We start from the raw sequence: 70,805 nt of genomic DNA, 5'->3' as shown, positions 1-70,805 counted from the left end.
CAGCCACTCTCCCGCTCATGGACGTTTAGGTGGTTTCCAGTATTGTGCCACTACAAATAATTCTGCAATGAATAGCCTCGTGCATGCATATTTGTGTTGTTGAAGCTTGGTCTTCAGAGTAAATTCCTGGAAGTTGGTTGTTGGGTCAAAAGGTGAGCGCAGATGTAGGTTTGTGAGGTAACCCATTAGTTTGTTAAGGCTGCTATATAACAAATCATCACAAATCTAGTGGCTTAAAATGGTACAAGTTGATTATCTTCTGGTTCTGGGGACCTGAACTCTGAAATGGTGTCACTGAGCCCAAAACAAAGGTTGTCAAGGCCATGCTCCCTCCAAGACTCTAGGACAGAATCTGTTTCCTGGTCTTGTCCAGGGTCTGGAGCTGTGTTCTTTGGCTTCAGGCTTCTTCCTTCATCAACAAAGCCAGCAGGCAGCGTGTTACTGTCACTGTCACATGGCCTCCTCCTGTAAAGAACCCCGCTCTGACTCTCTTTTATAAGAACACCTGCAATGGCCTTCAGGATCCATCTGGATAATCCAGGATAATCTTTTTATCTCAAGGTCCTTAATTGAAACACATCTGCAAAGTCCCTTTTGCTATATAAAAGGAATCTGTAAAATTCACAGATGGCAGGCATTGGATCCTAGATATCTTTGGGGACATTATTCAGTTCACCATAGGTAATGAATGCTTTTTGGAACTAGGTTGAATGTAATCCCTATAGATTTACTGCAAGTTTTCATTATTTTAAAGTTTGTTTGGGGCACCTGGGTGGCTCAGTTGGTTAAACATTCGACTTTGGCTCAGGTCATGATCTGGTGGTCCATGAGTTTGAACCCTGGTTGGGCTCTGTGCTGGCAGCTTAGAGCCTGGAGCCTCCTTCAGATTCTGTGTCTCCCTCTTTGTCTGTTCCTCCCCTGCTCTCTCTCTCTCTCTCTCTCTCTCTCTCTCTCTCTCTCTCACACACACACACACACACACTCTCTCTCTCTCTCTCTCTCTTTTTGAAAGAGAGGGTTCCGGGTGCCTCTGGAGCATCTTCTTTTGGGTCCTTGGGCTCCCTAGGGAAGAGGTCCTGCTCCAGCAAATTTGGGCCTAATTCATGATTCCAGCACAAACAAAGAACTGAGGGGAAAACTTTTCTACCCTGAGACCTGCTAGTCTGAACGTTCTTATTATTAGAGCTGCCAAATAGAACCTTGTGAGGCAGTGAGTTTCCTGTCACAAGAAGTTCTGAACAGACGCTAAAGGACCAGGAGATACTTCTGGGGGAACCTGTACATTATTTAGGCCCTCACTGTCCGACATGGTGGGTGCTAGCCACGTGCTAGCTGATGCTTTATACTTATGTCATTTTTACATTTTTAAAAACTTTTTATTGTGAATTAGTTGTAGATTATTGCAAAAATAGTACAGAGAAGTCTCATGTACCCTTCCCCCAGTTGCCCTCAATGGTTACATTTTATATTCCTGTAGTACAATATCAAAACCAGGAACTTTACATTGCTACAATGTGTGCATTGTCCTATGTGCTTTTCCTACATGTATAGACTTGGGTAACCACCACCATAATGGAGATATAGAACTACTCCATCACCACAGAGCGCTCCCACGTGCCACCCCTGTAGAGTCACCTACCGCCCTTTCTCCCACCACGCACCCTTAGTCCTGGTAACCACTACTGTTTCCCATCTCCATTATGTTATCATTTTGAGAATGTTACATTAGTGGAATCACACACATGTGCTACTTATGTATTAGTTTATATTTTTATTTTTATTAAAAAATTTTCAATGATTATTTATTTCTGAGAGAGAGAGAGGGAGACAGAGTGTGAGCAGGGGAGGGGCAGAGAGAGAGGGAGGCACAGAATCCAAATCAGGCTCAGGCTCTGAGCTGTTAGCCCAGAGCCTGACGTGAGACTCGAACTTAGGAACTGCAAGATCATGACCTTGAAGTCGGATGCTTAACTGACTGAGCCACCCAGGCACCTCTATTTTTTATTTTTATTTTAAAAATGTTTATTTATTTTGAGAGAGAGAGAGAAGTAGTGGGGGAGGGACACGGAGAGAGAGAATCCCAAGAAGGCTCCACAGAGTCACCGCAGAGCCCGACGTGGGGCTCTATCCCATGAACTGTGAGATCATGACTCGAGCCGATCCAGAGTCAGACGCTCAACCAGCTGAGCTACCCAGGAGACCCCACATGGGCTTTAAAGTTTAATTCATTAAAATTAAATCAAAATTTAAATTCAGTTCCTTAGTCATACTAGCCACATTTCTAATGCTTAGTAGCCACAGGTAGCCAGTGACAGTCAGTGGACAGCACGGATATATGACTGTCCCAATATTGTAGAAAGTTCTATTGGAAAGCACTACTTTAGGGAATAAGACCAGATCCGTGATTCACAAATGCTGATTCATAGACAAATCACCCAGGAATGTGATGAAATAGAGTCCTGAGTATATTACTTACCTATTAGTACATAATAATAAACTATGCCTAAAGGTTGTGGCTTAAAACAACCTTTATGATGTTGCATACTTTCTATTGGTCAGGGTTCAGGAGTGATTCAGCTGTGTTATTGAGCTCAGAGTCTCTCATGAAGTAGCAGTACAGTGTTGGCTAGGGCAGGGGTGCCTGGGTGGCTCAGTTGGTTGTATTGGACTCTTGATTTCATCTCAGGTCTTGATCCCAGGGTCATGGGATCAAGCCCCACGTCGGGCTCTGTGCTGAGCATGAAGCCTGCTGCAGATTTTCTCTCCCTCTGCCCCTCTGCTTCTCTCTCCCATTTGCATGCATGCTCTCTCTCTCTAAAATAAAATAAAATAAAATAAAATTAAATTAAATTAAATTAAATTAAATTAAATTAAATGTTGGCTAGGGCTGTAGTCATCTGAAGGCATGGCTGGGCTGGAGGAGTGCCCCCTCCAAGGTGGTTCCTCACGTGGCTGGCAAATGAGTGCTGGCTGTTAGGGTTACCAGTTGTCTCCATTTACGCAGGACTAGACTAAGAGGTTGCCTGAATTGTGGGACTTGGCTGTGAAAAGTGGGGCTCTCTGAGACAAATGGGAACAGTTGTTGATGGGAGGACTCCCAACGTGGGCCTCTTACAGGGCTGTTCTAGTGGCCTGTCCTGTGACATGGCCGTCAGCTTCTCTCAGAGCCAGTAATCTTAGAGAGAACAAGGTAGAAGCTCCAGTGTCTTTTCAGACCTGCCTTGGAGGCCACACAGCATCACTTCTGCTGTGTTTTGTCATTAGAAGCAAGCCCCTGAAAACTCTGGTCCACATTGGAGGAGAGGGGGATTAGGATCCACCTTTTTAAAGGCAGGATTGTGAAGGGATAGGTGGACATATTGGAAACCCTCCACAATGGCCTACACCTGAGATCCTGGTGGGGCAAAGGGAGCAGCGCCTGGGAATCCATACTTTATCAAGATTTCCTGATGACCCCTGGTGTGCCTATCACTGGCTTGCCTGGCTCAGCAGAACTGAGCATGATTCCTGAAGCTTTATTAGATTGTATGGATATCCCATACTGTGGTGTAAATGAACAACAACTGGGAACCATTTAGAAAATCCTCACTGCACTGCATCATTGAACCCTGTTACAAACGATCATTCCCAAACCATATAGCAAAATGGGGGAAGAGGGGCGCCTGGGTGGCGCAGTTGGTTAAGCGTCCGACTTCAGCCAGGTCACGATCTCGCGGTCTGTGAGTTCGAGCCCCGCATCAGGCTCTGGGCTGATGGCTCGGAGCCTGGAGCCTGTTTCCGATTCTGTGTCTCCCTCTCTCTCTGCCCCTCCCCAGTTCATGCTCTGTCTCTCTCTGTCCCAAAAAATAAAATTAAAAAAAAAAAAAAAAAACGTTAAAAAAAAATGGGGGAAGATATGCTACTACACACACACACACACACACACACGCACACACTTGAGGAATGGCTGAAATGCTGTAGCAATACATGGACAAAGTCTGGAGATGCATTTATTATACAAAAAAGAACACAACTACAGTTATGGCAGGTCGGTCGGGACTGGACAGTGAATAATTTAAAGAAATGCATATTACTGTCTATTCTGTTGTCTTTTCAATAAAAGAGGGTCATTCCTCCCTCAGACCTTAGCTCACCTGTCACCTTTTTTGAGACCTTTCCAAATTTCTTGGCTAAAGCTGGTCTTCTCTGTACTGTTTTTTAAATTTATTTATTTTGAGAGAGAGAGAGAGAGAGACAGAGAGAGGGAGAGGGCTTGAAAGTGGGGAAGGGGCAAAGAGAGAGGAGAGAGAGAATCCCAAGCAGGTTCCTCTGTCAGTACAGAGCCAACTTGGGGCTCAATCTGATGAACCATGAGATCATGACCTGAGCTGAAATCAAGAGTGGAACACAACCGACTGAGCCACGACTGAGCCACTCAGGCACTCCTGGTCTCCTCTGAATTATTTGGTAGTTTAGTGCCTTGTTTGTGCCCATATAGCCCTTGTCACATTTGCAAATCTGTTTCTCCCTGCAGCTTGAGAGCTCCTTGAAGAGAGGAAGGGACTGTCTGCTTTTGTCCCCCATGGTCTAAGGCCAGCACAGTGCCTTGGACATGCTTGCTGCCCAGGAATTGTTAATTGAGGCCTGAGTGAGGTGAGATATGAAGGAAGGAGGAGGGAGATGCTGCAGGTGAAGGAGGCAAGGGGACATCTTGCAGCTCGTTGGGGGTGGGGAGGCTGGGATCAGCCTAGTTCAGTGGGCTCTGATCCAGGGATGTCTAAGTCTTCATGGGCCAGCACTTGAACATGTGATTACATCAGTGTTTCTCAACCTTGGCACTGTTGATGTTTTGGGCTAGATAATTCTTTGTTGTGGGGGGTTGTCTTGTGTAAGATGTGTAGCACCATCCCAGGCCTCTGTCCAGTAGAGGCCAATACCACATCCTCCCCTGTTGTGACAATTAAAAATATCTCCAAAGGCTGCCAAATGCGCCCTGGGGATTGCCCATGGAGTTGTGTCAGAAAACCTGTCCAGCATCTTAGTGGGCCTGAAATCTTTGCATGAAGATGAGCTGGGGATGTAAAAGAGGGACGCTAATGCCTGTCTTACGTGGGAACTGCACTCTGGAGAATTTGATTCAGAACCGGCTGGGTGACAGGCACAGCCTGTGCTGCCATCTATTGGTGGATTGTTGGGAGTGCACCCACGACAACACAAACTTGCCTGGCAGGTGGGGGCAGTGGGGCTGGCCATTAAGGGCCTCTCCTTAAGAATGTGCCAGGGAAGCCCCCAATAAGGCCAGCCAGGGTGTGCAGCAACCAGAATAGCCAGGTGGGAACAGGACATTTTCCTATCATTTAGTCAAATGTTTCATGATGTACTTGTTAAAAAAAAAATCAAGCCAACGTATTCTTTCTTTCTTCCTTTTTCCTTGAAGACACTATGATCCCTCCTCCTTTGAAATTCTCTGATTTGGGCCTGGCCCTCAAGGGTTTCAGTCAGGGCAGGGACACTTTGAGATGGAGTCATGCCCAGCTTCTTGCTCCTCAATCACTTCCCTTGGCCAGACTGCTAGTCATCCCAGAGATAGCCCATTCCCACAGGCTGCCCTTGTGGGGGTAGAAGGGACTGGGGGGGGATTAGGGGGTAGGGGTTGGTTGGGGGGAAGGCAGGAGTTTGGCATCTCCAATGGCCAAATCCAAACTTACCATCTTCTGCTACACCTGCCCCTTTCCTGTGCTCCCAGCTCAATAGGGACAGTACTAGCCCTAGTTACACAGCGAGAAACACCCCCTCCATCACTGACTCCTACAGGTTCCACTATCAGTCTACTTCACCCACTCTCCTGCCTCCCCACTGTTGTTCTTGTCATTGTCTGAGCCCCGCTCATCCCAGTGCAGTGGCTCAGCTGGACTGTTGTGATGCATCTAGTGTTGTCTGAGGTCACACTTGTGGCTGCATTCAGCTGGAAGCTTGGTCACGGCTGGGATGTTCTAAATGGCTACACTCACATATCTGGCACCTGGGCCTGAGGGTGGGTGTGGGAAAGCAGGCCAGTCTCCCTCTCCTGCAGGGTAGTTGAACTTCTTATTTGGGGGACTGGGGCTACAAAAGACAGAGAAGGGAAGCTGTTTGACCTCTGAAGTCTGGGCCTGGAACTCGCATAGTGTTCCTTCCACCACATCTTGTTGGTCAGAGCAGAGCCTGAAGGCCATCCAAGTTTTAATTTTTTTTTAAGTTTACTTATTTTGAGAGAGACAGAGACAGAGTGAGCTGGGGAGGGGCAGAGAGAGAGAAGGAGAATGCTAAGCAGGCTCCACACTGTCAGTGCAGAGCCCCATGCCGGGCTTGAACCCACGAAATTGTGAGATCATGACCTAAGCTGAAACCAAGAGTTGGGTGTTTAACCAACTGAGCCACTTAGGTGCCACCAAGTTTTAATTTTTAAATTATTATTTTTTTTTATGAGAGAGAGAGAGAAAGAGGGAAAGGGTACAAGCAGGGAGAGGGGCAGAGGGAGGGAGGGAGAGAGAGAGAGAGAGAGAGAGAGAGAGAGAGAGAGAGAATCTTAAGCAGGCTCCATGCTCAGCATAGAGCCAGTTGTGGGGCTTGATCCCATGATCCTGGGATTGTGATCTGAGCCAAAATCAAGAGTTGGATGCTCAATGAACTGAGTCACCCAGGTGCCCCCAGCCAAGTTTAAAAAGGTGGAGAAGACTCTAGCTTTTGATGAGAGAAGTGGTTGGGAGGAATTGGCCACCATCTTTGCAGACAACCTACCAAGCCCACCTCCCTCAGGTCAGGTCAGCCTCTCCATTGAAGATTCACTTTCTCACTTCATTCATTTCTGTTTAAAAGTCATCTCCTTGGAGAGGCCTTCCCGGACTGTCCTGTGTGGACACTCTCCCCATTGGTTTCTGTCCCTACACTGCCTTAATTTTCTACAGGACTTTCCAGCACTTGACATTATAGTTCATCTTTATTGACTAACTTTTAGTCTTGCCCACTCGACAATGAGCCCCAAGAGGGGAGGGATTGTGTCTGTTGAGTTCAGTGCTGAGCCCTCAACATCTAGAAGAATACCTGGCTCATTGTAGGAACTCAATACATGTTTGTCAGATGAATGAATGTTTCTTTTTATCTTTTTTTTAATTTTTAAAACATTTTTTTAATATTTATTTCTGAGAGAGAGAGACAGAGAGACAGAGAGACGGAGTACAAGTGGGGGAGGAGCAGAGAGAGAGGGAGACACAGAATCTGAAACAGGCTCCAGGCTCTGAGCTGTCAGCACAGAGCCTGATATGAGGCTGAAACTCACCTACAGCAAGATCATGACCTGAGCTGAAGTCAGACCCTTAATTGACTAAGCTGCCCACATGCCTCACGAATGAATGTTTCTAAGAAACTTTCTTCCATAGGAGTTACCAAAGTTCATCGTTGTGTGTTTATTTGTATAGAGATTTGAGCAAAGTCTGTCTTTTCCACAAAGAAAGGAACAGTGTATGTTTATATCCACCATTAGGTTAAATTGCCAGTTCTGGGGGCAGTGTCTGGAAACTAGCAACCTGCCATGAGGCTTGGCTGAATGAATGAACCCTGAGTGGAGGGGTAGGATTCAGGGCAAAAAGTGAAGTATCTTCCCATGGAGTCATTCCTCTTGACAGCACATGGACCCTGGATCTTGAAGAAGAGGGCTGTAAATAAAAATGTTCTGACTTGGGGGGCCTGGGCAGCTTGGTGGTTAAGCATCCGACTTCAGCTCAGGTCATGATCTCGCGGTTCATGGGTTCAAGCCCTGTGACGAGCTCTGTACAGACAGATTCTGTGTCTCCCTCTCTCTCTGCCCCCCCCCCCATTCTCTGTCTCTCTCTGTCTCTCAAAAACAAACATTAAAAAATGTTCCGACTTGAGGGGCTCCTGGGTGGCTCAGTCCGTTAAGGGTCTGACTTCAGCTTGGGTCACGATCTCACGGCTTGTGGGTTCGAGCCCTGTGTCAGGCTTGGTGCTAACAGCTCAGAGCCTGGAGCCTGCTTCAGATTCTGTGTCTCCCTCTTTCTCTGCACCTCCCCTGCTCATGCTCTGTCTCTCTCTCTCAAAAATAAATAAACATTAAAAAAAAAAACATTAAAAAAAAATGTTCTGACTTGAGATTCTTTAACCCCCTCAGGGTGTTGGTGTTCAGAGCAGCCACACCTTGAATTTCTTTCTGTGAGGTTATGGAAGGTCACAGCATCTCTCTGATCCTGCTGTTCCGGGACCACTAGCGGTGCTTGGGAAAAATGCAGATGCTGGCCGCACCACAAAAATATTAATGGAGAACCCTGAGTGGGGGAGGCCCCACCACCTGCATGTACCAGCAGCCCTCCAGGTGATTCTCATGTGTACCGTGTTTTCAGAAATACTGCTTTCCATTTCTGTTTTCGATGTTTGGGCTTTTTGGGGAGCTGGGTTTTCTTGTAGACCACTTGTGTCTCTTGAGTCCTTGGTAGCTTTATTTATTTATTTCCCTCAGAAGGCTTTGTGAACAAGCAGTCTGTTCCCTAATCCCTGGAAAATGAGGCATGTTTGCTTACTTTTTGAGGAGGCTGATGCTTAGGGTCATGGAGAGGTCATATGGTCCAATCCCCTGTGGTTGGGCAGGATCATGCTTAAACTACAAGAAGCAGAAAGGAAGCTGAAAACTGGGTCTCTCCTTCTGTAGATTTACTCTGTGTGAAATTATGAGGTTTGTGCCTGGTGCTTAGAGAGAGAAGGGGTGGGGTCCTTGATATGGGGAGGTCCTTGGCACAGTTAATGGGAAGCCAGCATTTCCCCAGGGGTGAGGAGGAACTGGGGAGAGAAAGGGAGGGATAAAGGGCCTAATCTTCTTATGTAAGAGTCATGGAAGAACTTGTTTTGTAATCCCAGGGCAGCAGGGCTGCTAAGTTTAGATTTGAACCTGAAACTTCTAAACTTCGAGAGGCATCTGGGCTGCTGCTCCCTTGGGCTGTGTTGGCCCTGGCCAGAAGGGCTGTCTCTGGCCCCATGGTCTCCACCTGGGCAGCTGGGGGAGATGGTGGGCATTAGAGGAAGGAGACACCTAACTAGTTTTAGGAAAGCTGTGGCATTTCCAGAGAATACCCTGATGGTCAGCCCAACCCCCACAATGTCTCCTCCAGCAAAGACTACAGTAGGCGGTGGGGTGGGGCATGAAAGGCTGGGGTGGGGACAATGGCAGGGGCACTTGGGGTCAGTAGCCCACCTGGTTTGTTGCCTGCCTGCCTACCGGTCACTGCCCACATCATCAGGGAAGTCCCCCCAGCAGCTCGGACACAGGGGGAAGCGCTGCTGGTGGGGCCAGGGAGGAAACAACTATTGTCCTGGAACACCTGGAGGACGCCTTTGGGAATAAGAGCAGTAGGCAGCGTGGTCTCAGTTGGGACAGATGCCTAGTCTGAGAGCAGACCTAAGTCAGCCAGGAGAAACCAGGAGAAGCCAGTCCTCCTCCTTTAGAGTATATCTGTTTGTACATGTGTTTGTGAGTGGGGTGGGGGGTGGCTTAAGGGACAAGCAACATGAGAGGGAGCACAGTCCCCCAAACCATCCCCACTGACACTAGTTGCAAGTTTCAGGGTTTCCAAGGTCACCTTTACATGTAACGATTTACTAGAAAGACTCATAGAACTCACCGAGGACCATTGTACTCACAACTACGGTTATGGAATATTGCCAAGCCGGAAAGCTCACTCGAGCTTTGGTGACCAGAAATTTATTGGGGGCTCCGTGGTCAACTGTCCATGGAGCTGACATCAGTTTCCAGTCCCTCTGGAGGTCCAGCTGATAAGGTGTGACTCAAAGCACCCACCCTAAATCACATTGTTACTTTATCTAGTAGCTGGTCCACACCCTAAATCACATTGTTACTTTATCCTGTGTGGCCAGCCCTCACCCTATCTGGCATGACTTTGCAAGGGCTCAGAGATTATTTTCCAGAAGCTAAGGACAAGTTCCAGATCTCTCTTTGGATGAGGTGTGGTTCAATTATTTTTCCTTTTTTCTTTTTTTTTTTTTACGTTTATTTAGTTATTTATTTTGAGAAAGAGAGATAAAGCACAAGTAGGGGAGGGGCAGGGAGAAAGGGAGAGAGAGAATCCCAAGCAGAGATCCAGAGCTCTAACCCATGAACTGTGAGATCATAACCTGCTTAACTGCCTGAGCCACCCAGGCACCCCTGGTTAAATTCTTTATTACAAAGGCAGACTAAACAGCCCCCAGCCCACAACAAGGCTGTCATCCCATTCTTCCTGGATGATTGACATCTCACAGGGACGATTCCTAGCTGTCTGGACAGTAGGACTGAGAATAGCTGTCCCCGAAGTGTGCCCCCTGCATAGAGGTGAGAGTAAGCCACTTCAAGTCAGTTACCTCCTTTACGCTGTGTGCCACTCACCATCTATTTAGAAATTTGTTTACTCCCCATTTACTGAACACCTGCTACGTGAACAGCATTCTAAGGAGGGAGACACAGAATAAAGAGCAAACCCATGGTTAAATAATTTTAAAGTGTGCTCATGCTATAAAATAAACAAAGGACTGATCTCAGAATACGGACAGAGAGGAGAAAAGAATCTGCTTTTTAACTGCAAAGCAGGAAAAGGCAGCTTTGAGAAGGTCCCATGTTAGCTGAGAATGAGAAAGGAACCAGCTGTGGGAAAAGCCAGCAGAAGGAGCATGTCTGGTGCAGGGCACGTGGGCCTCAGCTGCCAGCTGATGCCCCCACACAGATTGTGAAAGGCACCTGGAAGCAGAAACACAGTTGCTTCCTTGTGGCTGACAAGAGTGTTGTCAGGACCCCGGGCTTCATGAGCTGTGTGGAGACAGGACCTCAGCCCCACACATCCCCTTGGCCTGTGCTGGTGCAGTGTGTAGGCCACATGACTCAACATGGCAGCCTTGGACAGACAACATCTGGAAGCAACACCCCTGGGCAGTCCTACCAGGTTGGTACCAGGTACAGGCCATTTTAATTCCATCTGACTTCGTCCACGTTTCAAATAATATTTTGCCTGTTAGCAGAGGCCATGGTGCAGAAATTGGGAAATTCTTCATCATGTCCCAGATCCTTGAGCAGTGTGTGCGAGTTAAGGGCAAGAGGCATTTCTATTTCTGTCTTCAGGGCAAACTGCATGCATCCATTTACTGGTGGGCTCCAGAAAAGGGGTTCCCTGTTCCTTGCAATAAAAGGGGATCCTACGTGATTTTTCTCCTGGCTTTCTTCATCTTTTGCAGGACCCAGTATACGCTGAGCACTGGGGAAACTCTTGCCTTCTTTTAGCTTAGCAGTCTCTGGTAGGATTCCAGCCCAAGTCAATTGTACTTAGCACAGTGAAACCCACCTACCCACACCCACACCCATGTGCACATGAGCACACATTGATGTCCCTTTCAGGGGTCTTTATAAGTACCAGAGTTGGACCTGGATTGAGGCCCAGGTTTGCCATACAATAATAGTAGATTCGGATTCCAAATCACAGGTAGTTTTGTACGGTAGGCAGGGTTCCCTGCCTCTTTTCATGATTGAGTTCAATTTGTTTACCACAGTGCTTAAAAGTCGGAACTTAGTGGGTGCCTGGATGGCTCAGTCAGTTGAGCATCTGACTTCAGCTCAGGTCATGGTCTCGCAGTTGCTGAATTCGAGCCCCATGTGGGGCTCGCTGCTGTCCGCCTGTCAGTCTGTCAGCACGGAGCCCGCTGCTGCTCTTCTGTCCCCATCTCTCTGCCCCTTCCCCCATATGTGCTCTTTCAAAAATATAAACATTTAAAAAGAAAGCTATTTAAAAAAGATGGAACTTAGAGAAAATTAAAAAACAACAACAACAAAAAACAAACACCCACCACTTAGAAACTTGCCATTTATTGTGGACTGCATGCTTGTGTCTTCCCCCAAATTCAAATGCTGAAATCGTACCCCCGCCCCCCCTCCAACAGGATGGTGTTAGGGGGCAGGGCCTTTGGGAGGTCATTAGGGTTAGATGGGGCCTCCATGTTGTGAATAATGCCCTTATAAAAGGAGGTGGGGTCTCCCTGCCTCTCCTTCTCTCTCTTTCCTCCTACAAAGGAAGGCCACGTGAGGACATAGCCCAGAGGCGGGGCTCTCACCAAGAGCCCGACCTTGCTGGCACCCTGGTCTCAGACTTGTAGCCTCCAGACGGTGAGAAACTAATGCCTGTTGTTTAAGCCCCCCAGTCTGTGGTTTTCTGTTACAGAATTCTGAGCTAAGACACCGTTCTAACAAATCATTTATAGTATCGTCTCCTGCAGGTTTGTTCACTAGTTTCCTCAGGTATTATAAAAACCATAGACTTAGTGGCTTAAAACCATTCAGATTTATTATTTTACAGTTCGGGAGGTCAGAAGTCCAAAATTAGTCTCACTGGGCAAAAGTTCAGGCGTCAGCAAGGGCTGGTTCCTTCTAGAAGTTTTTGAGGGGAGAGTCTGTTTCCTTGTCTTTTTCAGCTTCTGGAGGCTTCCTGTATCACGTAGCTCATGGCCCATTCTGCCGCCTTCAAAGTCAGGAGTGAAGCATCTTCCAATCTTTCTCTCCAGTCTCTGCTTCTGTTGTTATATCACCTTCTCTTGCTCTGAGTCTCTTGCCTTCCTTCATAACACCCTTGTGATTACATTGGGCCCACCTGGACAGTCTAGGTTAATGTCTCCATTTCAAGACCCTTGACATAATCACATCTGTTAAGTTCCTTCTGACAAGCAAGGTAACATATTTATAGGTTCAGGTGATTAGGATGTGGACATCTTGGGGGGGGGTCATTATTCTGATAATGAAATTCTGATAATGAAAAACAGTCTACCACTGTTTATCTCTACGTTTTTTTTTTTTTTTCTTAATGTTTACTAATTTTTGAGAGAGAAAGAGGAAGAACGAGCTGGGGAGGGGTAGAGAGAGAGGGAGACACAAAATCTGAAGCAGGCTCTGGGCTCCGAGCTGTCAGCACAGAGCCCAATGCAGGGCTCAAATCCACAAACCGTGAGATCATGACCTGAGCTGAAGTTGGATGCTTAACTGACTGAGCCACCCAGGTGCCCCTCTACATTTTTAAAAAAATGTTTATTTATTTCTGAGAGAGTGCATTTGGGGGAGAGGCAGAGGGATCTGAAATGGGCTCTGTGCTGACAGCAGCAAGCAGTCCGACGTGGGGCTCAAACCCATGAACCTCGAGATCACGACCTGAATTACCCAGGCTCCCCTGTCTCTACAGTTTTTAATGTTGTGGTTGCAGTAATAGTAATACATGATTGCCTTCAATTAGCATTGTAACAGAAATATTTCCCCACAGGAAGTCTTTGTAACCTTCTTTCCTCAAGGCTATGAATGATCCGTAGAGGGTATAAGCTTCAATTTGCTCAAGCTAGAAACCAGGCTGTATTCCATTCTGGGCTGCAACACATCTTCCTGAAGCTAGTATTCCCATTACTTGGGATTGCTTTAACATAGGTTCCTGGGAACAGATCAAAGGAGTGGGTTTATGATTCTTATTTCATATTGTCTAATTGCTTTCCAGGATTGTATCAGTTTATTCTACCTCTCCTAATCAACCTCATTTGGCCTATTTTTTTTTTTAATTTTTAATTTTATTTATTTTGAGAGAGAGAGAGAGAGAGAGAGCCAGGAGGGGCATAGGGAGACAGGGAGAGAGAGAGAATCCCAAGCAGGCTCTGCACTGTCATACTGAGTCTGATGCAGGGCTTGAACTCACAAACTGGGAGATCATGACCTGAGCTGAAATCAAGAGTTGGACACTTAACCAACTGAGCCACAAGGGACCCTGTTTTTTTTTGTTTGTTTGTTTATTTATTTTGAGAGGAAGTGTGCAAGTGGGGGAGGAGCAGAGAGAGAAGGAGAGAATCCCAAGCAGGCCCCTCGCTGACAGTGCAGAGTCTCATGAGGGTCTTGAACCCACGAGCCATGAGATCATGACCTGAGCCAAAACCAAGAGTTGGACGTTCAACCAATTAAGCCACCCAGGTGTCCTCTCATTTGGCTTTCTTATTTATTTATGAATTTACTTATTTATTTTTTTAATGCTTATTTTTGAGAAAGAGAGAGAGCAAGCGTGAGCGAGCAGAGGAGGGTCAGAGAAAGAAGGAGACACGGAATTCGAAGCAGGTTCCAGGCTCTGAGCTGTCAACACAGAGCCTGATGTGGGGCTCGAACCCACAAACTGTGAGATCATGACTTGAACCGAAGTCCACTTAACTGACTGAGCCAACCAGGCGTCCTCCCCTCATTTGACTTTCTTAAGAAAAAGTTATCTCATTTTATAGTAAAGGTGTTATATCTCATTACAGAATATGTGGGAAATACAGAAAGGGGCAAAGGAAAAAAAACACTCATAGTTCCATAAAATGACTTTTTAAAGTTTATTTATTTATTGTTAGTAATCTGTATACCCGACACAGGGCTTGAACTCACAACCCTGAGATCAAGAGTCACATAGTCCCATAAATTGAAACATAACTTTCACTAATGCTTAATAAATTTCTTTCCAATATTTCTCTCTCTGTGTACGTACATATAATTTTTAAAAACCATGGATGTTATGTTGGAACATCTTGGAACTGTTTTAGATCTAGGTCACCTTATGTTTCTGGATATGCAGGAGAAAAAAATTTTTATTGGGATGTTATCAGAATCTAGTCTATGTCTGTCTTTTGTGGGCTGGCTTCATTCTTAGGGCAGGTCTGCCTTTCAAAAGGCCCAGGAAGTCTGACCAGGGTCTTTGGTCCATCCCTATGAGTGCAGTGCTTTGATTGATCCAAGAAACGCCCTGGAGTGGAGTCAGCTCCATCAAAGCTTATGGACTGACAGGAGGAGGGGAAAGTGGTTATTACCCCCAAAGAAAAACTGTTGGACCTGACCTGGGTGTATTTGTTCATAATTGCAAGAGAGGACCTGATTAGCCAATCAGTCTTGGGTCAGGTGCCCACCCCCAGCCCAAAGCCTTGGAAGACAGAGTGGAGGTGGGGCTGGAGGTGGGGGTGCTAAGCCTGGCATAACAGGCTGCCTTGTACAGCTCTTCTGTTGGGGCTATGGTGGGGAGGGTCAACAGTAGGGCCTGATTCCATGTCCCACCAGATTCCTTCACTGTTTCCTGAGTGCTTACTCCTTTTGCCTCCCATTTTAGACTTGCCACAACTCTCTGAAGTTGCAGCTGAGTGGTTAGGTCTGTTGCCCAGAGTCACACAGCCAGTGACTCAAATGGCACTCAGGTGATTAATCTGAAAGCAGCCCGGAGGAGAGCCCCAGAAGAGACCCAGAGCAGGTGGGGGATGGGGGTTGAGGGTCCTGAAAGGGGGTTTGGCAAGGAGGTGCTGGAGGGGAGGGAGCACCTTGGACATTTGGGCCAAGCATCACATCTGGACTTCACTGACCCAGGGCAAGACTCCTAGCTCATGTGCGGTTTCTGGAGCCCCATCTTCCCGCAGAGCCATCTGGTTCTGCCCTGCCTCCCTGAGGATCTGCCCTCCCAAACTCTTGCTTTACCGCACTCATGGATGACTCACTGGCTTTCCTTGCCCCACCCTCTCCCGGAGTGTGCTGAGGCCTTTGTGTGCAGAGTGGGAATGACCAGGTTGGAAAGCTCCGAGTTCCCAGTTGGCCATGGAGTAGCTCAGGGGGCCGGGGGAGAGTTCTAGCATCCGTCCTCCACGCTAAATGAGCTCAAGGGGTTTAGCTGTGCCTGCTCACGTGGCCAGTTAGACTAGGGACCTCTACAGAGCCCAGTGCGCCTTGTCTGCAAACCTCCCCCCCCCCCCAAGCTCCCCTCTTCCTCAACATCCCGCCCCCACTGGAACAGGTGCCCTTTCCTATTTAAGCTGCCATCTCTTTCCAGCAGCCTGTCCTGACTGCCTCTGCCCACGCCCCAGTTGCCTACTCCTTGAATTTGTGCTACGTCTGATTGGGAGCGAGTGTCCCGATTTTGTAGCCCTGCGCCTCCTCCACGGGGCCCCTAGACGCCTCACGTCTGTTGGCTGAGGCTAAAGAGGTGCAGAAGCTTCATTCAGCCACGAATTGTTTAATACTTGGGGACACTCAGTGGTAATTCTTGGTGAAGGAAACCACCCACTTAAGGCCTAACGCGGAGACGACACACGCTTTCACCGAGCTCCGCGGGGAGGCAGGCCCCGGGTTCCCCCAGGGGCCCTCCACTGACCGGAACCTGCGTCACGTCTGCGCGCTGTCAGACCCAGCAGGGGACATTCTGGCAAAACGCAATTTACTTTTCTCACTTCTCAAATGCTCCGAAAATGGCTACTAGCAGCTTCGCTGCAGGGGAAAACTGCTAATGTGGAGCACAAACTCCGCGCACAGGGGAGTTTTCCCAGCGCTTCGCCCACGGCGGCCGCAGGGTTCCGGCGAGCCTGGAGAGGCGCGAGGAAGTGTCGCGGGCGCGGGAAACACTGGGTTGGGAGCCCAGGGCCGGGAGCGGGGGCGGGGGGGTGGGGTGGCGACAGTCGTGGCTGCTCCTCCGTATCCGCGGTGCCTCCAGCGCCCAGTCCCTCCCACCTTCCGCTCCAGGGACCGCCCCCGGGGGCTCGGAGCCCGATTTAACAACCCGTGCGGGCTTTGCCGAGGTGGGGGTTCCGGGGATCAACTAGTCGAACCGGGCTAGGTCCTGGTCCGGCACCGCACGCCACATCATCTCTTGGGGGTGGGCCGTTGTCTCCCAGCCCCGAGAACCGGTTGGGGGCCCAGGATCCCGTGCGTCTTCCATTAGCGCAGGAGGCCCCGGGCCACGGCTAAGAGAACCGGAAGCCCCCACCCCCCCAACGCGGGCTTCAACCTGGCGCGTTTCCAGCCAAAACTGGCTCCCGTGGGCGGCTGGCACGCGTGTCCCCGCGCACGCACACATTTTGTACACGTCAGCCCCACGCCTCCCCGGTCCCGTGTCCGGGCGCACGCAGCACCCACGCGTGCCCGCACACGCCCGCGGGCACACGCGTCCGCGGTGGGCACTGAGGGCGCAGGAAGGTAAGGGTTCTGGCCAGGAGCTGGTTGGGGACCCGGGCCCAGGCCTGGGCGGTGTCCGGGGCGGGCCCAGGGGCGGAGCTCGCCAGGCCGGGCGCGCAGGGTCGGGGCGGGTCCGCGCCGCCGCCGTCCGCGCTGTCCCGCCCTCGGCCCCGCCGCTGCTCTCCGTTCCTCGCGCTGCAGCCCCCGCGGTAGCAGCCGCCGAGCCCGCCGCCACCGCCCCCGAGGTAGGCGCTGCGGACATGGGCCCGCGATCTGCCGGCCTCTGGGGTCGCGGGCCCTGCCCTGGGGAGCTGAGCAGGAGGTGGGGGGGGGAGGAGCGGGCGTGGGCGAGGGGCTGAGGACCGGGCCCCAGGGGCCGAGCGGGAGCTCCCGGCGCAGAGCAGGCCGCACAGGCGGGCGGCAAGCGGGCCGGGGCGCGGGAGCGGGAGGCCGGACATCCGGGGGCGCCTGCGGCTGGGACTCGATCCTTCGGGGACCTGCGGGCGGAAGGGCAAGGGCCGCCGCGTGAAGGCCAGGCCGGCTGCAGGTCTAGGTGACCTTTCCCGGCGGCGCCCTCTGGCCCTCGATCCCGCCAGCGCGGGTCGGGCGGGGAACCGCCTGCCCCCACACTCACCGGGCTGGGCGCACGGATCTGTGCGGGCCACGCTGTCGCCGCCGGCATGAGTTCCTGAGACGACCGCGGCCCCTCGCTCCCAGCCCCACACGCCCTGTCCGGCCTGTCTGGTCCACGCCCGGAGAAGCTGGCGCCCGGCGCTGTTCCGCGCGTGCCAGCTCCCTACCGGGCGGAACGAGAGGCTGAGAGTCGACTTAGGCCGCAGGAGCCTGTGCAGTAGGCTCGGCCTTGGGAAAGGACGCCCTGCGGGGAGCGGATGTGGCCTCCTTGGCCTTAGGAGAGATCCTGGTTCGGTTGCTCATTCATTCACCGAGTGCGTCTGTGCCTTCACGAAACTGGTTGGAGCCCTTGGATTTCAGGGTGCAATCCTAGTGACTTGCCCAAGGTCACACAGCCGGGGCGATACGAAGCCTAAGTTTTCTCATCTGTACAATAGGAGCAATTGTAGCTCTCCTTGTAGCGGCCATTCATCTTTGGGAAGAATGATATGAGTTGATTAACGCCAAACCTTCAGTAGAAACCTTGACACTTGAGGCTTTTGGGGAGGATTTAGCCCATCCTCTGTAGACCATTCTACTCCACTTGGTGTTCTGGGAAAACGTTTAATAAATATAGCCCCTGTTATTTTAAACGTTATTGCTAAACACTTGTGTGCCAGGCATTGAGTAACTTCCATGATCATTAATGAAAAATTCTTTTAAGTTTATGGACAAGGTCAGGTTGAAGCAGGAAGTGCGTGCAGACCTGAGGGAAGGTTTCACCTGAGGTCTCCATCACCCTGACCAGCCTTACCTCCGCAGAGGAGGTAGAGAATGGGCCCCTACTTTGCCTAATGTGCTGTTGGCAAGGCCAGGGCAGGCTGCCCAGGGCTTGCCTTGTTTCTCCACCCCAGCTCTGGAATGAGTTCTCCAGGGTTAGGCTTAAGCCCTTTGCAGCTTTGTTTTCATTGCCTGGGGTGGTGCCATTTGGCACACAGTAGGTACTTGAGAAGGGTCTGTGGGGGTAAATGTGCTCTTCCTTTTTATCCAAGAGTCACCTTACCCTTACTGATAGGAGGATAGTTGTGGTTTTTGTTTTTTTGTTTTTTGTTTTTTGTTTTTTTACCATTGCAGCATATGTCTTGTAGTAGTTGTTCATTAAGTATTTGTGAAGTTATTGAATGGGCATATGTAGTGGCTGCAGCCCCGGACCATATTCTCTTGATCTTGGACATCCTTTCTGAGGGACACACACATCTATCTCACTCACTTCCAGAAAATAGTCTTGCTTAGCCGAGGGTCACGCCTGTTTAAAGAGCTCCTGCGGAAAGTACAGCCCTAGAGCACTGAGACGCAAAACTGTTTCCCAATTTGACATAACTGCTTTAAACGTGCTATCTTCATTCTGTGACTTACCAGGTCCTGTGGGAAAGTTGTAGAACTGGTGTTTCTGGGCCTGCAGGGGAGGGCGACCAGGGTGAATGGGATTCTCCTAAGTGCTTTTTCCCTTCTCTGATGGTGGGTGGTGGGTGGGTCGATAACTTCTGCTGGAGTTGTTCTGAATAAAATGCTTGACCTTGGGGAGGGGGGTACTGCTCTCAGTTGATTGCTTAGTTTTATTTCTGTATTTTTATTCTATTGGGTAGAGGCAAGGGCTGTCTGTAGACACAAACACAGGGGCTCCGGGAGACCATATAGTGAGGAGTTGCCTGTGGGCTGCCGATCCTGCTGGACCCTGGGCAGATGTGGACAGTAACCTTCAAGCTGGTGGTAATGAGGGACATTGACCCCCCCCCCCCATCTTTACTGATGGGATGCTCCCAAGGCACTGAAGTTCACTTTGCCCTTGATGGAATTTTAATGGCGTTGGTGGTGGTGACTGGGGAATGACTGGGGAAGATGTGTGTGTGTGTGTGTGTGTGTGTGTGTGTGTGTGTGTGTGTGTGAGAGAGCCAGCCCAAACCTGCAGGCAGCCCCCTCAGCGAACTCAGAGAGTCTGTGGCCTTGGGCTCCCCACAGACTCTTCTGGTATCCACTGAGGAAAAGTGAGCAATGGGGTCCTCTGCTGGGCCTGGGCACAATCCTCCATTTTACTGCTTGCTCTCAGGGAGGTGAGGGTGAGTGGGCTTCTAAGCCCTTTTTCCAGAACTGTCCTGGAAAGAGTCCTGGGGAGCAGATTGAGCTCACAACACAGCTCTGACAAGAGCCACAGGATTGAGTACAGGTCAACTCACTGTCTTGTTCCTCAGTGTCTCCTTTATAAAAGTGTGACCATCATCATCATCGTCACAGTCATTCTTTATTGAGGGCCTGCTCAGCACCCTTCTGCGGGGCTTAACATATGTGTGACGTTGAATGTACCATCCTGCAAACCCTGGGAGAGAGGCACTCTTTTTCATGGGTCAGGAGGCTTGAGCCCAGAGTTGGGATTTGGGACCTGGTCTGGCTAGTTCTAGTGCTGGTAATTCCACACTGAAGTTGCCACGGCAAGGGGCCATTGCCACCAGCTAATAGATGTGGATGCATCTGAAAGGTCGAATTTGCTGTTCAGAGGGGAACTGTTCTCCTTTCACGCTGAGCAGAGTGAACGTGTGTATGGCTGTGTGTAGGCTGCCTGGCAGTGGATTGTAATCAGTGGAGTCACTCCTCTTTGTTGCAAGGACAGTGACACTGGGTGTCTATCAGGAGAAAGGTCAGTTTTTACTGGGATGAGGTAGGAGACATTCTTCCAGGACTTACCTGGACAATATTCAGCTCAAGAGTACCTCATGTGGTCAGGGAGGACTCTGGACCTTGTGGTTGAGGGTGGCCTTTTGATAACCTGCACAGCAGCGGTAATTATACTAAGAAATCTATAAAATGTAAACCTGTAATAAAATCCTCTCTCTGGTCGTTGTGTACTTACCACGTACCAGTCACTGTATTAAGTATTTCATATTAGCAGTCCTCACGGTGATGCTGAGACAGATACTCTTTCCCCATATTCGAGCTGAAGAAACGTGAAATGCATATACATTGTGACTTGCCCTGGGTCCCATATCTGGAGAGTCGTGGAGTGGTATTGGAACTCAGGGCTGCTTGACTCTCAAATCTACTTGCCCAAGCACTGTCTATTTAAACCCCACTGGGTCAAGCCAGGCAGCGAGGTTCCAGGAAATGTGAGGTGTCTGAGGTCAGACAGGAGCCCTGGGTGCACCTGGGACCCAGACCTTGCCATGCTGCCTGCCAGCCCAGGCTTTTCTTCCCTTGATGGGTGGGTGGGCCTGCAGGCTGCCCCCAAGTCAGTTACATTCCCTTGCGGCTTCTTATGGAAGGCTGTGCTGGTGGTGGCCTAGCTCCCAGAGTGTTTTAAAATAGAAGCAATGCCTAGGAAGCCGGGCTCCCCGGTGTGAGCCTCTCGTGGAGTAGGAGGGGAGGGCAGCTGTACTGGGAGCACAGACTTGCTTCAGAGCACAGGTCACCGGCTTTGCCAGCATCCAGTAGACATAACCAGGGGCTGCCTTTTCCGTGAGATAGGGATAGGGGTGTGAGGAGGCTTCTGATGGTGTTGGCTTGATATATTGGCTTTCAGAGCTGGGCTAACCTCCTGCTGGGGAAGTTGCTTTTCCTGGTCCCCAGAGTTAGGGGGAGGTGCTTTTGTTCTAATCCCTGGCTGGTCTGGTGCTTCTCCTATGTGCTGGCCCAGTTCTGCTCAGACAAACCACCTTAAATGATGTTAGAGAAACAGCAGAACCAAAGGCTTTCCTACAATTTTCCTTTTCTAAGGGAAATCCAGGATGGTCATGGTGATGGTGGTGGAGGTGACTACCCTCTTGGTCAGGGGCCTTGCACGAATCAGTTGCACACTTACATGGGGTGATAAAAGAAAGCATAATGAAGGGGCCATTTGCAAAGGTGTGAGTAGAGTGTGGAGCTCCTTGGCAGGAGCTGTGGCCTTGGAAAGTAGTCACTGCCCACCTGAGGCCCAGCAGGGAGGGAGCTTGGGAAATGAGTACTCCAGCCTCTCTCTCCCATCTCCTGCTGGTGCCTCCTGTTGGCCAAAACCAACGATACATAGCCTTTGATAGCAATCCATAGTGATCAGCTCTTGGGTCACAGAGCAGGATGGAGGAGAAAAATGGATCTGAAGGGACAGAGAATATCCAGAATAATGGACTGTGATTAGTACTGCCATTTATGGAGCCCTCACCGTGTGCCAGATACTCCTACGTGCTCTGCCTACCTAACTTACTTAATCTTTGCAGTAGCTCTGGTAGAAAGGCACTAGTGTTAGCCCCATTTTATAGGTGAGCAAAATGAGACCCTGGGAGTGTAAGTTATCAGTGGCTTGTCCAAAGTTACACAGCTAGTAAAGGCTGGTGCTGGTAAATCCTCTGCCAGGCTCATAGCTCCTTCTCATAGTCACTGTGCCTTGCTGCCTGGGCACCCAGTTGTGCTGTGACAATCCGTGGCAGGGTGGCTCCTGGTGTTTGGGTCCTAGTGCTGTTGTACCCTTGCTCTTGAAGATGGTGTCTCTTAATCCATTAGGTGTTACCTTGCTCACAAGACTGAGTCTTGGGAACTTAAGGCCACTCTGCTCCCTGTGTCCCCCACCGCAGTGGTTGTTAGCTCTTTGAGGGTACCACGGCTCCTGTGCCAGGATTCTACCTCTGTCGACAGAAGTGCTGTCCTGCCTGTTTCTTAGGCTGCGAAAGGCTAAGAGGGAGGGAAGGAGGCTTTTGAACAAGTGCTTCAGGCCGTTCTCATGCACATTAAAGTTAGGGAGCCCTGCCCTACTCCTGCCTCCTGGGCAGGGTGGCCAGAGCCACAGGTGGTCATCTGGGGGTAGAATGTTCCCCCTGCAGGTCTTGCCTGTTAACCCTGCCATCTCAGTGTAGTTGGAATCTGTTCTTGGAACCCGGATAGATACTTCCCACGTGGCCTTTTCCTTCTGGCACCTCTATTGCAGCAGTCTTTTAGAATGTGGCTTATTGTGGCATCGTGAAGGCAGCGTAGCTCAGTTTCAGACACGTTGGTTGGGTTTTTAAATTTTATGTCCTTAAAAAAGTTATCAGTATGTACAAACAACTTTAATAAAGTGGAATAAGAAATGAAAATCCTATTTTAACTCTCCTCCTTTCCTAAACCCCCTTCATTTCCAGAAGCAGCTCCCAGTCAGCCACAATGTACAGATGGGCTTGTAGCCTTCCTACATGCTTTCCCATCATTCACAAATGTGTGAGCGCATAAACGTGTGTGTGAAAGGGTTTTCCTCTAATAATGCAGAATTATACATTTTCTGTGACTTGCTTTGTGCAATGAACTACAGTTGGCCCTTGAACGCTGTGGGGGTTAGGGGTGCATACTCCTCATGCAGTTGAAAATCCTTCTCTAATTTTTGACTCCCTCCCAATTTAACTACTACTGTTCACCTCGTTTTATTGATATTATACAGTCAATTAACACATATTTTGTATGTTATGTATGCATATATATTATATATTGTATTACAATAGAGTAAGCTGGATAAAAATATTACTACTTTTGAAAAGAACTCTTAAAAAAATTTTTTTTAATGTTTATTTATTTTTGAGAGACAGAGAGAGAGCATGAGCAGGGGAGGGGCAGAAAGGAGAGAGACACAGAATCCGAAGCAGGCTCCAGGCTGCGAGCTGTCAGCACAGAGCTTGATGCGGGACTTGAACTCACAAACTGCAAGATATGACCTGAGCTGAACTTGGACGCTTAACTGACTGAGTCACCCAGGCGCCCCTAGAGAAAAAATACTATTAACGAAATCATAAGGAAGAGAAAATACATTTACAGTATTGTATTTATTGAAAAAGATCCAACATATAAGTAGACTTGCGAAGTTCAAATCTGTGTTTTTCAAGGGTCAGCCATGTGTCAAAGATAGCTTTCTATGGCACCTTGCATAAATCCACCTCATTCTTTTTGATTACCACATGGTGCTCTTTAGTTTTTGTAAGTACCTTAATTTTCATTCATTTCCCCATTGGTGGACATTTAGATTTCTTCTGGCTTGTGTTACAGAACTAATGCTGCAGTGAGCATCCTCGTGTGCACCTCTCTGGGGACCTTGGCTGGGTTCCCAGCAGTCGAATTGTCTCTAGGTTAATGCATGCCCACTTACGCATTGGCCAGTAGTTGTCTCCAAAGGGGCTGTCCTATACTGGCGTGAACGGGGTGACCATTTTCCACACCAATAGTGGATGTTTTCATTTGCATTTTTGCTGATTTGTTTGTTGAGTGAGCCTTTCAAACACAGGTGTGTCACTCACTCTACAGTGGCTCCCTGAGGCCCTTAGAGTAAAGTCCACACCTTGTTCTGAGGTAGTAAGTGGCCCTGCTCCCTTCTGAAGCCTGGTGGTCTCATCAGCCTGAGTTGAGTTCTCCTTAGGCCAAGGCGGGTGGAGAGGGTACTAGTTGTGGCTGTCTCCACCCCCCATTCCTGGTGGTGCTACAGCCTCCCTGTAGAGGGCGCTCCTGCTGCTTGGTGACATCGCCGTTTACTTAGACTCTTGTCAGATACTAAGTTTCTGTTTTTTTCCTTCTACTATAAAAGTACTTTCATGCTCCTTGCACATTTTCTCATTAAACAGACCTTTGTATTGAATACATGCTACTTGCCAGGGCTTGTCATCTTTGACACATAGCTTTTTACATATTTTGGATAAATTTATGCATGACAGGCTCTGGGCTGCTTTGAGTTCAAGGGTGTGAGTTGGGGGTAGGTGTGCACGTGTGGGTGTGGTGGGGGCGCTGGAAGCAGAGCAGCTGTCACTGACAGGCAACTGATGAGTCAAGGAAGATATGTCCCCCCAAGGTGGAGGTTATGTAAGTGTTATGCAGACTGTGCTGGGCGATATACTATCTCTCCCCTCTGAGTTTCCAGTATGGGCTGGATTTTCATTCCTCGGCTGGAGTGGAGCTTGCATAATCTGTTCAAGGTCAGCCAGCGAATGGTTGGGTAGGTAGGCGAACAGGCAGTGGAGGGAAACAAGGGACTCCTGTCTCCCACTGTGACTTACTGGTCCTTCTCAAAGTCATCAGTGACTGTGGGAAGGTCTGCTCAGTCCAGTCCTGTCTGTCCCTCATGTTCCACTTATCCTTGGGAACCATGCTCACAGGCTCTGCATTGAAGCCTTCACCCAGGCCGGCTTCTGATTCCCATCTGTCCAGGGCTGGCTGCTTTCCTGTGTCAAAGTGCCCCGCCTCACGCTCGGACTCTAGAGGCTGGGCTTCTGAAGGCACATGGGGTGGATGCCACCAAGACAGATGGTGAGCGATTTGGAGCGATTTGGAGCTGATCTAGGCGGAGGTAGGGGCCAGGGGGTCAGGGTTCAGCCTTAGAATCAGCACAGGCAGCGTGTTAAATGAGAAAGCAGGATGCTAAGGTCTCTTTCACACCCCCCGGTCCCGGCCTGAGAAAACATGAATGGAAATCATTTCTACAAGATGATTTTTGCAGCGGGTGCTGAGAACTGTGTAAAAATGGGCATTTTCTAGGCGCTGTTGGCAGTTGTAAGAAAGCGGAGCTTTTCAGAGGCACACTGCCTCAGGCCTTGCCTCAGTCCTGTCAGATAAATGCAGGAGGCGACTGGGTGGGGAAAGAGAAGGCTGCAGCAAAAGCCTAGGGGAAGCTACAGTTGCACAGCAGGTGTGGGCCTGTGGTGAAGGGAGCGTCTTGGCTTCTGGGTGGGTGTTTCCTCAGGTCCAGGAGTGGGTTTGGCTCCACTCAGCTGGGGGTTCCTGTGCATCTTCCCTGCCAGGTGCCGAGCTGGAGCCGTAAGGAGAACCTGGCCTCATCCAAGCTCCCTCTGCCCTCCCAGCTCCCTTGTGTTTGGATGGTAATCTCCTTAGTGGCCATGTACTTTAGGGTGATGTTTGTCGGTGGTGGAGTGTTTTTTGACAGGTGGTTTTGCTGGTTCTTTTTTTGGGGGATTAGTGATGAGTGAGAGCATTTGGGGAACATTAAATGATGAGTGATCTGCTTTTCTCTGATGCGAAAGCTGTTCGTGTCTGGTGAGGTGGGTCCTAGAGCCACAGCAGAGGGTACTTTTTGGAACGCCCTGGCCCCTGAGGTACAGGGAGGTCTTGGCTGACCCAGAGAGGTTGCCACTGTACTGCTCTTTCCTCACCCTGGGGCTGAGTTTGCAGTCCAGCTGGGGAAGGGCAGCGCTGAAGAGGGGTGCTCAGTCCACTGATACCTGTTGGCACTGGTGGCCGTAGAGAATGTTCTGGATCTTTTGCTGAGATGTTCTGCAAGTTTCCTTGGGGCTCCATCACCTCAGCCTTTGATGCAGGTTTGTTTCCTTGCTTCTGGGAGGGGCCAGGGCCATCTGTGGCTGAGACATATCCACGCCTTAGGCTGGGGGTATTCTGCATGACCTGGTGGATGGTTTCTTTGGCTGTCCCTGGGGTGGATGTGCCTGTGAGGTTCGCTTGGGGTGGAAGGGGGACAGGTCGAGAGGGGGGGGTCCCCAGACTTGAAACAGCCAATGGGGACAGCCTGAAATGGATCTTCCCCCATGCTCTTTGTGCCCTGATCCTAATGTGGACTGAGCTGTCCATGGTTCCAGCCTGATCACGTGCAAGAGATAACAAGAGCAACAAAGAGGATCGTAAACAGCTCGCTGGGCTGCTCCACTCTGCTCTGACAAAAAAGTGAATGGAGGCGGAATTAGCAGAACCTCTGAAAAAAGTACCATAGGACCTGGACCACAATTTTATTACTTCAAGTGGTGGAAGTTTGTCGTTGTTTGTTTTATAGCGTACTCATTGCTTCTGTGGGCTCCTTGCAGCATCTAGGATGTTAAAGCTTATGTCAGGAATGCAGCTTCCTGTGGTGATGCTGCTCCCCCTAGGACCGATTGAACTATTTTTCTTAACCGACGGAGCCATCCAGGCGTCCCGATTGAGACATTTTTCGTTGGGTTCCCACTTACCAGGAACATGCCGTGCAGGTGTTTGCTTGTGTGAGTGCATATGTCGGTGAATTCAGGTGGGATATATGCAGGCTCAGTTTGGAAATTTAGGTATACTATATTTTAAAAATTAATGGAACCATCCTTGGGTTAATTGGATTCCTGCTAATTAGGGCTGATGATTTGGGAAATGGAGAAGGTGCAGATCATGGTGCTTTCTCATGACTCCTTTCCTCCTGGATGGAGCACACTGTGTGTGTGTGTGTGTGTGTGTGTGTGTGTGTGTGTGTGTGTGCGTGTGTGCACTCGCGCTGTCCTGGATTAGGATTTTAATTCTGTGTATGTAATGCCTCAGAATACAGCCTCTCAGGGACACAGTGTGGCCTTAGGGAAAGGACTCTGAATTACTTGCCTTCCTTGAACCCTGAGGTGTTTAATAAATGCTTGTTGACTTAGTGATATGCAACAATTTCAAGTAGTACTTTAAAAAATAAAGTCACATTGTAGCTCAATAGATGTTTGTTTGAATTGATTTTTTTTGGCGGGGCGAGGCGATGTGGTTATATCTCCTTCCATGTGAAGAGTTGCCTAATTGTTAGGTTTTACTGTATTCTCTGTGAGGAATCTGATACTCAAAAAAATGGGGTCCCCTGAAATACAAAGTTGTTTGAAAAGTTGCGTTTATTCTGACACATAGTAGGTACTCTGTAAGTATTTTGTTGGAATGGATGAAATCAGAACCATATGGAAAATAGGATGGCCTGAAAAGCTCTGATTTCTATTCAGTACACTGAATGCCATAGCAGCCGACATTTTGTAAGAAGATATGTTTTATTGGCAAGAGTCCTGCGATTCAGTAAAGTAGCTGGCTCGTGGGAATTTGTCTTTGACAGTTAATTCATTCAGCAAATGTTTACCGACTGCTGCTATATTCTGCACTTGTGCTCAGTCTGGGGGTGCCAAGGGAGAAGAGGTCTAAAGGCAGGCTGGTCTGCTGTCGACAGAACTTACCTGGGTGTCTCCACCTCTCGACATGAGGAGGCACGAGAGAGCAAGGCTTCTCTGTGCACACCTGGGAGAATAAAGTGCCTGGGACTCTGTGCTGATGATTTTTATTGGTGGTTAATTATAGCTAATAATTTTTATTGATGGAAAACTAATTTCCCTAATTACTGATGTGTGTCTTCTGGTGATTCTTTTATTGTAGCAGAAGATGGCTGTACCTCCCACGTATGCTGATCTTGGCAAATGTGCCAGGGATGTCTTCACCAAGGGTTATGGTGAGTGTTTCGGAGCTAATGGGCTGGGTTGGCATGTTTGGGATTTTACCCCTCACAGTTGGGGAGGCCTGGGTGGGTCAACTCTCAGAACTTTGATGTCGGGGGAAAAAAAGACAAGCCTACTATGCCTAATAAAGCAGTGTTGGTTTGTATACCTGGTAAGGGCAGGCTTACGAATCACTGCAGACAAGTGGACGCCCTGGTTTCCTCTCCCACAGGCGGGAGCAGCTCTGTGTGTGCCGTGGTCATGGAGTGCAATTTCTAAGTGTTGCCCATCCTTAGGCCTGTGCTCACACTGTCCCGTACCTTTCCCTGTCATTCTGCTGGGAGCGCACAGCCACTGTTCGGTAGCCAAAGTTCCACATGTAGGCAGGCAGCAGTGGAGACAGGCACCCTGCACACTCACGGCATCTTGAAACAGGAGAAGGGAGGCAGAGATGCTGCTCTTGAGCTGGTTATTTAGCCTATTAACAGTTCCCATGTTCTTTCTTTAGGATTTGGCTTAATCAAACTCGATTTGAAGACAAAATCTGAGAATGGACTGGTAAGTTGTCTGACCGACACGGAGCATGGGGGTTTATCGTAGATCAGTGGAGAGGATAACTACCGTGTCCTGGGTGGCAGAGTCCAATGAAAGGACCTTTTTTTAAATTAAAAAAAATTTTTTATTTTTTTGAGAGAGAGAGAGAGTGCGCACATAAGTCGGGAAGGGGCAGAGGGAGAGAGAAGGAGAGAATGTTAAACAGGCTCTATGCTCAGCAAGGAGCCTGACACGGGGCTCAATGTCACAGCCGTGAGATCATGACCTGAGCTCAAATCAAGAGTTGGACGCTTAACTAACTGAGCCCCCCAGGTGCCCTGAAAGCACCTTTTTGATTGTGGCAGTTTGTGGTTGTCACATTCATCGCATCCTGTATGGGATGGGTGGTCCAGGGGCATGCTGCTGATAGGTCCCTAGTTTAGCAGCTGTTAATACTCACTGAGTTAATAAACTCTGTTTCATTTTTCCTTGTTTCTTTTTAAAATTGAGCTGTTTTCAATGCCACCTGATTATCAAAAAAAAAAAAAAAATTAGTAATCCCTTTTAGACTGTGTGTGTGAGGATTGTTGGAAGGAGGACGTTTAGGGGTTGATGTACTCCAGTGTCATCTTGAGCTCAGGGGTTTTGGTCTGTATTTGGCTGTAAGTATTGTGGAAGCGGGATTGTCTTCCTGTCGAGACTAATGTATTACCAGGGTGGAAGGAAGCTGTCTCCTGACAGAGAATTCCCCGTAAGAGTCTTTTAACTAACAGGGCTCTTTAATCCCATCTGTATTTAAATATTGAATTGAATTGTAGAAGTAGCCTTTGCCTCCACACATTCAGGTCTCACCTCTTGCATAAAGGAAAGTCCGTTCCATTTAGGATGCTTCAGTGGAGCCCTGGGGAACAGGCCGTGACTCTCTCTCTGCTTTACAGGAATTTACGAGCTCAGGTTCTGCCAACACTGAGACCACCAAAGTGACGGGCAGTCTGGAAACCAAGTACAGATGGACTGAATATGGTCTGACGTTTACGGAGAAATGGAACACTGACAACACATTAGGCACAGAGATTACTGTGGAGGATCAGGTAATGGTGGTCACTGCGAAGAGACACAGTTTTATTCTGCTGCCCTGCCTTTGACTAAACCTGGCATGTTTCTTTTCTGTTCAGCTTGCACGTGGACTGAAGCTGACCTTTGATTCATCCTTCTCACCAAACACAGGGTAAGAATCTCACGTGTTTTCTTAGCAAGGACGTTTAACAGTGTTTTATCTGTTTGTTTTTAAAAATTTTTTTTAATGTTTTATTTATTTTTGAGACAGGGAGAGACAGAGCATGAATGGGGCAGGGTCAGAGAGAGAGGGAGACACAGAATCTGAAACAGGCTCCAAGCTCTGAGCTGTCAGCACAGAGCCCGACGTGGGGCTCGAACCCACGGACCGAGAGATCATGACCTGAGCCGAAGTCGGATGCTCAACTGACTGAGCCACCCAGGCGCCCCTTAAATTTTTTTTTAATGTTTATTTTTGAGAGAGAGAGAGAGAGAGAGAGAGAGAGCGCACATGAGCATGGGAGGGGCAGAGAGAGAGAGGGAGACACAGAATCCAAATCAGGCTCCAGGCTCTGAGCAGCACAGAGCCTGACGTGGGGCTCAAACTCATGAACTGTGAGATCATGACCTGAGCCAAAGCTGGACGCTTAACCAACCGACTGAGCCACCCAGGCACCCCTAACAGTGTTTTATAGTGAGATTCTGTGCTGCATGTTGTGGCCATCCTGGCTTCATCTGTGGAGGGCTACAAGATTTGTGTGGTCTAGTAATGCTGTGTTTCATGTGAGTGAGGCTGCTGGGAATGATGTAAGCGGCCAAGGCTGTAGACAGCCGGCGATGTTGGGAAGCAGTGTCTGAGCGATCATTGTTGCCAGCCCCAGTTTTCAGGCTGGGAGGGCCCTTTCCCCAGTTTTCTACATAGGAGCACTGAGAGAAGATGGGTTTTAAGTGCAGTGTGGCTCCTGAGGCTGCACTTTTTGCCCCATGTCCCCCAGCCACAAACCAATTATGCTTCACTGTTATTGGGCTCATCAGGAGGCAAGACCGTGTGTTGGTTGCCTCAGCCCCTGGTGCTTTTCAAAGTGACTAGATGGGACACATGTTGCACAAATAGCATGTCGGGTTCCCTTACATCGTACACCCAGCTTCTCCTAATGTTAACATCTTACATAACTATGATGTAATTATCAGAACCAGGAAATTTATATGGCTGTCATACAGTTAACTAATCTGTTGTCCTACTGATGTCTTAGTTCTGGTCCATGACCCATTTCAGGATACTAGATTGCATTTAGTCCTCAAATCTCTTTGGTCTCCTCTAATCTAGAACGTAGTCTTTCTTTGTCTTTCATGACCTGGACGCTGTTATTATTATTTTTTTTTTTTAATTTTTTTTTTTTTCAACGTTTTTTATTTATTTTTGGGACAGAGAGAGACAGAGCATGAACGGGGGAGGGGCAGAGAGAGAGGGAGACACAGAATCGGAAACAGGCTCCAGGCTCCGAGCCATCAGCCCAGAGCCTGACGCGGGGCTCGAACTCACAGACCGCGAGATCGTGACCTGGCTGAAGTCGGACGCTTAACCGACTGCGCCACCCAGGCGCCCCGACCTGGACGCTGTTAAATAGGATTGATGAATTATTTTGTAGAATCCTTCAGTTTGGATTTGTCTGATGTTTCCTCATGGTCAAACTCAGGTTATGCATTTTTATTATATTATGTTATATTATTGTTATATTATTTATTTTATTATCTTATAACACTTCTGTTATACAGCCACAGAAGTGATGTTGGGTCTGTCTTGTGCGTGATATCAGGATGTGTATGTCAGTATTCTTTACTGGTGATACTAACTTTGATCACTTGATTAAAGTGGTGTTTGCCAGGTTTCTCTATGAAGTTACTTTTCTCTTTGTAAATGGGTATGTCGGGAGATACTGTGAGACTATGTAAATATTCTGTTTCTTACTTTTTGAAAAACAAAATTAGTATCCATAGTGATTCTTGCCTGCAAATAGTATGTTTGGTAAAGATTTTCTCTTCCCATCATGCCTTCTGCATTTATTAATTGGGATTCTACTCTAAGGAGGAGCTCTTCCTTCTCCATTTATTTATTGAATCATTTATTTATATTGATATGGATCCACAGACATTTATTCTGTGGGTTATAACCTATTACCACAATATATTTGATTCCTCATTTGTTTCAGATATGGCCATTGGGCGTGTCTCCAAGTGTGCTTTTGATAATCCCCTGTCACTTCTTTTGAGCTCTACTTCGGAAGATATAGCAGGCTCATCTTTTGCTCTAGTCCTGCCATCAGGCATTTCTGCAAGGAGCTTCAGTTCCTTTTATTGAAGAATGGCATATAGAAACCAAGATGGTGGGCACAGTGTATCCGCATTGCTCCTGGGTATTTGAGGCAGGTTTTGATGGTTTATGGAGATTGGAAGTGAAAGCTGGCTTTCCAAACCTACTGAGGCGGATAGCCTGGGAAAGCATCGTGGCTTCTGAAGGAGCTGAGTGTAGACCACAAATGGATGAGGCTGCAAACTCCTCTAGGGACCAGCCCCCACATTGAGCACCTACCACAGAAAAACCAGATCGTTAACTGGATATCAGAGTCATGCCTCTCTCAGGTGCTTGTCAAGTTAGTGCTATTGTTTAAATAGCTTAAAAAAAAAAAAAAATCCCAGTAATACTTGAAAGAGGGAAAACTCCAAAGACGTGGAGTGTTGCATTAGAGCAGAAGCCTGGAGAGAAACCCGAGTCACTTCCCGAGCACTGCCTATTCTCTGAGGACTTTGTGCTCCTGGCCAGAATTCATTGAGACAGGGTAAGGAGGCACCATGTAAATGGTCTGGGATGGCTGGTCCACACCACTGGTCAGAGGCCCTGCCACAAGCAGCACACTTTGGTCAGCAGCAGCTTTTTACCCAGTGGTTATAAGATCCCTGATTTTTACAGTGCTGGTCTCCCTCCCTTCCTAAATGTCAGCCTCCGAGCAGCTGCCTTTCATCAATCACCCCACTAGCATGGTGCCAGTTGGATAAGCAAAAACCCAGGTTGCTTCCTCCAAAGGGTAGGCAGACCAGAAGAGGTTTATTTTATTTTGAGAGAAAGAGAGAGAGAGAGCACGCATGAGCAGAGGAGGGGCAGGGAGAGACAGGGAGAGAAAGAATCCCAAGCAGGCTCTGTACTGTCAGCTTGGAGCTCTACACAGGGCTTGATCTGACGAACCATGAGATCATGACACCAGGTGCCCCTATTTTGAGTTTTTCTTATTGACAGATAATTTGTTTGGTTGTTATTCCTTTCCTTCAAAGCTTGTGAAAATGTACCAAAGCAACTTGAACAAAAGTTGTAAGCATCATTGTCACTTATGAAGGGTGTTTGGCTTTATTTTCAACCATGACCTTGGAAATTCTCATCTCCTTGATGACTTGGAATGTTTAACCTTAAATTTTTTGTTATAGAAAATTTCAAACATACTAAAGACTGGTATATTAAACACTCATCAGGGGGGTGCCTGGGTGGCTCAGTTAAGCCTCCGACTTCAGTTCAGGTCATGATCTCGCGGTCCTTGGGTTCAAGCGCTGCCTTGAGCTCTGTGCTGACAGCTCAGAGCGCGGAGCCTGGTTTGAATTCTGTGTCTCCCTCTCTCTCTGCCTCTCCCCTGTTTGCTCTCTGTCTCTCTCTCAAAAATAAACATTAAAAAAAAAAATAAACCTTCATCATGTTCCCATCACCCAGCTTTAATAATTATCAACCCATAGCTAATTATGTTTTATTTATGCACTCACAATCAGTCTCTTCCACCCTCAGATTATTTTGAATAACAGTTATTGCATAATTTCATCTGTAGATATTTTAATATATATCTTTAAAAATTTTTTAAAAATGTTTATTTATTATTGAGAGACAGAGAGAGAGACAGAGCATGAGCATGGGAGGGGCAGAGACAGGAGAAGACACAGAATCCAAAGCAGGCTCCAGGCTCTGAGCTGTCAGCACAGAGCCCAACACGGGGCTCGAGCTCACAAACTGTGAGGTCATGACCTGAGCTGAAGTCGGACACTTAACTGACTGAGCCACCCAGGTGCCCCAATATGTATCTTTAAATGATGATTCTTTTTTTTTTTTTTTAGTTTATTCTGAGAGCACAAGTGGGGTAGGGGCAGAGAGAGAGGGAGAGAGAATTCTAAGCAGGCTCTGAGCCATCAGTGCAGAGCTTGACATGGGGCTTGAACCCATGAACTGTGAGATCATGCCCTGAGCCGAGATCAAGAGTCAGATGAACTGACTGAGCCACCCAGCTGCCACTTGTTTTTATTTTAATTCCAGTAGTTAACAGTCTTGTGTATTAGTTTCAGGTGTACAATATAGTGATTCAACAATTCCATACATTACCTGGTGCTGATCATGACAAGTGCACTCCTTAAGCCCATCACCTATTTCACCCAACCCCTGGCCCCCTCCCATCTGGTAACTGTCAGCTTGTTCTCTGTAGTTAAAGATTTGCAACGTTTCACGAATTTGTATGTCGCCCTTCTGCAGGGGCCATGTTAATCTTCCCTGTATCGTTTCAGTTTTAATACATGTGCTGCTGAGGCACACATTTTTTAAAAAAAGTTTAGTCACAAAATGATTACATTGTAAAAAATTAATCATCTTTCTTTAATATTGTTAAATCTCTAGTCCGATCAAATTTACATAGTTTCATAAAAAAACTTTTTTTAATGTTTATTTATTTCTGAGAGAGAGAGAGAGAGAGAGAGAGAGCACAAGTGAAGGAGGGACAGGGAGAGAGGGAGACACAGAATCTGAAGTAGGCTCCAGGCTCCGAGCTATCAGCACAGAGCCTGATGTGGGGCTCAAACTCCTGAGCTGTGAGATCATGACCTGAGCCGAAGTCAGACACTTAACCGACAGAGTCACCCAGGTGCTCCTACATGATTTCATTTTTAATTTATAGAATTAATATAGAAATTAATAGAAATTAATATAGAAAAAATTGTCTGTGCAAAATTGTGAAAATTGGGTCATTTGCCACCTTAAATCTCTTTAATTTTTAGATTCTCCTCTGCCTTTTTCTCCCCCCCTTCTAACTTATTTGTTGAAAGTAGGTCATTTGTCTCATAAGATTACACATAGACTAAACTATGCTGTATGTATCTCTATGGTCATTAAAAAATTAAAAAAAATATATTTATATATTTTTTTGAGACAGAGAGAGACAGAGCATCAGCAGGGAAGGGGCAGAAAGAGAGGGAGACATAGAATCCGAAGCAGGCTCCAGGCTCTGAGCTCTCAGCACAGAGCCCAGTGCGGGGCTCAAACTCACAGACTGTGAGATCATGACTTGAGCTGAAGTCAGACACTTAACCAACTGAGCCACCCAGGCGCCCCTCTCTATGGTCATTTAACTTGTTACCCTGTCCCTCATATTTACTGTGAATTGGTAAGTCTACAGGCTTCATTGCATTTAGATTCCATTGGGGAGGGGAGAGGGTAGAATAAAAGTGGTGACGTATGCTTCCATTGGATGTGCATAGAAGGGTGGGTTTTTTCTTTGTACGTTAGTGCTATTCACAGTTCACTCAGGGGTTACAGACTGGTGATAATTCCACTTTAATCATTTATTCTTCATTTATTAGGTAGACTATTTTGATAAAAAGAAACTTCTAAACTATTGGTTATTCTGAGATAGTGTATCAAAGGTAGTAAACGTTTGCTTCCTTTTTATTTACTGTTTCAAAGTAACACATTGGTTCTCTAGTCTCTAAAGATGCCCAATGTGTGTGTTTTAAGTGTCAGTATGAATGAGTTCATAGATTTAAGCATATTTGATATGTTTCAATCCATTGCCAGTATTTTTTTTTCAAAATTTTTAATGTTTATTCATTTTTGAGAGACAGAGACAGAATTTGAGCAGGGGCGGGGGCAGAGAGAGAGAGAGAGGGAGACGCAGAATCTGAAGCAGGCTCCAGGCTCTGAGGTTTCCCAGCCCCCATGACTACAGGGTCCCGGGTTCTACATCTGTACCCAGGTCTCAGAAATACATGCTCATTGGGATCTCATGAATACCGAGTTAAAAGCTATCTGTCATATATACTTAGGAGGGATGTACCTAGTATTTGTTTCTTTATTTACTTACTAAGTGAACCACAAAGTAAGAAAGCAACCATCTCCTTAAAAGCTGCTGTTTAGGAGCGCTTGGGTGGCTCAGTTGGTTAAGCATCCGACTCTTGGTTTTGGCTCAGGTCCTGATCTCAGGGTTTCGTGAGTTCAAGCCTCACATCGGGCTCCATGCTGACAGTGTGGAGCCTGCTTGGGATTTTCAGTCTCCCTCTCTCTCCGCCCCTCCCCCACTTATGCTCTCTCTGTATCTCTTGAAATAAAAGCTTGAAAAAAAAAAGCTGCTGTTTAGATAGATGCCTTCATGACAGATATAATGTGTCTTTTTCATAGACTTGGAGAATAGCAAAGATACATCTGTTTCATAATTACATGAGCGCTCTACCTAATAAATGCCTGTGTAGGCTCTTACATTAGGCATAGGGAGAGGTTAGTAAAGGAAAATTACTTAGTGCCCCCCTTGCCTATGTTCTCACTTGATTTTTGTGGCATTTCTGCAGATGGGTTTGTGGTTGAAGAGAGGTTGTGTTCTTCCATTGGGGCACAGCAGCTGCTTAAGGGAGATCTGGGGTGTGCTGACTTTGCCCTCCATCCCTGTATATAACCTGAGCTTTAAAACTTTTTTTTTTTTTTTTTTTGCATTCTTTTGGTATCGTTGTCACAAGGTGAGTTAGCTTATGACTTTAATACAATTTCTTTTCCTTCAGGAAAAAAAATGCTAAAATCAAGACAGGGTATAAGCGGGAGCACATCAACCTGGGCTGTGATGTGGATTTCGACATCGCCGGCCCTTCGATCCGGGGCGCTCTGGTGCTGGGTTATGAGGGCTGGCTGGCTGGCTACCAAATGAATTTTGAGACTGCAAAGTCTCGAGTGACCCAGAGCAACTTTGCAGTTGGCTACAAGACTGACGAATTCCAGCTCCACACTAACGTGTAAGTACGTGAGTGTCATGTGTAAGTGTGTGCGGGAGGGGGATTGCTTTTCAAGCTCACATTTTAATCACTTTAAAGTGAGTGTTTTGACATCACATGAGCCACATGGCCTGCTGGTCTTTTTCTGTTTCCCACCTGTCCAATTCTGGAAGTGGTTTGGGCTCTTTGTGTTCTAGAGACGGTCGGAGCTGTCACTGGTACAGAATGACTGATCAGTTACAGCAAGGGCATGACGTCAGTCCAGTGGAGTGTCCCTTCCCTTTGTGGGCATTGGAACTCCTTTCATTGTTAGTAACAAAATAGTGGGGAAAGGTGTGGCTGCCCCTCTTTCTCTGTATGAAGCCTGAGGTCAGTTTGCCATGCTTAATGAAATATAGATCTGAGACACCAGGTTAGGGGATGATGATCTCAGTTCCATACAGTGTCTTCTCATGGCAGAGCATGCAAAAGTTGACTAACTACCAGATAGTACAGTGAAGGGAAGAGAAAAGTGCAGATTGACTTAGAGAGCCCCTTGTAGTTAAGCTTGGGAATTGGAGTGCAGTGGAGTGCTGATGTAGGTGAAGGGAAACGGATGTTTCATCTCTAAAATCCCGATGCCACAATTGGGGGACAACTTTTTCGGATTTCTTTCTTTCCACTAGAGGTCACTAAAGAAGTGACTTCTTAAAGTTAAGTGGTACATGTATAGTATTTAATAACATTTCCACTTACAAAGTTTTTTGAAAAATTTTTATACAGTAGTTCCCCCGTAACTGCCATTTCACTTTTTGCGATGTCACTTACCCATAGTCAACCACGGTCCAGAAGTGGATGATCCCCCTTCTGATGTATTTTTGGAAGGTCAGCGGTAGTCCGATGCTACGTCACAGGCCTGTGTCACTCACCTCACTTCATCCCATCATGTAGGCATTTTATCATCTCACATCATCATAACAAGGCCATACATAGTACAATAGGTATTTTGAGACAGAGAGCACATTCATATAACTTATATTACAGTATGTTGTTATAATTGTTCTATTAAAATCATGAAAGTTATTGTTGCTGATCTCTTACTGCGTCTACTTTATAAATTTTGTCATAGGTATGGATGTATAGGAGAAAATGTAGCCTATATGTAGGGTTCGGTACTGTCTGTGGTTTCAGGCATCCCCTGGGGGTCTTGGAATGGATCCCCTACAGATAAGGAAGGGCTACTGTAATTAGTATAATTAACATAACAGAATTAATATAACAGATCTATTATTTTGAGTTTTGAGTTTATTTATATTTATTTATTTTAACATAACAGAATTAATATAACAGATCTATTTTGAGTTTATTTATTTATGTTAACATAACAGAATTAATATGATATAACAGATCTATTATAATAAGTTTTGAGTTTATTTTTTCAATGTTTGTTTATTTTTGAGAGGGAGAGAAACAGCGTGAGTGGGGGAGGGGCAGAGAGAGAGGGAGACACAGAATCTGAAGCAGGCTCCAGGCTCTGAGCTGAGCCGTCAGCACAGAGCCCGATGCGGGGCTTGAACCCATGAACCGCAAGATCATGACCTGAGCCGAAGTCAGAAGCTTAACTGACTCAGCTGCCCAGGCACCCCTATTTATTTATTTATTTTTAAAGTTTATTTTTGAGAGGGGGGGAGGGGCAGAAAGAGAGGGGGGGTGGGGACAGAGGATCCAAAGCAGGCTTAGCTGACAGCAGCGAGATCATGACCTGAGCCGAAGTTGAAAGCTGGACGCCCAACCAACTAAGCCACCCAGGCACCCCAGTTTTGAGTTTTTTGAAGCTAAAAAGTCACAGGAAAACCAGAGTGATGGACAGTCCAGTGGTTTCTGGAGTGGGAGTGGGGGAGAGTGTGACTGCCCAGGGGTGGTGTGAGGAGATTTGGGGGTGGTGGAGCTGTTCCTTATCCTGATTGTGGTGGTGGTCACACAAATCTTGTACACGTGTTAAAATTCATAGAAATGTACACCCCCCCAAAAAAAAAGTCAAAAAAGGTATATAAATTCAAAAAAGGCAACATACAAAAATGTCACAGGAAAAAGGACACAAGCAATAGAAGTGTTTTTTAAGTTAGAGTTATGACTGAAATGGAAAGTCCTTCCTTGGTGTCGAATTGGAAATTGGCACCAATTCTAGGAATAGCAATGGCCCTTACTGTTTTCCCCACATACCTGAGCCTCACATACCTGATTTTATTAAGTGGACACGGTTTATTTTTAGCTGGCGTGGAAACTGCCGACACAGCCATCTGGGTTGTCCTAGGGCTTGCAGAGACCCAAGTGTCATAGTTGTGCTCTGTGCTTCATGTAGATGAATTTGAACAATGACTTCCCTCTGTTTATGGTTTTGAGAGCTCCCAACAGGAAGGCAGTGTTGCTGGTTTTAGAATATAATGAAAAATCTGACATTTTTTAGATACACATGTGAGCCCAAGAAAATTTCCCGATTTCAGTTATACTAAAGTTAATCAAAAACTTTAGTTTTGTCTGTGACAAGCTGCTGTTCTGTGGATTTTCTGGTTCCCTGCAAATCAGGGGGTGCCTGTCCTGGCCTTGTACTTTCTGGAAGTACAAGGTCTGTATCACTGAATTTCAGGGGAAAACTTGAGCATTTAGAATGTATTTAATGAGCATCTACTTTAGGGAGAGTATATTAGTGAGGAGCGGAGTTTGCAGTGAATCAGCAGTTTGTCCCTGGATTAGTGAGTTCTAAGCTCTTTGCTGAATTCCGGAGTACGTGGGCTCTGCCTTACTAGTTTCTGATGACATTTCTACTTGAAGCACCCAAAATGACGAGGCAGAACTTTGACATTGTTTTATGTTAAAAATGGAAAGGAGGGGAAAGGGATATTTCCAAATCACACTGTGGTGTGTTTGGAAGAGATGAAGGAGTTTGTCCAGTTCGGTTTCATTCCATTTTTGAAAGACGGAAACATTTTGTAATGCACCAAGTGTCTCCTTTTCATCCCATCAGAACTGTAGAGATTTTGCAGTTTGGGCCAAGAGTATTGCACAGGTGGAAAAGTCTTAATTGCAGGTCAAGTTCTTCTGTAATTGCTGCCCCTCCAGGGGGCTAGGTGGGTTTTGGCTGTGCCCGCTCAGCAGTGGCTGCAGCTGGTGGTGCTAAGGGCTGTAACCTTCTGAAGAACATGGGTGGCCCACCCTTTCTTACCATTTCTGGTTGTGTTCTCTTCTCATTTCCTTCTACTCCCTTACCACTGTTATGATAGATGCATTGACAAAAGAGGTAACATAGCAGCAGCAGCAAAAAAAAAAAAAAAAAAAAAAAAAAAAATCACCCAGAATTCCATTTTCTTAGTTGCTGCTTCTATTTTAAAGAATATTTTGGAAGCAGATTTCAAATTCCATGCAGCCTCAGCTTCCTGCCTTTGGGTGTTCCCAATGGTGGTTGAAAACTAGCCTCTCCCTTCCTTTGAACCTTCCCAAAGCTGGTGTCTGTTCCATTCCTATCAGGCTTTTCCCTACTTTGGTACTCGTTTTGTGATCATTTTGGTCCATTTATAGCAGCCCTGCCCTCTGTCAGACTTGGACCACTGTGCCCAGCTCCAGCCTGCCTTCAGGGGTGGATGGGCACCTGTGCTCTGATTGTTTGCAGAAACGATGGGACAGAGTTTGGTGGCTCCATTTATCAGAAGGTGAACAAGAAGTTAGAGACCGCCGTTAATCTGGCCTGGACAGCAGGAAATAGTAACACTCGCTTTGGAATAGCGGCCAAGTATCAGATTGATCCTGACGCCTGCTTCTCGGTGAGTACCTGTGGAATCACGCATCACCCAGGCTCCACCTGAAGCTTAGGATGGAATCCTTCTGGATTGCTGGAGTTCCATGCTGGAGCTAGAGATTTTTTTTCTCTATGCAAAGAGTTTGAAATGAGGAAAGTGATGATAGTAATAGCTCTTACTGTAGATGCCAGCCACTGTGCGGAGCCCATTATGTGTGGGTTACTGTCTTTAATTCTTACACAACCTATTTGAGGCAGGTGCCTTTAAAAAAAAAAGAAATATCATTCCAACCCTGTTTGCACAAATGAGGAACTGGAAATTCAGAGAGGCTGAGGGCAGATGGAGCAGACATCTGGTAAGTGCTGGGGTGCTGGGCCTGGACTTGACCCACACTGGTTTGCTCTGGAGCCTGCTCTTATCAGCCCATGTTCCATGCTGCAGACTCTAAAGGGGGTCACCTTGAACCCTAAGGTTTTATTTTTTTATTTTTATTGTTTTAATGTTTATTTTCGAGAGATAGGGCAGTCAGGGGAGGGGCAGAGAGCGAGGGAGACAGAGAATCCGAAGCAGGCTCCGCGCTGACAGGGGAGAGCCTGGTGTAGGCTCAAACTCATGAGCTGTGAGGTCATTACCTGTGCTATAGTGGGCTGTTTAACTGACTGGCCACCAAGGCATCTCCCCCCGGCTTAAAAAAATTATTACTATTATTATTTTTTTTGAGAGAGAGAGGACCCTCAGGATTCATGTTCATTTAATGCTTCTCATTTTTCATCCTCTTGCCAGCTCTTGTATTGGATATTAAGAAACCAGACCCTGGCACTTAGTAGTTGGCATCTAATCTTGCAGACTCGGTGGCATTGCTCGCGGTTGAGTTGCTGCACGATTTTTGCATTAAATCCTGTTGAACTCATCTCTGTTGTCACAGGGCACTGCTGGCTGCTTCCCTTTGGGGTGGAATGCGGAAGTCTCATGTCGCAGGATGGTTATTGTGTAATTTACAAACAGCCCATTTGAAATGGGAACTGAATTTGGCTCCCTTAAAGTTACGCAGTTAAAAACAAAGGAAGAGGGGCCTTATTAATTAGATGGTATAAGCAAAAAGGAACAGCCAGATGGGGCCCTTACTGCCAGGAAATCTTTCCCCCTGCTTTGTTCTTTCTTATGGAAATTGTCAGGTCTGAAAACAGCATTCAAGCAGGAAAACGTACCTTGGCAGCCTCAGCTTTTGCCCGGACTTGGTGTTCTCATGACATGAGCCTTCTCTGCTCCTGACCTCTCCTTGTTTCACTAGAAAGGGGGTCAGGGGGAGGCCCAGATTTTCCTACAACTCAGGCAGAGGAATGAGGGTAACATTGACTCAACTTCTTTATTGAACTTAATTATTAATTAGCATTCACAAAATGCTGAAATTTAAGTGACTGGCTAGGTCATTCTTTTGCTCCAGGATGCATTTTATTTTATTTTAATGTTTTATTTATTTTTGAGAGACAGAGTATGAGCGGGGAAGGGGCAGAGAGAGAGGGAGACACAGAATCTGAAGCAGGCTCTAGGCTCTGAGCTGTCAGCACAGAGCCCGATGGAGAGCTTGAACCCATGAACTGTGAGATCATGACCTGAGCCGAAGTGAGACTCTTAACTGACTGAGCCATCCGGGCACCCCATAACTTTCCTTTAACTGACAGTTGTGTTGACTCTTTGAGTTTCTTTTCTGAGACTTTGCTCTCAAATTTGATATATTTCATGTTGAATTTAATGAATTTCATAATCAAAGTGGTCATGAAAAAAGAGAATTTGATTCTGAAGGTCTGAGTTGGTTGGTTCCAAAGCTCTTACTCATTTTGGAGATGAAAACATAAAGTACTTAACAATTTCACTCTGTCTTATCTTTTCCTTGACTAGGCTAAAGTGAACAACTCCAGCCTGATAGGTTTAGGATACACTCAGACCCTAAAGCCAGGTAAGCGTTGCTTTGAAAGTTAGTGAAATTGTTTCTTTGCCTTAAAGAAAAATTGTGGTGCTGGTTTGCTGCTTTATGTTACTGCTTATATAATGCCTGAATAGTACATTATAAACGAGTGGAGAGAAAGTTTTATAATTAAATGTTTATAAAAGTGTGCAGAATTGTTATAAAACATTTGGAGCATAGAAGTAGTAAGTAGGAGAGAAAAAGGCCAAGGCTAGAGTGTTACACTTTTGGTTATTTTCTTCCATCTGTTTTTCCATTGTGTACGTAGTGTCTGATACTTATTTCTAGCAGATTCTTAAAACTAGCCCATAAGTCATCCTCACTGTAAAACCGTTGTGCCGATTTCCTCTGCACAGGTGGCTAGTCTGGTCCATAGTATGTTAGAACTACGGGAGATAATACCACTTTGGGATTGGTTTGGTCAAGTTGGGTCTTTGAACTCTACAAATCTGAGATTACATGATGAAAGAATCAAACTTTCAAATACCAGTTAGTCGCATGCACGTGTGTGTGTTTGTGTCCATGCCGAGAGTGAGATCTCAGAGTCTGATTTATGGTTGGACTTCCTTTCAAGGCACTTTTGCTGAAGAAGCTTACTGCATGGTGCCACTAGAAGAGAGATGATTGTAGCAGGGGGCAATGAGAGGACAAAGTAAAGTGGACTCCCTAAAGTGGATTTGGAAAGCCTGTGGAATTAATCAGATGGGTGTTCAGTAACAGGGACTGATGGGCCGTGTGGTTTTTTTGCCTGCTGATCACACACAGCTGAAGCAGGTTTTGAATCTGGTGTTGTCTTGCCATTGTGCTTAGGTACTCCTCCTTGTGTTAACCTTTCTGCTCTGTGTTGACCTTTCTTTTTGTTTCTCTCCTCCATCCCTCCCCTTTCCTTGTCCCTGGTTATTCCCCTTGCAGGTATCAAACTGACGCTCTCAGCTTTGCTGGATGGCAAGAATGTCAATGCTGGTGGCCACAAGCTTGGTCTAGGACTGGAATTTCAGGCATAAACAAATACTGTACAATCGTTTAATTTTAAACTATTTTGAGCATAGCTACCTTCAGAATTTAGTGTACCTTTTAATGTCGTATGTCTGGGATGCGAGTATTGCTAAATATCATGTTAGACCTCCAGGTTAAAGATGATTCAGCTTTAAGGTGTTACCCTTTCAGAGGTACAGAAGAAACCCAATTCCAAGAAAAGTCCTTTCAGCTGTAGACTTTGGGGGACCTTGGTGGCCCTCTAGAATTGTCAGGTTTCTTTTTTATCTAGAAATGGCTGCAAGTGGAAGCTGAGACTTCGTAGGCACTTTGTAAACTGGTATTGAGTAAATGGATGAAATTATGACTTCCTGAGAATTAACTTTGGTTTCCTATCCTAATGAAGGAGAGACTCACTGATGGTGTGTACAAAATCATCTGAAAGAGACTTTTTTAGACAGATTTTCATGACCTGTTTCCACCCCAGTCCATCACCTCTTTTACACCAAAAGTAGTCTGCAGGGCGTGGTAGCTGTTTCTTTTGTGCCATTTGGGGTGGAGAAGGTGGATGTGATGAAGCCAATAATTCAGGACTTAATTCCCTCTCATGTTGTGTTTTTTTTTGCCCTTGCACCAGAGTATGAAATAGCTTCTAAGAGTCCCAGCTGCAAGCTGGGAAGAGTCTCTGTGACTGTAATCACATGGTGACAACATTCGGAATCTAAATTGGACTTCTGTTATATTCTCGCCACTCAGTTTATTTTTTAGCAGTTTAATGGGTACATTTTAGAGTCTTCCATTTTGTGTGGAATTAGATCCTCCCCTTCAAATGCTGTAATTAACATCACTTAAAGTAAAACTTGAATAAAATATTGAAACCTCATCCTTCTGTTGTTTTTATTATATTAATAAAAGTGTGAATAAACAGGGCATTTGGCATTTGTGTTTGCACTGTATGTGTGTATGTTGTGTGTGTATGAGAGGGGGATTTTTAGTTTTCTGTTGTTGCATAACAAATGACCCAAATACAGTTGCTTAGAACAACACTCAGTATTTATTTCACAGGTCTCTAGGTCAGAATTCCAGCATGGTATGGCTGGATTTTCTGTTAAAATTCTCATAATGCTGAAATTAGGATGTCTGCCAGACTGTGTTCCCGTCTGGAGCTTGAGGTCCCCTTCCTAGGTCACATGGTTGTGGCAGAATTCAGCTCCTTTCAGTTGTAGGATAATGGCCCCTATTTCCTTGCTGGCCATCAGCTAGGGGCTCCTCTCAGCAAATAGAGACCACCTGCCTTCCTTGCTGCATGGCCCCCTCCCATCTTCACAGCTGGAATGGAGTAATTCCATTACTGTCAGATCCCTCTCACAGTTGAAATCTCCTCCAGGAAGAGCCCCAGCTATACTTTTCCCCTTTTAAAAGTTTTAATTTTATTTACTGAGTTATAATTGACATAAAAAATTGTATTAGATGCCCAACATGGTTCAATATTTGTATATATTGTGAAACGATCACTACAATAAGGCTAGTTAGCATCCGTCACCACACAGTTACAATGTCTTTTTCCTTGTGATAAGAATTTTTTTTGTTTTTTTATTTTTATTTTATTTTTTCTTTATTTTTTCTTTATTTTATTTTATTTTTTACAATATATGAAATTTGTCAAATTGGTTTCCATGTGATAAGAACTTTTTTTTTTTTTAATTTTTTTTTTAACATTTATTTATTTTTGAGAGACAGAGCATGAGCAGGGGAGGGGGGGAGAGAGAGAGAGAGAGACACAGAATCCGAAGCAGGCTCCAGGCTCTGAGCTGTTTGTTAGCACAGAGCCCGATGTGGGGCTTGAACTCACAAACTGAGAGATCATGACCTGAGCCGAAGTCGGACGTTCAACCGACTGAGCCACCCAGGCGCCCCGATAAGAACTTTTAAGATCTACTCTCTTAGCAGCTTTCAAATATACAATACACAGTATTATTAACTCTAGTTACCATGCTGTACATGACATCCTCACCACTTACTCATTTTATAAGTGTCCCAATCCTTTTAAGGACTCAACTGATGAGGTCAGGCCCTCTGACAAAAATCTCCCATTCTTGTTTTTTTTTTAAATTTATTTTTTAATGTTTATTTGACAGAGAGAGAGCGAGCGAGCAGGGGAGGGGGAGGGGGAGGGAGACACAGACTCAGAAGTAGGCTCTAGGCTCTGAGCTGTCGGCTCAGAGACCGACACAGGGCTCAAACTCACAAATCTCAAGATTATGACCTGAGCCGAAGTTGGACGCTCAACCGAGTGAGCTACCCAGGTGCCCTGAAAAAAATCTGTTCTTAAAGTCAACTGTGCCATTTAATAACGTAACCACAGCGGTGGCAGCCCATCATTTTTACAGGTTCCTCCCACACTCAAGGGCAGGGGATCATACAACAGCATGGATCATTGGGGTTCTAGAATTCTGCAATATGTTTAGTTTTTAAAAATGACAATGTGTCAATTTCAAACATTTACAAAGTAGAAGAGTAAACTCTGTTACATTATCAAGCTTCAATAAATGAACATTTTTCTATTCAATAATACACATTTTTTTAAATGTTTATTTTTGAGAGAGTGACTGGGGGAGGGGCAGAGAGAGAGAGAGAAGGGGAGACACAGAATCTGAAACAGGCTCCAGGTTCTGAACTGTCAGCACAGAGCCCAATGTGGGGCTTGAACTCGGGAACAGCGAGACCATGACCTGAGCTGAAGTTGGATCCCAAATGACTGAGCCACCCAGGTGCCCCAATAATATGTATGCTTTTAGGCAGAGTTCCTATTTTTTTTTCCTTTTTTTTTTTTTTAGGTAGGCTCCATGCCCAATGTGGGGCATGAATCTATGACTCCAAGATTTAAGAGTCGCATGCTGTTCCGACTGAACCAGCCAGATGTCCCAAGGTAGAATTCCTTTTTATGTATGTTTGGAAGCGACCATGCCAAACAAGTATCACATTTACTTGAACATTTTGTGTAACTAATTACCCAAAACCTGCTTGCCTCAGCATTTGTCATACTGTCTTCATCAGGTTATGAGGATGTATGTTTCAAAGTGAACTTTTGAATTTGTCCAGAGACTTTGGCACATAATGGTTGTTAGTTACATCCAGTCAGATGCCAGATACATACTGCTATTTTGAAATGTACACAGGGCCCTCTGAATTTTGAGGGTATATTTCCCTCCTCACATATTATCTGCCTATGCAGCATGTCAGAATATTGTGCAACTGCCTTGGGTTCATGATATCTCACCAGTAAGAGGACTGAAACACTCTGGTGTGAGGACAAAGGAAGAAAGGGAACAAAGAAGAGAATTGAAGGTGTGTTTATTACAGAAAAAAGGCCTATGCCTGGATCTCCCAACAAGCAGAAGCTAGAATCGAGAGGCTTATTCATTAAACTGAGTGATGGTTTCTGTGCTCACAGAAGGGAAAGCTCCAAGGGAATTTGGGAAGACTTTGTATCCTGGATACCCTGTGAGGTTTGCAATAAGGGCACCATTCAGTCTCTCTGGGCTTGTGGTGGGCTTAGGGAAATGGACATGAATGACCTCTTAGTTTTCTTAACAACACAGAGTTTGTTGTGTTTCTGAGCTGTCACTGGGGCCAGATGAATGTTAAGGGAAATAAGATTCAGGAGAACAGGGGCCCTTCTCTCTTTAGGGGGGCAGCTCAGCTTTGTCTCTGGAAGATAGCAGCAATCTTCTGTGGGAATCATGGAGATCAGAGTGGTGAAACTGTGCGTACAACAAATATCTTGCTTCATGCCACAATGATTTTCCTGGAAATCAATCAAGTGGAAGGAACTTCCATGGTTTTAAGCCTACTGACATTTATTTAAGAAACATTTGCAGAACATGCAGACCAAAGCATGTGCCAAGGCCATAAGGGAACTTCCTAAATCTGCATTTTCATATGCTGGGGGTTTTAAAGATTAAATTTAAAAAGTAACAAGCTTATTTTAGGAAATCTGGAAGCTGTTTGCACCCTACTTCCTACCCCGCTTTCCTGCTTTTTCTCCATAACACCTTTCCCATTGTATAGTGTATATCTTACACTATCCTCTTCTTCACAAGAAAATAAACTCCACAAAGGTATGTGGTTTGTATTGTTAACAGCTGTACAATGAAATATGAAAGGGTGCTAAGTATTTGTTGAAGGAATAAATGGTTAGGAAAAAGAAAAAGTAAAACATTACCTATAATTCCACCACCCAGATATGGCAAATGTGAACATCTGTGTTTCCGTTGCCTTTGGGAGAGGGAAGGCGGTTACTTCCTCTTCCAGACCAGTCTATTACCCAGTTGGATCTTCCTTTTAACAATATTTTAGGGGCCTCTGATTGGCTCAGTGTGTAGACCACGCAACTCTTAATCTCAGGGTTGTGAGTTCGAGCCCCACTTTGGGTGTAGAGATTACTTAAAAAATAAAAATAAAAAAAAAAGTTTATTTTTGTGAGAGACGGGGTGGGGGTAGGGTGTGGCAGAGAGAAAAGCAGACAGAGGATCCAAAGTGGGCTCTGTGCTGACAGCAGACAGCCAGATGGAGGGCTGGAACTCACGACCTCTGAGATCATGACCCCCTTGGAAGTCGGAGGCTTAACCGACTGAGCCCCCCAGGAGCCCCCCAAATAAAATCTCTAAACGAACAAACAAAACAAAAACCCTTCAATGTTTTAAAATACTTTCATGAGCTGTAATAGTATCCCATCACGTGGCAGGCAGAAAGAGGCTCACTCTGAACCTCTCTACATCTTCACTTTACAACCTCGACCCGAAAGGGGCTGGGGCGAGACCTACCGTTCGCTGAAACTCCCACTACCCTTCCTCTTTAACCCGGTTTCCGGAGCGCCCCTCTGGGCTGCGACGTCATCACGTTGGGACGTACGTGCTGTGGTGCCTTACGCAGTGTCTGATGTCATGACGTAGAGCCTAGCAACAACGCAGGCTCCCGGCGGAGTCCGTTATGGCCGCTGCTGTCTTGAGGAGGATGAGGGGAACCGTGCAAGCGAAACTGCGGTACTCGCCCGGCCTCCAGGTCCCGGGAGGGTTGGCGCAGCCGCTCGTCCTGGCGCTCCTGCTTGCGTCCGCCACCTTGTCCAGTGGTAAAGTGGGCGCGGCGGCAGGGCGGGCGCGGGAGGGCCGCGCGGGTGGAGAGACAGGCCCGGCCAGGGAAAGGGCGCTTCCGAGTGTCCTGAGCAGATGGCGATGTCCAGATGGGGCAGGGTCTCTAGGCGCCGAGGAGGGAGGGTAGGCTGTCTGATGGAGTCTAAGGAGGTGGGGTTTCTGAGAGGCCCGAGATGCGGGGTTGAGAGATGTGGGAATCCGGGCAGCAGAGTATGGAGATGGGCGTGAGGGAGGAGTGGTGGTGTTATCCACAGAGTCTTGAAGAAGGCGTTGCACAGGGAGTGGCGGTGGTGGGGGGTCTCCAAAATTGCTTGGAGGGAGGAGTTATGAGGGGGCAGAGGGAACAGATGCTGAGGAGAAGGCCGTGGTTAGGAGGTGTGGTGTCTAGAGACGTTCCCTAGGTGGGGGGAGGTATCCAGCGGTCTGGCAGGGCCAGGGGAGTGTGGGGGTTTTCCAGAACGGGGCGGGTAAGTGGTAAAGATCGAGGTGGGCAGGGGCAGTGACCAGACTGAGCTGATGGAATATTTCGGAGAGCAAAAGTGAAGGGGAAAACGCTATCTTAAGGTACTGCTTCATCTCTCAGATCTGGGAGGTTCTGGTGCTTGGTAAAGAGCCAGAATACTGGGGCTTTGGGCTCCTGAGGGGTTTACGAGGAGGAGAGGGAGAATGCAACAAGGGAGATTCTTTGTAAACATGGTTCCCTGTGTCCTGGGTTAGCTGGGTAAGACTGCTTCATTTTTTTTTTTTAATTTTTTTAACGTTTATTTATTTTTGAGACAGAGAGAGACAGAGCATGAACAGGGGAGGGTCAGAGAGAGAGGGAGACACAGAATCTGAAACAGGCTCCAGGCTCTGAGCTGTCAGCACAGAGCCCGATGCGGGGCTCGAACTCACGGACTGTGAGATCATGACCTGAGCCGAAGTCGGACGCTTAACCGACCAAGCCACCCAGGCGCCCCAAGACTGCTTCATTTTTAATAGAGTTGTAGGATTTGATTATTTCATTTAAAACATTTAAAAACTTCTATTTAAAATTTAAAAAAAAGATTTAAAATTAAAATTTTTTTATTTGAAAGTTTTTATTTATTGAGGTATGATTGGCATATTACGTTATGTTAGTCCTAGGTGTACAGCATAATGATTCAATATTTTTTTTTATTAAAAAAAATTTTTTTTTAACGTTTATTTATTTTTGAGACAGAGAGAGACAGAGCATGAACGGGGGAGGGTCAGAGAGAGGGAGACACAGAATCTGAAACAGGCTCCAGGCTCTGAGCCGTCAGCACAGAGCCCGACGAGGGGCTCGAACCCACGGACAGTGAGATCGTGACCTGAGCCAGTTTGGCCGACTGAGCCACCCAGGCGCCCCAATGATTCACTATTTGTATACACTGGGAACTGATCACCACCGCAGCTCTACCATTCACCATACAGAGTCACAGATTTTTTTTTCTTGTAATGAGAGCTGTTAAGATTTACTCTCTTAGCCACTTCCAAATATGCATTACTGTAGTATTGACTGTAGTCACCAAGCCTTATATTACATCGTCATGACTTACTTATTTTGTAACTGGAAGTTTGTACCTTTTGATGCTCTTCATCCATTTCGCCAACCTCCTATCTACTCCCCTCTGGCAACCACCCGTCTCTTCTCTATATCTATGAGTATGGCTTGTTTGTTTGCTTGTTTGTTTTGTTTTGATTTTTTTCTGGACTCCACATATAAGTGAAATCATATGATATTTGTCTTTCTCTGACTTATTTCACTTAGCATAATGCCTTCAAGGTCCATCCATGTTGTCACAAAATTTCATTTTGGGTGTGTGTGGCTGAGTAATATTCTCTTGTGTGTATATATATATATACACACATATATATGTGATATATATATCACATATTCTTTTTTTTATTTTATTTTATTTTATTTTTATTTATTTTTTTTTTATTTTTTTTTTAAATTTTTTTTTTCAACATTTTTAATTTATTTTTGGGACAGAGAGAGACAGAGCATGAACGGGGGAGGGGCAGAGAGAGAGGGAGACACAGAATCGGAAACAGGCTCCAGGCTCCAAGCCATCAGCCCAGAGCCTGACGCGGGGCTCGAACTCACGGACCGCGAGATCGTGACCTGGCTGAAGTCGGACGCTTAACCGACTGCGCCACCCAGGCGCCCCTATATCACATATTCTTTATGTGTTCATCTATCCATGGGCATTTAGGTTGTTTCCATATCTTGGCTATGATTATTTTTAGAGAGAGAGAGAGAGAGCATGAGTGGGGCAGAGGGGAAGAGGGAGAGAGAGAATCTTAAGCTGGCTTCATGCTCAGTGTAGAGCTCGATGTGGGACTCTATCCCATGACCCTGGGATCATGACCTGAGTTGAAATCAAGGGTTGGATGCTCATCCGACTGACCTATCCAGGAGTCCCCATATCTTGGCTTTTGTAAATAATGCTGCATGATTAAATATTTCTTTTCTTAGAAATGTTACATTGTGAATGAAGATATTGAAGCCTTTATCAGGAAATAAATCTGTAAACTAGGGCTTGAGACTTCGGGGGAACAAATCTATTAATAAGAATTTGTAATGATTAAGCAATATTTTATTTAGTCATCTCTTTTTTCTTTCAGGCCAAGACACGGTCCTGCTTTTTTCCTTAAATCTTTTTTCAGTTTTCAGATGAAAAACATGGTGAATGGGATAGCAATTTTCTTATTTGCCAACAGGGGCTGTCTAGCTACACGTTTCTCTGCTATAGTGCTCTGGTTACTTCCTTAGGTTTCCTCAGCAGCACTGAGGGTGGGGCATCCACTGTCCCAGAAGCATTTGTAAGTCTCTGGGGAAGAACTGAGGTCCATTTTCCCAAAGCTCTTTAATAATGACTAAAATAGAACTAGGATTTCTCTGATCGATGCAGATATTCCTGTTCCTAAAGTACTTATGTAGCATAATTGTTTTGGTTATTTAATCATTTAAGAAAACAACTAACATTTAAACATTTATATTTCTTACTGAGATGCTAAAGACATACAGCCTGAGGGATATGTAGCTGGTAACTGTAGTTGCAGGAAGAACTTTTCCCTTTAAGAGATGGTTGGAAATCTTGTGGAGAGGGGCAAGTGAGGGGGTAGTTTGGAGTATTAAGGTGTCTTCTTGTCTTTGTTTTTACTTATTAGACCCTCATAAATATTGCTCCAACCATACTGGGACATTTTAGGTAATCTTTTTCTTTTTTATTAAGTGTTTATGTCAATTTAAAATTCATATTATTCCCTACTGAAAATAATTTAAATGTAAACTAACATATATGCTTCTAAGGGGGAAGCAGCTACATTTTAGTACAGCATAGCATTTGTAAAGGTTTGGGTAGTGTAAGTGTTTTTTTAAGCATGCCTTGGAGTAGTGTGATTTCAAAGTAATTACTCTTTTAATATGAAACTTATAGTCTAGATAGGAGATGTTGAGTCCCAAACTTCAAATAAGCATAGAAAGTTAGGAAGTTACTCCATTAGATGTATTTAAACTTGTTCCATATTAGGTTTCTTAAAATTTCAGTTCTCAGGTATATTCTTGGCAATCTGTAAGGATTTTAAAGTTCTACATTTTTATTTTGACAAAATCTAAAAAAATTAATATAAGCATTATTTTGGATCACTGGATGATCACCTTCTGATTAAGTCTTGCCAGGCCATTAAGACAGTTTTTTAAAGGGACCCATAGAAGAGAATTAAATGTAGAAAGTTATTTTTAAAATGTTGTTTTAATGAGGGAGGTAATATCAAATAGGAAAGGACAGAAATGGAACATTTAGAAGTCTAAAGTACTGTATATGATTGTAGAAGCTCAACAATTAAATCCATGAAGTCAGAGTTCTCACTTTGTTCTGCATACCCTTCATTTCTGACTAGATCATATTCTCTGATTTGAAGGAGTGGAGGTCTAGGAGGTTGATCTAATTTGCATCAAATGTTTCAGATGAATTTTTCATTTGTTTTCTGTGTATTACTTCCAAGTTTTTACTCTTTGAACAATACTTACTAATTCTGCTCCTACTTGGTGCTAGGTTTTGGAGTTACAACAACAAATGTGTTAACATTGACGATACCCTTAGAAGAATGAGTGGGTTTTTCCTGGCTGAAACTATGGGAAAGGCTTTTCAGAGGGTGTGATAGGTGCAAAGATCCTACTTGAGAAGTGGTGTAGGGTTTGTGGTGAGAATTGGGTCAAAAGCATATTCTATAAACATTGATTGCTATCCGTTAAGTAGGCAACAGGGATAGAGGAGTTTGGGAGATAAGTAAGAGATAAGATTGAGGCTCCAGATCCTGTAGGATCTTGTAGGCTATTACAAAGACTTGGAATTTCACTTTTGAGAGATGGAGAGCTCTCAGAGGGTTTTAAGCAGAGGAGCAACATCAAACTTAATCACATTGAACTTATATCACATTCTCAAATGTGATGATGACTCGAGCTGTTGTGTTGAGAGTGGACAGTAGGAGTTAGGTAGAAGCAGGCAGATTAGTTAGAAGGCTACCGTAATACGCCAGGTAAGATGATAGTGGCTTGGACTAGGCAGTACCAGTTAAAAGGTGAACAGTCTTTAAATTTTAATACACTTTGAAGGTAGGGTAACAGATTTGTTGTGGGATATTAAGAACATAATGATTACAGGGTTTTTTCTTCAGTAACTAGAAAAAAGGAATTGCCACTAACTGAAATCTGGACTGGAGGTAGAGCAAGTTTTTTTTTTTTTTTTTTTCTTTTTGTGTGGGAAGTAAAATTCATTTCTTAAAACTTTTTATTTTGAAATAATTGTAGATTTACTTGCAATTGTAAGAAGTAATACAGATCCTGTATACCCTTTACTCATTTTCCCTAGTGGTTACATCTTAAGAAACTGTAGTACAGTATCATAGTCAGGACACTGACATTGCTAGTCAAGATAAAGAGCATTTCCATCAACCTCTCATGTTGCCCTTTTATAGTCACTCCCATGTCCTTCCTTTCCCTACTCCCTCCTGAAATCCTGGCAACCACTAATCTGTTATTTATTTCTTTAATTTTGTCATTTTGAGAATGTGATATAAATGAAATCATATGGTATATAACTTTTTGGACTTGGCTTTTTTTACCTAGCATAATTCTCTGGAGATTCATCAAGTTGTTTCATGTGTCAATAGTTTTTTTTTTTTTTTTTAATTGCTGAGTAATATTCCATTATCATGTAGCCACACTACACTTAGTTTAAACATTCATCCTTTGAAGGATGTCTAGGTTGTTTCCAGTTTTTGAGTGTTATGATTAATATGAAGTAAACATTCATGTCCAGATTTTTTGTGTGATCCTAAGATTTCATTTCTTTGGGATAAATGTTCAGGCGTGCAATTGCTGGGTCATGTGGTAGTTAGATACTTAGTTTTTTAAGAAAATGTCAAACTGGGACACCTGGGTGGCTCAGTCGGTTGAGTGTCTGACTTCGGCTCAGGTCATGATCTCACAGCTCGTGAGTTCGAGCCCCACGTTGGGTTCTGTGCTGACAGCTCAGAGCCTGGAGCCTGCTTTGGATTTTGTGTTTCCCTCTCTCTCTGCCCCTCCCCTGCTCATGCTCTGTCTCTGTCTCAAAAATAAATAAAAACATTAAAAAAAAAAAAAAGAAACTGCCAACGTGTTTTCTGGCATAGTTGTCCTATTTTGTGTTACCACCAGCAACATAGAAATGATCTAGCTTCCCTGCATCTTTGCCAATATTTGGTGTTGTCATTACTTTTTATTTTACTGTCATTCTGATAGTTGTGTAGTGATATCTTTATTGTGGTTTTAATTTGTGTTTCCTTAGTGGCTAATACCTTTTCACATGCTTATTTGCCATCTGTATATTCTCTTCAGTGAAATGTGCCTTTGTGTCTGTTGCCTGTTTTCTAATTGGATTGTTTCCATTTTCATTTTTGAGCTTTCAGATTTCTTTTTTTTTAAATTTTTTAATGTTTATTTTTGAGAGAGAGAGAATGAGAGAGAGAGTGGGAGCAAGGGAGGGGCAGAGAGAGAGGGAGACACAGAATCCGAAGCAAGCTCCAGGCTCTGAGCTGTCAGCACAGAGCCCGAGGCGGGGCTGGAACTCACGAACTGGGAGATTATGACCTGAGCTGAAGTCGGACACTTAACCAACTGACCCACCCAGGCACCTCGAGTTTTCAGATTTCTTTATGTGTTCTGGATACTCTTCCTTTGTTGGGTTGGGCCTTACAAATATTTCTCCCATTGTGTAGCTTATCTTTTCATCCTCCCATGAAAGTCTTTCCATGGAGCAAAAGTTTTTCATTTTGATAGAATCCAATTTATGGGTTTTTTTTCTTTTATGTATTGTGTTTTTGGTGTCAGGTCTACAAATTTGTGCTTAGTCCTGGATTCCATAGATATTTTCCTTTGTCTTTTTCTACACGTTTTATAGTTTTGCATTTTACATTTAAATTTGTGATCCACTTTTATTTTTATTTATTTAGTAATTATTACTATTATTATTTTTTAAGTAATCTGTACACCCACTGTGGGGCTTGAACATATGACCCCTACTTCAAGAGTCACATGCTTCATTGACTGAGCCACCAGGTTCCCCCATGTTCCATTTTTAGTTAAGTTTTGTAGAAGATATGAGACTTATATGAAGATTCATTTAGCTTAATATGGTGGATTGCATTGATTGATTTTTGAATATTGAATCACTTTTGCATTGCTGGAATAACCCTCACTGTTCATAGAATATCATTCTTTTTATGTATTACTGGTTTCTATTTGCTAATATTTTCCTAAGGACTTTTGCAGCTATTTTCATGAAAAATACCAGTCTGTAGTTTTCTTTTTCTGTAGGGTTTTTGGTTTTGGTATCAGGATAATAATACTAGCTTCATAAAATGAATTGAACAATGTTCCCTGCTATTCTCTGGAGGAGATTCTGTAGAATTGGTGAGAATTCTTCTTTAAGCATTTGGTAGGATTCGCAATGAAACCATCTGAGCCTGGAGATTAATTTTTTGGGAATTTTAAAATTAAGGATTCAGTTTCCTTAATGATAATAGGGGTATTCAAATGATGTATTTCATACTGAGTGAGTTGTAGTAGTTTGTATTTTCAAGACTCTGGTCTTATTTAAACTTTCTCTTTTGGTTAGCTTTTTATGACATAACTCTGGCAGGGGAGGAGGGAATTACTGCACATTATTGTCAGGTAGAGGTAGGAATCTGGAGTGTCCATTTGATCTCTGTTGTCACCCAAAGAGTGGTAGTTTTCTTGTTACTTCTAGACAAGAATGGGAGTTCTGTCTCCACTGATGGCCTGTACTTACATAGTGGTGGGAGTGGCCTCATTACTGTTGGGTGATGGTTAAAGTCTTGACTCTCCATTAGGCCTGTTCTGACAACATTATTGTGGAGGGGAAGAGGCACCTTATTACAGCCTGCTGAGGGTGGAAATCTAGGCTTTCTACTTGGCCTTTGTTGGTGTGGATGTGAGCAGAGCCACAGTTTTTTTTTGTTATTTGTTTTTTGTTTTTTTGTGGGTGTTTGCCTCGAGTAGAGCAGTCATTGTCTAGAAGTTTTCTTTCTTACGAGGCTGCGTCTCTCCTGATCTTTTAGAGAGAGAGCTTTTTTGGGGGGAGGGGATGGCATGTTTTTGTCCATACTCCTTGCCGTTTCCAGGTTGCTGTCTTCTTCAGGTACAAGTCTAGAATATATGAGGTAAAAAGAAAATCCAGGAAAGTCACTACTAGGTTGTTTCTCAAATCTTGAGGTCTCTAACCATTCTGCTGTATTCTCTCCACCTTTCAGTCTTCTTAAGCTATTTTACATATAATATGCAGAGTTAGTTTTTTCACTGGAGAAATAGGGAAAAGTTTTCTACTCCATCTTCCTAGAAGCCAAAGTAAGAATTCATTTTGAATATGTTAATTTGAATGTCAGACATCAAGAGGAGATGTCAAGTAGTAGTGGATTTATGAGTCTAGAGTTCTGGTAATTAATGGAAGTTCTCTTCTCATGGCTTCCTTTTTCTCTGAGAAGTTAGGAAGTGATGCCAGTGAAAATGAGGACAACAGAGAAGGTATTGGGAGAACAGAGGAACTTGTGAATGGTCTCCTAAGGGAGCAAGAGGGTGAATGGACTAGAAAAATACAGTATAATTGCCAGTAGCATTACACATACACTTGAATTTTTGGCACTGGATTTAAAATGAAATAAAAATGGTGACATGGTTTTGTATTTATTTCCAGCCAAGTTCAGCCAGTTGGTGCAACAGGGAGTGGTCAGAGAGTTTGATTTTACTTGGGATGTAGCCTTGCCAAGTGAGTGGAACAAAGTGAGCAAGGGGATGGGGATTGGAGGTGTATGTAAGGGATGCATAATGCTGACTATAAAATTGAATCTGGGTAAAGAGGGAGGGCAAAGATATTGGGCAAGGGTGGGATGGTGGCCATGAGGGACTGAAAAGATGGTAGAATCAGAACTGTAGGTCCTGATAGATTCAGGATACCAGGGAATGAATTAGAAGGATAGGTGGTTACGTCAGCAAGTAGGAGGATGCATGAAATTGAGATTATGGAAGAGTTGTGATGATAGTGACCATGGTGTGACAGGTTAAGGTAAGGGGGAGGGCTGGTCATCAGAAGAGGGGGCAAGGATTTGAAATCAAGACAGGAGCACCTGGGTAGCATGAACTCTAGAGCCAGAAGAATAGGAACTGTGACCGGGAGTTGGTGGACAAAGGTTAGTGGGTGACAGCTGATGATAGGAGAATCAAGGCTGGTGCATTTAGGGAGGGGAAAGGGAGAATAGTCTGGAAGGTTCCCCCGCCCCCACACACCCCATGCCCCACCCCAGAACAGTTTCCCCCCTTTTCCAAACTCAGTGGTGCAAGGATGTGGGTGAAAAAACAGCTGTTAATTAAAAGGGCTTCAGGGAAAGTGTATCTTTAAGGGAGAGCCAGGTTTCAGTTATCACAACAGAGTGAAGGATAAAGGAAGGGATTTGCTGATATTTGACTGAATTCTAGAGTGCACAGTGGATGGGTTTCTAGACATGGAGATGGGTAGGAGGTGGGGAGAATTATAATCACTGCCACCCTTATCAGCTTGTGTCCTTTAGATATACATGATAATTCTATATTAGTATATGTGCTGCCGAAGCGAGCACTATACATGATTATTCTAAAAGTGATGTATAGAAAAACGATTTTTTAAAAAAAGTCAAGGTTAGTTAGTTCGCTCCCAACTTAAAAAAATTATATTTTAAATCATATTTTCACCAACTTTGGCAGGAAATTTAAATATACCAGAGAAATAATAATTTGTAAATGTCTGAATCATAACTTATTTGAAGTGACAAATGTAAAAATTATTTTAACAAATTCCTGTTAATAATTTTCTGAATAATGTACTCACTTATAGGCCCTGTTTCTTTCTTCTAATGGAAAGTTTCAAGGAATCAATTGTTGAAAATATTTAAGAGAGTGTTACTCATTTACTAATTTTTTTTACCAATTTATTAAATTATTTTTTCTAAGAGATTCCATTCAGTCCAGTTGATACTAGCTATTTATTTTTTCTATACAAAATAGGTGTCATCTATGATACACAAACCAGAGTGTATTCATGTATTCAGGTATTACATGTTCGAACAGAGAGTGGTCTGTTAGATTCTTAATTTATGTGCATGCACATGTTTGTGAAAGCCCAGGAATTATTTGGTTTAATTTTACCCCTATAAAATATTTTACTATAATTTGATAGATGTTAAAATAGTATCTGTGTATTTTTAGATCTCACGTGACCATTCTTTTTTTTTTTTTTTTAATTTTTTAACATTTATTTTATTACTGAGAGATAGAGATAGAGTATGAGCATGGGAGGGGCAGAGACAGGAGGAGACACACAATCTGAAACAGGCTCCAGGCTCTGAGCTGTCAGAACAGAGCCTGACGCAGGGCTCGAATTCACAAACCACCAGACCGTGACCCGAGCTGAAGTTGTACACTTAACTGACTGAGCCACCCAGGCGCCCCCCTCCCCATTTTTTTCTTTTTTACAAGTATAATGGATATTCTTGAAGTTCTTCAACAGATATTACATTAGCTTATAAATTAGAGACACTGTTAAATTTCAGCAGGGATTCTTCTAAACTTTTGCTGTGTAGAGTTACTTCTCTAAATAATTTAAACTACTTAAGTAAACCACACTGAGTGGGTAGGAGTACAGGGAAATAAGAGCTTGTATGTATTTGGTGTTATTCCCATACCTGGATTGCCTTCCCCAATCGTGAAAAGTCTAGTTCACACTTAGTTTTCAAGTTTCCAATTTCCATTTCTTCCCTTTCAGGAGTTTTCCCTTAGTCCTTCCTAAGAATACTTAAAAAAAAAAAAAAAATGGGAGAGGAAGTGTTCTGGTTCTAGTATCATTTAGAAATGCTACCTACAGCTTGCTTATAGCTTCTCTTAAATTTGTTGTATTGGAAATATTTAGGCTCACATTCCATATCTGGTTTGTGACCTACTTGAGCTAGGATCAGCCACCGATCTTTCTGTTCTGGGGATGAGGTGCAGTCTAGGCAAGGATTACTGGAGTCCAACCTCTTTGTGAAATGAAAACAGGGGATGCATAACAACTTTGTGTGGATTTCACCATTGTGACCTAAAGTCATCCCTCTCTATTCTTTTTCTTTCTGTGACAGGCTGTGTAATGTAGTTGTTACTTTCTGGCTAAAGAGTTATTATCTGATGAATAATTGACTAAGAAGAAATGTGACTGATGGCTGGCTGTTGAGACTTATTAACAAATTCTCAAGAGAAAGAGGGATTTGGCAAAAAAATGCTTAGCAAAAAATTTAGGCAAATATGCTTCTAGCTTGATGGAGATAAAGTTGGAGATTTCCGTTTAATGTTTTTTATTCACCATTTTAGCTGTACCACAGACTGATTTGCTGAGGCAAACTGTACTCCAGCCAGATGTCTCTGCTCCAAATATGAGTGCTTTAACACATGAAAACCAAACCAAACTTTCTGTCTCCCAAATCAGCGCCACTCTCCGTCCCACAACTAGTACAGAGAAAGGTGGAGGGGCATCTGTGGCCCCTCATCCCTCACCTACTACTTCCCTGTCTCAAGAGGAGGCAGATAACAATGAAGATCCCAGCATAGAGGAGGAGGATCTTCTTACGCTCAATAGTTCTCCATCTACCGCCAAAGACACTCTGGACAATGGAGACTATGGAGAACCAGACTATGACTGGACCACCAGCCCCAGGGACGATGAGTCCAGTGAAGCTCTGGAAGAAAACAGGAACTACATGGAAATTGAACAGTCAGTGAGATCTTTTAAGACCCCATCTTCAAATATTGAAGAGGAAGATAGCCATTTCTTTTTTCATCTTATTATTTTTGCTTTTTGTATTGCTGTTGTTTACATTACATATCACAACAAAAGGAAGGTAAGTTTGGGGTTTGTCCTTTATTATCTCCGTTATATTTCTTATGAATATTTTTGATGATTCAGAATTTTTTTCTTTTTTAGTCAAGTTTAAATTGATGGTAAAATATCAAGATGTCTAATCAATATAAATCTCTGGTGTATTGTTATAAATTAGAATGCTTTACCTTGTATGCTTCTGAAAAAGAAGTCAAATTGTTTTTTAATGAACAAATCCAAAGCCCAGTGTTTTTTAAAAAAAAAACCACTTAGGTCTTAAGTTAGCATTGCTACTTCAGTGGGAATACATGTGGAGAAAGATTGTTAATTTAATACTTTTAATTAAGCATTGAACTTAATGATATTTTAATAACTTTTTCCTTGTTATAAAGGTATTACACGTTTATTTTATTATTATCATTTTTAAAATATTTGTTTATTGTTGAGAGAGAGAGAGAGAGAGAGAGAGAGCAAGTGGGAGATGGGCAGAGAGTGAGGGAGACAGAATCCGAAGCAGGCTCCAGGCTCTGAGCTGTCAGCACAGAGCCCGATGTGGGGCTTGAACCCGTGAACTGTGAGATCATGACTTGAGCCAAAGTCAGAGGCTTAACTGACTGAGCCACCCAGGCACCCCTACATGTTTATTTTGAATGCCAGTGATACTCTAACCCAGTGTTGAATGTTGGGCCAACAAGTGGGCTCCTGGGCTCCACTGTGATCTACTAACTCATCTCTGCAGATAGAACCCAGGAATCAGTCTTCAGCAAGCACTCTACATAAAATTTGAGAAGCACTGTTTAACTTTGTTTACAAGATGAAAAATACAGTCCTTTTGTTGTTATTTTATTTTCCATATTTAGGAAACTAGGAGAGAGGGAGAGTGCACTTGTTATACATATTTTCAGTATATCCTCCACTTTGTTTTTTCCACATCTAATTTATTTTGTTCTTTTCCAGATTTTCCTTCTGGTTCAGAGTAGGAAATGGCGTGATGGTCTTTGTTCCAAAACAGTGGAATATCATCGTCTAGACCAGAATGTTAATGAGGCAATGCCTTCGCTGAAGATTACCAATGATTATATTTTTTAAAGCACTGTGATTTGAGTTTGCTTATTATGTAACTTTATTTGCTTGACTTTTTTATATAATATTGTGCAGATGTTTGCCATAGGCAGTTGGTACTTAAATGAGAGGTGGGTCTCTCTTTATTTTGCCTTGGTGCTTTCGAAATGAAATGTCACAAACAAGGAGTATATAATTTTTTATCTACACATTTAGAGGTAAATTCAATCAGGTGTCCAGAATGTGGAGCTAAGCATTATATTAGTTTTGTTTTAGATTTCTTTATTGTTCTCCTTCTGGAAGTGTTAGTAATACTAGTTTTACAAGATCCCAACCTTGTAACTAAATCCTACCATATCTGGTACTGCTGGCTCCGATTCTCTTTCTGCCATCCAAATACTGTTTTATAAGCACACATTTTGTGATCCCAAACTGTTAATGTACAAGGATGCATATAATAGCGCTTGGCATATAAGTAACATTTTTTCTTCCAGGAAAATCGCTTTGGATATTTTTGGATGATTTAAACATAACTTAAGATAATGATAATGCTCAATCTGACCACAGTTTTAGGTAACATATTAATAAATGTCTCTAGAAATTCTGGCAATAGAGAGACTCTGCAGTTTGCAGTGGATATAGATAAAATGTTATAAAGACACCATATTTTGGCTTAAATTACTGAATTAAATTTAGAGGTAGAAATTGTGGCAAAATATTAAATACACATACAGTTGCTTTCAGTCAGCAATTGATTGTAGCACGGGTTCCTCCAAGCTTCTAAGCAAGGAGCAGAGTTTAAAATTATATCAGATTTTTTCATGTTGTCTATTACTTTATAGTAAGTTTGAATAAATTTTAGGGGTCATTATCACTTAAGTAATTCTGTATCTAGGCCTTTCAAATTAAAATTATACCTGAATGAAATGGTTTGTATACATAGAGGGTATATGTGTGCACTGACTTTTTCTCCCCCTGTACTTGTTTTATTTTCTTCTGTTTTGTTTTTCACAGCAACTGGAAATTATTTACTGTATTTTGTTTTACCCTGTCTTTCTATAATAAAGAATTGATCAATATGTACATATGTGATTTGAACCATGGTTGACTTACAAGTGTTACTGCAACTTTGTAGAAAACATAACCCCTAATATATGTTAAACACCCACTCAGAAAGTCCGGGTGAGCCAGTGGGCATGAGCTTTGTGTAAAGATGGAAGAAGCGGGGCAGTCCACCATTTCTTTCAGGTGGACAATTTACTGTCCTGATAAGGAAGGGCAGCACAATGGAAATATACCTGAACTGTTTTATGGCAGTAACTTTTCATATCTGAAATTGTATTATTTAATATTTTGAATAAGATTTTAAAAATAAATGGCAAAAATATAAATCTATGATTTTATAAGTGTGTTTCATTTTAGTGATGGCATGATGGAGCCCTTCATATGGGTGGTGACAGAGGGGTAGTGCTTTGTTTGGGAGGAAGCCAGCTTGGTTTTGTTCCTTTTAGTAGTAGTACTCTATGAATTCCCCTTAGATTTCTAAATCCTACTTTAGGCCCAATATTCTGCTGAGTAGTGAAGATTATTGAAAATGTGGTAAAGTAGGATTGCAAAGAAAAGTAAAGCAGCTAAATCAGTGTGTACTTTCTGGCATCCTGGCCTTCCTGTTTCCCTGTCGAAGACTCCCCTATCAGGAGGCTCATCCTCTCTTAGTGGATCTAGCGTTCTTGTGCTCTTCCTCTTAGCACAGTCTCTGCGTTCTAAGCCCCAGTGTGCTGCAGTCAAGTAGTCTTTGATGTTTGGAGTGTCACATCATACATCGATTAAAAATGCTGCCAGTAGGATGCCTGGCGGGTTCAGCTGGTAGAGCACCCGACTCTTGATCTTAGGGTTGTGAATTTGAGTCCCACGTGAAGATTACTTTAAAAACATAAAAAATCTTAAAAAAGAAAATGCTGTCCAAGTCTTAGGCACCTGAGCTGCTGGGCTATAAATATATATATAATTCAGACATACAGGTGTATGTTACAACTTTTAAGTAAATTTGATCTCCTCTAGGGTTTTGTGTCTTGCTCGTTACCTAAAAAATCATGAACATCTTCCATATCATTAATATTCTTTAAAAACATCTAGTAGCTATATAATTTAGTTAGCTCTTTTCCTGTTTCGATGGTTTCCAATTTTTGATTCAGAAATAATGTGATGAACTTTTCTGTATTGGAATCAATTTGTTGGATTGTATGAGGCAAAGGAGGCACAAATAGAACTGGATGATGCAAACAAGACCCACATTTGAGTCTGAAAGCACCAGAATAGCCTACTTATGTGTGCTGTCTGCTCTCTTCTCTCCACGTCACAGTCTGGGCAGACTAGGTGCTCTGAGTCGAATGTTGGAAATAATAGCATAATAGGTTACCCTTTAGATTCTGTTTCTGTGTCTTACCTGAAAAGGAATGTTTTGAAATTTGTGAGACAGATGGAAACAGACCAGACATTTTGAATTTGTGCAGGCAGGCATGTTGTAACTGGGATTTTGATTTTTTAAAATTTTATCATTTTTTAAATATTTATTTTGAGAGAGAGAGCATGAGCTGGGGAAGGTCACAGGGAGGGAGGGAGAGAGAGAATCCCAAGCAGTCTCCACACTGTCGGTGCAGAGCCTGACATGGGGCCTGGTTCCACAAACCATGAGCTTGTGGCCTGAACTGAAATCAAGAGCTGGATGGATGCTTAACCAACTGAGCCACCCAAGGCACCCCGGGGATTTGATTTTAGATGTGATGTCACGTGGGTGAATGCAGTCTCTTGTAGAAAGTGTGCAGAGGTGGCTCTCTCTATAGTTTACCACAGAATGTAAGCTTGAAAACAGAGGACTGGCTGTTACTCATCTCTGGCTGCATATTCAGCACTGCCTGTCTCCTACTAGGCCCCTGGAAATTGTACAGTGATGTCTCTGTGAAATTAAATCAAGAGAAAATCCAGTCGAATCAGGCTCAGCTCTGGCGCATGTAGTTGGCATACGGGCTAATACTATTGACATCCGGGACCCAGAACTCCACGCAGTGGGGGAGAACCAAGATGTAGTGTGTCCACTTTGTTGGAACGGCCACATTTCTACTTGGAGCTAAAGTCCACATTAATTGTGTGAGATCTCAGCCCTCCCTGCAAATCCCACATTCTGATCAGAGTAGCTGCTGCCCATGGAAGCAAAGGGGATGGAGAAGGTTACTGGGATAGTGCAGCTGCCCACAGTGTCCAGGTCTTTCTCTCTCTCTGGCTGACTTTGCCCTTTGCCCTCTCTCAACCTGGTCTGCTGGTGCAACAGTTTGCCTCCCTTCTGGGTCCAGCGGTGAGCAGTTCCATCCTTCCCAGCAGAAGTACAAGAGGTTGGAAGGATTCTGAGGGCTAGGTGTCTTCCAAGGGAATGGAAAAGGAGGCTGTCCTGAGGTGTGAAGTCCAGTCTGTGAACAGGATTCTGTTCACCTGTGGGTTTATAGTTACTTTTTTAAAATTTAAATTCAAGTTAGTTAACCAAGAGTGTAGTACTGGTTTCAGGAGTGGAACCCAGGGATTCATCACTTCCATGTACCACCCAGTGCTCATGGTCTTCTGGGTTTTTAATTTCGACGTGAGCAAGTTGCCGGGATAGATTCTGGAAATGGACCTGGGGTCATTTTTGACCTCCACCCCCCATCTCAGTAGCCCTGAGGTAATGACCTGCTGTCTGGATTATGTGCCTCAGGGAGCCTGATTCTGGAGTAGTAGGCAGCACTTCTACCCCGTAAGCTCCAAGCCCACCTTTCTTCCAGCTCCCTCCTAAAGAGCCCCAGACCCCTCTGCCACTATTGATGAAGTTCCAGGTTTAAAATTCCTGCTCCTTAGGTAGCATTTCTTCACCTGACACCCTAATATCTTTGCTTTAAAACCCTATGCTTCTTTTTCTCACAGCCCCCAAGCTGCTTCATTTCTCTGCTGGGTGATGACGACATGTTCTGGGAATCCTTTACTTCCTGCATATTCTTCTCATAGGGTCCTTTGTGCTTTTGTGCCAGGCCGCCCTTTGGCATATGGGTTGGACAGCATTCCCATGTGGGACCCTTCTAAAGGCTCTATCCCTGGTGGGCCCTGGAATCAGACTGGTCTGGGTTGAATTAACAGTCTGGGCCTGACCTCTCTGCTGTGTCCTCCCTATTTTGTAGCCTCGAGGGAGACGCCAAACACGTTTCTTGATACATTTGGTTGTGAGAAACGGTGTGGGGTCTTGAGGGCTAAGTGGAATGCCCTAGGCTTTGCTGGGGCTAAGATGTCCTGGCCCATGTTGCACCTACCTGCCTTTCTAGGAAGGCCTGGGGAGAAATGGAACAAGGGAAAGAGGAGTGTAGGATGAGGTCAAGTCTGGATGACCTTGGTCTAAGCTCTTTGTGTTTATATCAACCTCCTACCTTGTAAAATAGACAGGTGAGTAGCTCACAGGTTTGTCAGGAAGAGAAAATGGATTTATGTTTGAGAAAGGACTTTGTGTAGAGGGAGGAGTTTCCAACATGTCAACCCCAAAAGAGCCAGTTCAAGGCTTGGGCCCATCAAGGAACAAGAGCTTGATGGAGCTGCTCAGCAGTTGCCCAGTCCTGGGACTGCCTTCCCAGCTCCCTTGTGGCATGCAGCTTATCAGAGCTGGGTATACCCCACATCATCCAGGCATGTTCAGTTTGTTAGGTGACATTTGGTGCTTCCTTGGAGTCTCCCAACCCCATTCTCTGTTCCCTATCCTCATCCTTTTCCTGAATCAAGGCCAAAGGGTCCTTCTCACCAGGCTCTGGCTGTTCCCAAGAACTTTTGCTTAGAGGCAGTGGGACCCAGGACCCCGGAGAGAACTACTCTTAGGCCACTTAGTATGCCTGAGCTAAGGGGGCTTGATCCTCCCCCGGGGGAGCAAGGACAGAGGCAGGGCTTGGGTGCCAAGGTTTGCTGTCAGGTGTCCACATAATGCCATTACCAGAGCATTGTGTTAAAAGCAAAATACCTGGGCTCTTCTCACGGTGTCCCTGTGCTGCCCCCTGGGGATGACAGTAGGTCTAGACAGACACCGTCTCTGTACCCACGGTGCTCACTGTCAGAGAAGAGAAGACTTAAGAAATTGCAGTAAAGTATTACACACCAAAAACTGGATCTCACTTGTGTTTCTTCACTTTAGACTTAGCACTGTAATAGCAGCCTGGTGGGCCAGGCACTCTTCGTTCTGTGTGTGCACACCAGCCCAATAAGGTACTTACTGTTGTTACCCCCATTTCACAGATAAGGAAACAGAAGCCTACAGAGTTAAGTGACTTGCCTGAGGTCCTGTAGCTTATAAGGGAGAGCTGGGATTTGAATTTAGATAAAGTCACACTCCAGACTCCTTGTTCTTTATCACTAATTTGCCTGTTGTTAGAGAAAAAGAGACAGCTACAGAGAAGTAAGAAGAAAAAGTATCCAGAGTTTCTGTCCCCTTAGGCCCTAAACATTTAGGTGTATTCTCTTTTTCTTTCATTTAAAATTGCTTTTATTATGAATATAACAGAATATACCACAGGAAAATGCATCAGGCAGATGTTCAGCTTAACCAATTATTACAAAGCAAATGCTTGTGTAGCTAATCGCCCAGACAGAGAAATAAACCTTTGCCAGCTCCCACGCTCCCCTTCCTCATAACTATCCTTTTCCTGTCCCCATAGGGAACTATTATTTTGACCTTTGTGGCAATCACTACCTTGCTTTTCTTTTTGGATTCATCACCTAAGTACATATGCCTTAACACCATAATTTAGGCAGTTTTGGATTTTTATATAATTGGAATCCCATAGCATACATTGTATATATTCTTTTGGACTGATTTCTTTCATTCTGTGTTCTGATGGTGAGATTGATCATGTTAGTTCATTCATTTTCATTGCTGCATGGTATTCTGTTGTGAAGTATACTGCAATATATTTTTCTAGTCTACTGTCGATGGATGGTTGAGTTATTTCCACTTTCAGACTGTTACAGATGACACCGTTAGCCATGTTCTTGCACATATATGTGTCTTTTGTTGCTTGCAGCAGTGTGTGCATTTCTGATGGGGATATACCTAGGAGTTGACTTGCTGGATGCACACTTTCAACGTGAACAGCAAATGCCAAACAATTTTCTCGAGTGATTGAACCAATTTGTACTCCTCCTAGCAGTGCGTGAGGCTTCCTGTTGCTCTACATCCTTGCTAGCACTTGGCGTTGTTAGTGTCCTTAATTTAAACTATTCTGTGGATATGTGTAGTGGTATCGCATTGTGGTTTGACTTTGGATTTTTCTAATGATTAGTCTTATTAATAATTTTTTCATGTGTTTATTTGAATGTTTTTTTTTTTTTAAATGTTTATTTTTGAGAGCAGGCTCCAGGCTCCAAGCTGTCAGCACAGAGCCCAACGCGGGGCTCGAACTCACAAACGGTGAGATCATGACCTGAGCCGAAGTTGGACACTTAACCAACTGAGTCACTCAGGTGCCCCTGGAACGTTCTGTTTTATGAAGTGCTTATTCAAGTCTCTTCTTTTTCATTAAAAAAAATGTTTATTTATTTTGAAGGAGGGAGAGAGGGAGGGAGAGCTCGAGAGGGGGCAGTGGGACAGAGAGAAAGAGAGAGAGAGAGAGAAAGAGAAGTGCAAGCAGGCTCTGTACTGTCAGCGCAGAGCCTGACACGGGGCTTCATCTCAAGAACCATGAGATCAAGACCTGAGCCAAAATCAAGAGTCGGGCGCCTAAGCGACTGAGCTACCCAGGCACCCCTCTTGCTTATTTTTCTATTGGAGTATCCGTCTTTTTTCCTGTTTTGTGGGAGTTCTCTATTCTGGATATGAGCCCTTAGTTGGTTATTCAAATCCATTTTCTTACTCTATGTCTGGCTTGCCTTGGCAGTCTCTTAAGGGTGTCTTTTGATGAACAGAAGTTCTTAAAGTTTTTTGAGGAAATTATAGCTGTTTTATTTGTATACTTTACATACATAAATTCACAGATTTTACATGTTCAGTTTAATCGTTTGGCGATTGTGTATATATGAGTAACTGCCACCTCAAATAACATACATGGTATTTCCATCACCCCAGAAAGTGCTCTAGTGCCTCTTTCCATACCCTTCTTTACGCATTTAATAGAGCTAACCACATTCTGATTTTGATCACCACAGAATGGTTCTGCTTGTTCTAGAATTTCATATAGGTGGAAAAGAAGTATGCATTGTCTTGTGTCTGACTTCTTTTGGGCAACATAATGCTTTTTTTGTATCTTGAGATCCACCCCAATTGTGGCATTATCAGCAGTCCATTGCTTTTTATTGCTGAGTAGTATTTGTTGAATGACTAGGTCACAATTTGTTCATTCATTCTCTTACTGATGGATATTTGTATTGTTTCTAGATATATACCCATATATCTGTATCTGGATTTAATATATATTCTACAGATATTAAATATATGAATGATGTATTTTAATAACTTACTGATACTTAATAATTAATATATTAAATATACAATGTAAATATATATAATGCTAAACTTTAAATTTTGAGATAATTGTAGATTAATATGCATGTAAGAAGTAATATAGAGATCCTGTGTTTCCTTTACCTAATTTCCCTTGATAACATTGTTTTTTTGAGAGAGAGAGAGAGAATGAGCATGAATGTGAGCCAAGCTCATATTCTGTGTATTCTTTACTCAATTTCCCTCGATAACATTTATTTATTTATTTATTTATTTATTTATTTATTTATTTATTTATTGTTTTGAGAGAAAGCACAAGTATGAGCCAAGCACAGCATGGGGCCCAACACAGGGCTCAATTTCACGACCGTGGAATCATGACCTGAGCCTAAATCAAGAGTCAGGTGCTCAACTGACCGAGCCTCCCAGGCGCCCCTGTAGTAATATCTTATTATGGTTTTAATTAGTATTTACTTAATAGATAATAATGTTGAACACCTTTGCATGTACTTGTCATCTGTATATCCTTTTAGGTGAAATGCCTACATTCTATACAGTCTTTTGCCTATATTATAATTGGATTATTTACTTTTTGCTCTCATTTTTTTGACAAACTTTTTAACTATGGCAAAATAGAAAATTTATCATTTCAGCCATTAAGGATACAATTCAGTGGCATTAATTACATTCACACTGTCGTGCAACCATCACCACTAATTGTTTCCCAAACTTTTTCATCATCCCAACAGAAACTCTGCCATCATTAAGCGATAACTGCTCCCCACTACCCCTGATTATCTCTAATCTACTTTATGTCTCCATGAGTTTGCCTACTTAGATATTTCACACAAATGGAACCATACAATATTTATTCTTTCGTGTCTAGCTTATTTCACTTAGCATGATGTTTTCATGTTGTAGCATGTCTCAGAACTTCATTCTTATTTATAGATGAGTAATATTCCATTGTATGTGTATACCACGTTTTGTGTACCCATTCATTTGTTGGCTGACACTTAGCTTGATATCACCTTACAGCTCTTTTGAATATTGCTGCAATTAACATTGGCATACAAATATCTATTTGGGTCCTTGTTTTCAGTTCTTTTCCGTATATACCTAGGAGTGAAATTGCTGTGTCATATGGTAATGTTATATTTAGCATTTTGAAGAACTGCCAAACTACCATAACAGCTGCCCCATTTTTCCACAGCCAGTGTATGAGGGTTCCAACTCCACATCTTTGTGAACATTTGTTTTGTTGGTTTGTTTTTTTATTTATTTTGGTGTTACATAGTTTTATTTTAAAATGATTTGTCCAGAGTTAAATTTGAAGCTTTTAAAAACATTGAATAAAAATTGTTAGTTCCCACCCCCCTCCTAGATTTAGGGGTAGAATGTGTATCAGAGGAATGAATTTTTGAATTTAATAATTTATTTTATTTTTCTGATAAGGATGATCTTAACAGAATAAAAGAGATTTAGCAGACATATTGACAATCATATCTATCTATCTAATTGTATTTATATTGTATACATATTGTGGGTGTCTTAATATATTTAGTTCAGCTAGTTTGTTCCTAATAAATACAAAGCCATGGGTTTGACTCAGGTAAACGTGTTACTTTTTGTTTGTGGTTATTTAGAAAGAGTATTTAAAAAAAAAAGACTCTGTTGTCACAATTAGGGAAAAAGAAAAAAATATACAAAAACCTCAAATGAGTCAAATAGCACGTTTTATAAATAGAGATGCTTGTTTTATTTATAGTAAAGCTATGGAGTGATAGAATATCCATTCAATTGATACCTGTCTATTAATGTATGATAGAAGCAACTTTTATGAATAAAAGAATAAAAAGTAATTTTGTCATGGCAAAGTAATAAGAGGAATTTCAGACTTTACAGTTTTGTAAACAGAATAGGTATCAACCATCTGGGTATGGCGCATTCCACATACATGCATACTGCGTCCAGTGGTTACAAGGTCATCTCTGTGCCCACAATAAATGAGCCATTTTTGCCATTGAAACTTGGCATATGGTCTCAGAGGTGTTGATTATTCAAAATACCTTTTTGCCCCAAGTCTATTGAGCTTAAAAACTACATTTTAATAGTCGTAAGTAAGTAAGTAAGTAAGTAAGTAAGTAAATAAAGTTGCTTTAAATTTTTATTTAAATTCTAGTTAGTTAACATGTAGTGTAATCTGGGCTTCAGGAGTAGAATTTTGTGATTCATCACTTACATATAATACCCACTGCTCGTCATAATAAGTGTCCTCCTTAATACTCATCACCCTTTTAGCCCACTCCCAACCACCCTCCATCACCCCTCAGTTTGTTCTCTATAGTTAAGAGTCTTTTATGGTTTGCTTCCCTGTCTCTTTTTTCCTTCTGCTATGTTCATCTGTTTTGTTTCTTAAATTCCACATATGAGTGAAATCATATGGTATTTGTCTTTCTCTGACTGACTTATTTCACTTAGCATAATGTACTCTAGCTCCAT

The 70,805-nt window shown here is 44.2% G+C and overlaps 2 protein-coding genes and 1 non-coding gene across 4 annotated transcripts; 2 read left to right on the top strand and 1 right to left on the bottom strand.

The window, feature by feature from the left end:
- Positions 1–16,607: 16,607 nt before the first annotated feature.
- On the top strand, positions 16,608–44,029 carry VDAC1 (voltage dependent anion channel 1). Of its 2 annotated transcripts, none has more exons than XM_042983906.1 (9): positions 16,608–17,005; positions 27,731–27,803; positions 28,298–28,347; positions 29,262–29,414; positions 29,499–29,551; positions 36,226–36,453; positions 40,079–40,229; positions 42,105–42,162; positions 43,084–44,029. In XM_042983906.1, the coding sequence occupies exons 2-9, from the start codon at positions 27,737–27,739 to the stop codon at positions 43,173–43,175; spliced, it is 852 nt and encodes a 283-aa protein (XP_042839840.1). In that variant the 5' UTR covers positions 16,608–17,005; positions 27,731–27,736; the 3' UTR covers positions 43,176–44,029. The 2 variants fall into 2 exon arrangements, with proteins under 2 accessions (XP_042839840.1, XP_042839848.1); XM_042983914.1 differs by lacking the exon at positions 16,608–17,005 and adding an exon at positions 17,146–17,229.
- On the bottom strand, positions 33,893–33,995 carry LOC122232038. Its single transcript, XR_006209361.1, has one exon. It is a non-coding gene; the product is annotated as a U6 spliceosomal RNA (small nuclear RNA).
- Positions 44,030–48,085: 4,056 nt separating the features above from the next.
- Positions 48,086–62,199, top strand: CA1H5orf15 (chromosome A1 C5orf15 homolog). Its single transcript, XM_042983899.1, has 3 exons — positions 48,086–48,277; positions 59,242–59,768; positions 60,704–62,199. The coding sequence occupies exons 1-3, from the start codon at positions 48,139–48,141 to the stop codon at positions 60,833–60,835; spliced, it is 798 nt and encodes a 265-aa protein (XP_042839833.1). The 5' UTR covers positions 48,086–48,138; the 3' UTR covers positions 60,836–62,199.
- The last annotated feature ends 8,606 nt before the right edge of the window (positions 62,200–70,805 follow it).

Source organism: Panthera tigris, chromosome A1 (assembly GCF_018350195.1).
Source record: "Panthera tigris isolate Pti1 chromosome A1, P.tigris_Pti1_mat1.1, whole genome shotgun sequence".
NCBI lineage: Eukaryota > Metazoa > Chordata > Mammalia > Carnivora > Felidae > Panthera > Panthera tigris.
Note: the sequence above shows the minus strand (reverse complement) of the source record. Positions and strands in the feature narration are given on the sequence as shown.

Bases quoted from the DNA above. Each gene is read 5' to 3' on its own strand.
- VDAC1 (XM_042983906.1), top strand. From the start codon at position 27,737: ATGGCTGTACCTCCCACGTATGCTGATCTTGGCAAATGTGCCAGGGAT. The intron at 27,804-28,297 runs GTGAGTGTTTCG...TTCTTTCTTTAG, and splicing joins TGTCTTCACCAAGGGTTATG to GATTTGGCTTAATCAAACTC. The intron at 42,163-43,083 runs GTAAGCGTTGCT...TTCCCCTTGCAG, and splicing joins CACTCAGACCCTAAAGCCAG to GTATCAAACTGACGCTCTCA.
- CA1H5orf15 (XM_042983899.1), top strand. From the start codon at position 48,139: ATGGCCGCTGCTGTCTTGAGGAGGATGAGGGGAACCGTGCAAGCGAAA. The intron at 48,278-59,241 runs GTAAAGTGGGCG...TCACCATTTTAG, and splicing joins GTCCGCCACCTTGTCCAGTG to CTGTACCACAGACTGATTTG. The intron at 59,769-60,703 runs GTAAGTTTGGGG...GTTCTTTTCCAG, and splicing joins CATATCACAACAAAAGGAAG to ATTTTCCTTCTGGTTCAGAG.